This window comes from Megalops cyprinoides, chromosome 1, assembly GCF_013368585.1.
Source record: "Megalops cyprinoides isolate fMegCyp1 chromosome 1, fMegCyp1.pri, whole genome shotgun sequence".
Classification (NCBI taxonomy): Eukaryota; Metazoa; Chordata; class Actinopteri; order Elopiformes; family Megalopidae; genus Megalops; species Megalops cyprinoides.
In genome coordinates this window covers 58,191,732-58,263,328 of record NC_050583.1, presented here as the reverse complement: position 1 = coordinate 58,263,328, position 71,597 = coordinate 58,191,732, and the positions used below count along the sequence as shown (strand labels likewise).

At 39.6% G+C, this 71,597-nt stretch overlaps 4 protein-coding genes across 5 annotated transcripts; 2 read left to right on the top strand and 2 right to left on the bottom strand.

Annotated features, from left to right (window-relative positions):
• Positions 1 to 13,305: 13,305 nt before the first annotated feature.
• On the bottom strand, positions 13,306 to 17,097 carry LOC118782262 (40S ribosomal protein S24). 2 transcript variants are annotated; one of them, XM_036535581.1, is made up of 5 exons: positions 17,044 to 17,097; positions 16,307 to 16,372; positions 15,877 to 16,086; positions 15,341 to 15,454; positions 13,306 to 13,387 (listed from the first exon to the last, which is right to left on the bottom strand). In XM_036535581.1, the coding sequence occupies exons 1-5, from the start codon at positions 17,044 to 17,046 to the stop codon at positions 13,385 to 13,387; spliced, it is 396 nt and encodes a 131-aa protein (XP_036391474.1). In that variant the 5' UTR covers positions 17,047 to 17,097; the 3' UTR covers positions 13,306 to 13,384. The 2 variants fall into 2 exon arrangements, with proteins under 2 accessions (XP_036391474.1, XP_036391466.1); XM_036535573.1 differs by lacking the exon at positions 13,306 to 13,387 and adding an exon at positions 14,623 to 14,642.
• A 979-nt stretch (positions 17,098 to 18,076) lies between these two features.
• Positions 18,077 to 44,422, top strand: polr3a (polymerase (RNA) III (DNA directed) polypeptide A). The gene is made up of 31 exons (XM_036547738.1): positions 18,077 to 18,221; positions 19,163 to 19,298; positions 19,465 to 19,602; positions 20,012 to 20,183; positions 20,803 to 20,957; positions 21,402 to 21,641; positions 22,034 to 22,196; positions 22,731 to 22,867; positions 22,957 to 23,060; positions 23,540 to 23,681; positions 24,491 to 24,631; positions 24,837 to 24,906; positions 25,471 to 25,598; positions 28,423 to 28,561; positions 28,701 to 28,865; positions 29,099 to 29,271; positions 30,096 to 30,207; positions 30,563 to 30,681; positions 31,412 to 31,549; positions 32,544 to 32,714; positions 33,654 to 33,767; positions 36,884 to 36,970; positions 37,056 to 37,138; positions 37,609 to 37,779; positions 38,558 to 38,651; positions 39,059 to 39,151; positions 40,477 to 40,641; positions 42,555 to 42,719; positions 42,923 to 43,054; positions 43,224 to 43,356; positions 43,819 to 44,422. The coding sequence occupies exons 1-31, from the start codon at positions 18,178 to 18,180 to the stop codon at positions 43,965 to 43,967; spliced, it is 4,173 nt and encodes a 1,390-aa protein (XP_036403631.1). The 5' UTR covers positions 18,077 to 18,177; the 3' UTR covers positions 43,968 to 44,422.
• A 2,843-nt stretch (positions 44,423 to 47,265) lies between these two features.
• Positions 47,266 to 58,428, bottom strand: LOC118793075 (pyroglutamylated RF-amide peptide receptor). Its single transcript, XM_036551052.1, has 6 exons — positions 57,957 to 58,428; positions 51,324 to 51,482; positions 50,704 to 50,765; positions 48,900 to 49,135; positions 48,025 to 48,122; positions 47,266 to 47,663 (listed from the first exon to the last, which is right to left on the bottom strand). The coding sequence occupies exons 1-6, from the start codon at positions 58,306 to 58,308 to the stop codon at positions 47,266 to 47,268; spliced, it is 1,305 nt and encodes a 434-aa protein (XP_036406945.1). The 5' UTR covers positions 58,309 to 58,428.
• A 3,376-nt stretch (positions 58,429 to 61,804) lies between these two features.
• Positions 61,805 to 67,604, top strand: tbata (thymus, brain and testes associated). Its single transcript, XM_036550206.1, has 6 exons — positions 61,805 to 62,045; positions 63,546 to 63,716; positions 64,025 to 64,110; positions 65,697 to 65,867; positions 66,509 to 66,590; positions 67,435 to 67,604. Exons 1-6 carry the CDS (start codon positions 61,805 to 61,807, stop codon positions 67,602 to 67,604), a joined length of 921 nt encoding a protein of 306 aa, XP_036406099.1.
• Positions 67,605 to 71,597: the final 3,993 nt, after the last annotated feature.

The following is a 71,597-nucleotide window of genomic DNA, read 5'->3' as shown; positions in this document are numbered from 1 at the left end:
GACAGAGCAAAAAAAAAAATATCGTTCATTTTCCTGCAAGATCTTCTCATAAAATTGTAAGCATTAGGCATTTTTTTTTATGATAACTAGGTAGTGCACATCTCTAGGGCCATTATTACTTTGAGAAATATGTACTCCCTGCATGCTATAACGCTCCACCACCTACAGGAAAAAAAAGAATATTAACAGGTTCACATTCTACAAATTCTGCTCAAACATGCAGTTCACCTCATCCCTAGACTACATCATATGCAAATAAAAATACATTTCTGTACATTTTTGCATTTTTGCTTCTTTTTGCCATCACCATAAGTTTCATTTCTGCAAGGTAGTTCTTAGTGCTCCAAACATTTTACCACCCCCTCTAGCTGTTGAACAGCATGCTTCTTTTAATAAATAAATAATCCTAGACTCCATATTATATGTTTCCTGTATGATCATACATTGTTCATCATGGAATCTCCAATACTTGAACAGTCTCTACATTAACTATGCTCTCAGCTACCAGACTATTAAAAAACACAACCGCAACCATTTTAACATTGATACAATTTAAAATCTATTGATTAAAAGAGTTGGTTTAAATGTGTCAAGTTACATAAACACAGCTGGATAGCTGTAAAGAGAAGACATGTAACTAATTTAGCTCCATAACTTTGGCTATATAGATAGCTTGCTAACTTATGATCCAAAGTAAGAGGTGAAAGGGATGTCTTGTCCGTATTATCAGGTGGATTTTGACTTTGTCTCCTGTCCGCCTTGTGAGCATTAGCATCCACTCACACTCAAAGGAACAGCTTCATCAGTTGCATCTCCTCAGACAGCTTTTGTGAACCTCCCCCTGCAGCTGTCTGTTAACACCCTGCTGCACTCTCTGCCCTTTATCAACTGCATCCAACTGACATGTCTTATTCTCTGGACCTCTGGGATAAAGCCTCATATTAGTGTACGCATGTGAATACGCTTTTAAAAAATGCATGTAAAAATGGGCTGCTCCTCCTAAAGTAAAATCAAGTCTTTCAAAGACCCACTAAATGCTTTCAGATGGAGCTATCAATCAAATAATCTGTTCCCCTATGCTTGTGGAAAAGGCAAAGAGACACCTGCTATGCAACGGGGAATGTGTGCCATTTTACAGCTGCTGCACTGATCACTGGGGGAAAAACCTGAAAATCTGTGTAGCCTCTTTGTTACTAACATTTCAGATGCACCTCCCCAATGTATGCAATGTGATAACTGAATTAGTGATGGTGCCATTCGAAATGCACTAATTCAATGTATGCAGTGTGATGATGGCCCTAGTTATTACTGTTGTTTGATAGATTGACACGTTCAGAAGTTGTCTTTTGTTTTCTGTATGTAAAATTGTTCCCGTGACCTTATTAGAGGCAGTTTTACGTCATTGTTTTGGATAAAAGCATCTGCCAAGAGAGCAGATGCAACTAAAAACAGATTTGAACGGCAGACTATATTATGAACTGCTAAATATAAACACTAAGTCCTTAAGATTACAATTATTGAAACTTCATGACCTATTTAACTATTTAACTGGATGAGGGTGATGGGTGGCATTATGTGATTATTGCCTCCAGTGAAAGGACTTCAGCTCATAGGAAAAATGTGACAGCATTTTATGAACACTGCTCAAGACCCAAAATTTTCGTTCATTGCTCTAGGCAACTTTTCTATTTCTGCAGCTAAAATCAATCACTGACTTCTCCAAGCTGAGTAGATTGTTTTGCCTTCACTTGGGTCTGTATTTTCAGTGAGCGCCTTATCTTAAATAAAATCACATTGGGCATATGTGCCTACCTGCTGGGGTAATGGAAATGCTCTATTTAGAAAGTTGACATGTGTAAATGGCTTTGCCTCAAAGCTCTTGTTGGTCCTGAGCATGTCTTAGTAGAGCAGAAACTAAGGACACTTCAGCTTGCATGACCTACATCAGAGTTCTTCAAATATGGAAGAGTACAGTTTCAAGGTACAAAACCTGAGCTTACTATGGAATGTAACCACAAATGAAGTTTGTTATATTCCAGTGGCTAAATTCAGATGTTGCATTCAAAGTAGAAAACATTGGAAAGAATACCATGAATCCTAGGTTAATTGGAGCATATTGGAAAATTGAATAATGCCTTGTATTAAGTATTACACTGCACCTGATAAGTTCTCAAAAATATGTCCGCTGTTCCATCCTGTTATTCTTCACAATGTGAAAGAGTATTGTCCCACGATTTCTGAATAATCTATTTCCATCCATATAGACATTTGCTCAGATATCATAGACCATGTATTGTTGTAAGGTCAGTAAAAGAGCACGATATAGACATTAAGTACTTGCATTTATACATGCTTTCATCTACACATCTCAAAGTGCATCATCACCAGTTCCTGATCCACCTGGATGATGCACCATGGTGTCCATTTTGAGCTGAAATGAATGCTATGCAGCTGGTTGAGGGGAGGCATGGTTGTTTTTTGGAGGATGAGTACGACATGGAGGCAACACCTGTTAAAAAGTCCTCTAACAACAGGTGTGGCCGCTACTCTTGGTGACATTTTTGTTGTTTGTGGCTGAGGGCTCGTAACCTTCATCCAAAGAAGCGCATCCTGGACCTAGAAAACGAAACACTTAGTGCTGTGCTAGCAGAGTGAGGAAACAGAGGCGCTGAGAGGAAACCAGGGGTGTACTGTGCACCAGACCTGAGGCTGCAGTTCTCTGGAGGGGGGAGGAGGAAGAGGGGGCCGTGGATCTTTAAGAAAGCGGGAGGGGAGAGGTTCACGGACAGGGTCGCTCTGTGCCATTCCAATGAGCAGACAACATTTCATAAAGGCAACAGAACACTGAGCAACCTGAGGGGAGACAAATCCATGCATTTTAATTGCTCCATTTTCACTGCGTTTCGGGGCATTTCTATGTAAATCTGTCAGTACACTCAGAGGAGGAATCTAGTTTGCACTGAGCATATTTTTTTTTTTCAGAGAGGAGATACAAAGGTCTTTGCACAGAGCTGCTGGTATCATAATACTTCAGACTGAAACGATTTCCTTAGTACGTAGCACAGAGCGCAGTAAATTTTCAAGACAACAAGGAAACAAAATACGAACCTTGCAATTAATTACAACTTCATCAAATTGCGGTCTTATTTAGACCATGATGTGACACAATTGTTCCATTGCTTCTCTTTCCCTTGCTGCTTTTTCAACATGTTTAAATAATAATGGCATACAAATGCGAAATGAAGAGAATGTCTGCAGAGAGTGATGCATAATTACTTTTATGATAAAGACTATTTTGATAGATATGAGTGCCAAACAAATGCAAGTAATATGATAGAAGATGATCCCTAACCTGTGAAATTTCTTAAATATTTGCCACAGTGGGTAAGTTGGATACACCACAGCATGAAGGCAGAACATTTCAGGTACTTCAGTACGAAATGTTTTGAGGTGCTCCACTTTACAAGGAAATAATCAACCCACCCACTAAACAAAAAGGCTTAGCATCCACCCAGGTGATGTACATCAGCCATTTAGGGCGAGCAAGCCCACATTACCTATCCCAGTGAGGTCATATTTGATCACAAAAAATCACTGTTATCAACAGGGATGTGTACACATACATGTAGATTTATTGTTAACCGTTTTTAGTTATTGATCAATTTCCATTCATTTCTTACAGTGAAAGGCAGTCACAGATATGGCTGTAATTACAGGAGTCCAAGGCAAATGACTGGAATTATAATACATGAATAAAGAAATTGATAAATAAATTATTTATTGCAATAGACTGTCTAGACACGCTGACCTTTTATGATCATCAAGAGAATAAATATGCCATTCAGCGTGGGTGAAAAAGTTTAGACATTATTCTAACCTTGTTGTCATCAAAACACTACAACAGTACCCCACCTATGCTTGTAAGACCCATCCACCTTGCCGCCGATCAAAGTGCGCTGCAAACCAACAGATGTGTCAGCTCCTCTATTTCAGAATGAATCCTGTCATGTTGGGAGACCACATTCTCTCACACTCACACAAGCACACGCACAAACAGCTCTCATTTCAAGCCCGGTCGTCAGATATTAACCACAATCCATGATCAAGACTGTCTCTCCAGGGAAGGCGTCCTAATTATATTTTTTTCTTGCAATCCCTTCTGACTTATTTCAAGTAATAAAGTACACTAAATCCAAATTCAAGGAGACAAGGAGCCCTGGTGTTTTGACAAGTTAAATGACTGTGGGCAATGATGGGCTTCCAGTCTGCAGGCAGCACACGTCGCCTCTCTGTGCTGCTCTTTATTCCCGCTGTAGCTTCCAACCCACCGCAGTCCCTTTTGAGGTTAAATTGAAACGAATTGTGTTGTTCAATATTTTATTGACAGCAGCCTCACAGAACGTTGCTACAATGACACCACGGATAATTATTTCACCGTGGATCCCCCCCCCCCCCCCCTTTTTTTTTCTCCAGCCCTTCTATTCCTGTAGAGAATTAGTTCTGCATAAATTACCCGGTGGAATATTGAATCAGTCTCTCCACGGGGACGCTGTGTGGCTGATTACCAAGAACAGAGCAGACATGGAGAACAGGAGCCTCCAAGCGAGGGATGGTACAACTGCAGGACTGAGTGAGAAATGTTTACTGCATCTGTGCGGCTGGGGCTTTTGCAGCCTCGCTCAAAACATTTCGGCTCGCCATCTTTTTTTCGTGTCAGCGATCAGAATATGTTTGTCTGCAATGACAAGCGCCAATGGGCTATCACGTGACACACTGCCTGACAACCACTGACCCCACGCTGGACACAGTTGCATTTTCAAAGCCATACATTCCTCATCGCACTGTCCAGTCAAAATCAAATTAGAAGCTTTGATAGAAATTGATAGAAATGCTGGTTTCCTAGCAAAGCGAACCCCAAAATTAAATATTGTCACCAAATGTAAAATCTCATTTATTTCTGAAACCCTATTTCATGACCCATAATCCTTTGCAATATACACCTGTCAGTCAACAGGTTCATACACAGAAATACATTCCAGCTATTTCCTCACTTTGTATTTTTCTGTATGGATATGAATCTTCTGCATCTAAAAACAAATTAGTTGTGTTTTGAAATATTTTTTTTATTTGACAGTCATGTCACATTGTCACCAAAAAAAGTATTTCTGTGACTTGAATTACAGTTGCTGGCATTACACATATCCTGGGTTGATAACGTACAACAGTGTTGTGAATTTCACTTGTTAATGGAATATTGAGGACACATGGATCATTTACAATTGGTGTTTGATTCACGGGTAGTACAATCATAGTATTATTCCATTCTTGCATTCTGTATCCTGTGTAATACCAGTAGGTGTGAATCCATCGGTTTATAGTCAAAAGTGAACCAATGAATCGGTAGATTAATCAACTAAACACGTAATCGGCTGACAGACCTTATAAAAGAGAATCAAGAGGGGTTTGAAGGTTGCAGAACGGCTCAGGCATTGAAAGTGAATAATCACAGTATCCGTGTCTGAATGTCAGCGTTCCCTCTTCATTGTAATGCAGGGAGGGATTTTCTCAGGACAAAAAGTACCTACTGAGTCCATGATTAACAGCTGAACCCGAGGAGAGAGCGGCGTAATGTAATACTGAAGCCCTGAAGCTTTCACCCACCTTCCTTCCTACTTTTCATTTGCACCCCTGAGGTCCAGACCGAGAGGTATGCACACGCTAACGTCTTTGTTCATCCGCAGTGACACAAAGGAGCATGAATGTGTTAGGCTAGATATTCTTTACCCTTGGGATTCTGTGAGTCGTACTGCTCTTTGTTATAATTATGGGCATAATGGATTGTCTGTGTCCATACTAATCAAATGTCCTCTGTTGCCTAAATAGATCAATCATGTCTCTCAAGGCTCTCTCATGCTCTGTGGTAAATACGTTCAGTCAGGTTCCATATTACTGTCTGGCCAGTGCTGTGTTACTTGATCAATTTACAACGGCATCATGGGAAATGGTGGGATACTGATACTGCCCGGCTTATAATTACTGTGCTGTAAATACAGTAACACAAGGTTTCATTTGAATGTTTCAATCACAATTGTTGGTGCTATTGATTAGAAATGCATGCTAATTCATTCTAAGCACAAATACTCTGAGTAACATACAGTCTAACTTTACATGTTTCACTTTAAATCCTAAATCAGGTAAAAACATAAAACAAATAGGTTGATTATTGACAGAATGGACTGGCCCAAAATAAAGTCAGTTTATTTTTCTGTTTAGAAACAGATCCTTTCACTTACAAGACAGGAAACCATCTTAAGTGCAGAAAAAGAGCCACAATAACATTTGAACATAAACATACAGAAAAGTCCCTGTCAGACCCGCCTCCAGCCAACTCCCTATTCAGCCACGCCCACGCTCTGAGTCGCCTGAGTTTTGACCACCACCTGCAGCAAATTCAGTCAATCACCACGGGGATTTAAGGACTGCAGTTCAGGCACCTCTTTGTGCGGTATTGCACTTGTATGCTGAACCAGTGTCTTGGTGGTTGTGCTTTGCTCTTTTCCTGTTTTGACCTGTTTGCCTGTGTTTTGACCCTGCTTATTGTCTGGCGGTTTGGATTGGATTGGTGTTACTGTTTGCCCTCCACGTTCTTTGACCCTGGCTTGTGTTTGGACCATTCTTGAAGATTTCTGTTTTGGATTTGTGGACACTATTAAAAGTACTGGAGCTCTGCACTTGGGTCTTCTGACTCTTCCGTTACAGTCCCACCCATTATTATATAGTCCAACCCACTAACTACAACCAAAGCCTAAAGTATTGAACAACGGCAGGCAGAAATAGCTTTAATACAATAAACACACAGTGTGGTAATTACACCAGTGACTGTTCGCACCATTAATGGCAAACAAAACAGTATTACAGCATTATGACAAGCACCAAATCAATAATACTTGAGAACTGTCAAGATAAGAGACAAATAATACATTTAGTTATGGCCAGTAATTGAAAATGTAGAAAATTACAGAAAACTATGGTTTAAGGTCATTATAATTTACAAACATTTAGCCACTCTGTCCTACTAATTTGTCACAGTTTTTCCCAGTGGCATGACTGCAGGTCTGGGTAACAGAATATGACCCCTGACATCACTGATTGAATCTCATCATATGAAAGCCTGTCATGACAGAACTCTGTACCATGGCCGAGATGATCAAGAACATGAATGAGCAGCCTGCGTTACCTCACACACCATGGGAGGTGGAATTACACAACAGCAGGTACTCTCAGTTTACAACATTGCACAGCTGTGGCTGCATTCTAGTCTATAGGAAGCGCAAAGAACCTGAGAACCAGAGACATGGGCAGGACTGAGCCTGAGATCGCATTGCGCTGATAATGTTTACAAAGCCATGTCTCCTTCTTACATTAAGATTGACATTAAGAGCAACATTAGAGCGAGATGCGCTGATGCCCGCCAGCCGAGGTAGGGTCCTTTTTGTTGCTGTCTGAGGTGCTCTCACTACCGTTGAACAGCTTTCAATCTCCAGCAAGCACTCCTGCACATGTGCCTTCAACTGTAGTGCCTGCTTCCCTGTAGTGCCTTTTTCAGCAGCGAGATGAGGAGAATGAGGGCTGTTTAAGTTTACTGGCACTCCACTGAAAACAGGGAGTATCCCTGGTATCTACATTCCTGTGCAGGTAAATATATGCAGGTAATATATAGATTTTGCCACTCTGTTCAGTTTCAAACTTGGGACCATCAATCATTATCAAATTTAGCTTCCTACGATACTTGAATTTGTCAGCAAGTGTGATGAGTGTTTCATACCAGCGTTGACTGTGCATTGTTTCAGATTCAGTTAATTTTTTCTCAAGATAAGATATTGCTAGTTGGACAGTTATTTTACTTACATGAGTAATGTATGGGTATCTTTTGGGCAATAACACAGAGGGGGCATATATTATTTATTAATTTGGCAGCACTCCTATCCAGAGGGACTACCTAGATGACACAGCAAGATACAGAAGGTGCCAAGTTAAGCATAAAAGTAAACTATTATAACCATATATGTAATGCTTAATTAATAGTCATTAGGAAAACCGTTTCTTATTTCATAGCACAGAAAGTGACATGCCATTGAGAACCCACAAATAATTATTCATGACCAACTATTCATAAGTGATACAAGTCACCAACCCACTGTTAACCTGATCAGCTATTCACATTGTCAAATAACTCTTTTATAACCTTAAATTGCAAAAAAAAAAAAAAAAAATTAAAACTTATTCATGGTATGTTATAATCATTGCAACAATACAATGACCGAATGCAATGTGTTCACAAATAATGAATTTTAATAAAGGAAACATGAAGGTCATAATCATTCACAACTTTGATTTTATAAAAAATCCCTTTTAGCTGTCTTACTTGTGGAGTTCAATGACCATGCACATGCAGTCTGCAGAGAAATCTCTGACCTTTACCATGATAATTCTCACTAATGATGAAACTGTTCTGTGTGTTACCTCATTTTATACCATAGGGAAACAGGAATCCTTTGGAAAGTTCTATATAGTTACAGAGGTTTCCATGGAACTTCCAACATGCAGAATATTTGTGCAGACTTGTTTTGTGGTATTTTGTTACTTAAAGGTATGTGTAAATATGATCCTTGAGTTTTGTGCAATAAATTCAAACTAAATTTGCTGTGTAATTCTATTAAGATGAAAGTATAACAATTAAAAAAGGAGAAGAAATGATCCAATATGCACATTTTTTTCTTTTGTAGGTTTTGCTCCTATTTAGACAGACGTATAGTAAGTGTGGATATTATATATCCATATTTATATATTGTCTATGCCATAAATGTAATAAACAATAATATATGCATAATGCCTAAAGGTTAATCTTGCATACAACATTGTACAAGTCAGTACAATCAGGAAGTAGAAAATCTGATGTTCTACACATGGGAATGAGCCTGTATGTTTTAGAATAAGTGATTTAATTCTGGTGACTTGCAAGGATAAACATTGACTGGATCAAAAGACCAGTACAATATTCTGCTCAAGGCTGGAGATGAGAAGACCTGCCTTTGGCTACACCTGCAGGTCTATTTCAGACCATATTCTGAATGCTGGTCTTTTGAACCCTCAAGGGGAAGATACATTCTCTTTGACACACAGCTTTGCAGTCTGTCGTTAACCTGCTGCTGACTTCATGTAAACAAACATAAGATCGCCCCCTTAATTGGGGTCTCAACATTTTTGCATAAATATAAGTATTCACCCTACACTGTGAATATGAATACTCTCATATCACACGTGTGTGTGTGTGTGTGTATGAATGTGTGTGTATATATATACATATATACACACACAAATACCCTTTGAGGAAGAGCTTGGTGGGGTCTCTGGCAGCGCAAGTTCCCACCTTTCTGTAGACAGGTCATTGGTATTGTGGGCAGTTTTTATGAAGACATTGCTCAGACACATACATCCACACCCTGAGATAGAGATGTTCTTCTCCCTCCCAACTTTAAGCATAATTAGTGACTAAACATAAGAGCACTGCCATGGAGACGGTTTCTCTTTCTTGGCTGGGGACTCGAGGGGTCTCTGGAGGTTCAGATAGAGCCCCTGTTTGTTTTACTGATGGTCTGCTGGGAATCAAGCAATGAAACGCAGATGAGAGAAAGTTATGCTAACACAGAACACAAACAAGCAGTTGACATCTCGGCTCTTCTCAGAAAACCACTGGGAACTCGCAGCCAATCCACTGTAAATATAGAGCCACCTCTCTTCTAGCTGTGTTTTTATCCACTCTGTGGCTTCCTCTCTAGCCACAACTTTATACCTGTGTATCTGAATACATTTTTTGACTGGAGCTTTGGCCACTGGTTCATTTGGAAGGACATTTTCTGAACTGTTATGAACTGCTGAGATGAACTGACGCCTTATTTATTATGCCAATGTTACCTTTTCTTTTATCTTTTGTTATTATTTTCCAGGAGTCTCTGGACTGCTTTTTCCTGGGGTCAGGGAATAGTTTTCCAGTTTTTCTAAGTTGGCTTGGGTTTTCTGGTTTCCCTCTGGAAAATGCACGATGCCATAGGCACAGAGCTGTGTGACAATCTTGGTTGTAAAAATGCATTATAACAAATAATATTAGATTGATTATCAATTTCATATAACAGTTAGTTCCAATGCGCAAGGTCATTTTCCTACTGTAATGGCCACCAAATGAGTAGACCGTAATCTGCTGTTACAAGGCTTGGATAGTCCTGGAGAGATTTCAAAGAAATCATATCACAGTCTGGGCCCTAAAAGGTTTCCGGTGTCAATCCCTTCATACTGAAATTTTCAATAAAACGTCCCTTCTGCAAAAAATCCCAGTGGGTGATCTGAGATGCTTGTGTGTCCCGTGGCTGCTGTGAATTGCCCTTAGTGGTAGTTCATTACACACTGATTTGAGGTGACAGGGACTGACGTGATGAGACGGCTTGTCTGGCATGATGTGGCGCGGGGCTGTAATCCACTGCCAGGAAGACAACAGGCCGGAGAAGAGCAGCAATCCGTATCTTCCGTCGACAATTAGCCGATGCTAAGGAGGGCCAAGCCTGGTTAATCTTTGAATGAGAGACTTTAAAAAAAAGACAATATTGCTGCAGGAAGTCGTATTAACGGGCGAGTATGGCAAAGTGTTCCCTATAGAGGCCAATGCCCCTGTGCAGTGCAAGCGACACTGCTGGAGGTGGAGCATGAGTCAGATTTAAATAAACAAAGTATTTCCCATATTCAGTCTACATAAATGAATTCTTACTCTCCACATTTAATGTGTAGGAGCACCAAATACTGGCGCAAGTCTGGCAAGAAACAGCAGATATGAAACAAACATCTATTACCACTTCTCATGCGAAACAACATCTCTACATAAAAAAAAAAAAAAAAATGGCACGATCGCTAAAATGCACCTCCTTGGTTCCCAAGTTAATTTCATACTTACACTGTACATGGATGTCAAACAGAAAACAAAACTACAGCTGATGCAGTCTTCTCCTGAGGCCTGAGAGGAGGTGCTCAGCTAATAGAAGAGGAAGGTTTGCTCTTTGCATCTCTTCCTCAGTAGGCTTTGACCTCAAATCTACGTGTTAAATAGGTATGCTACAGAGTACCTAAAAATTGTTAAACAGAAATTAGCATACCTGGACTTTGCTAGAAAAGATGGCCCAGGATCCCATACACCAGAGTCATTGACGGCCCGTGGCCAACAGAAACAATGAGCCTACCCCAGCCTGAAGCTAATAGCAATTAATTTACACAAATCACATTCTAAAGCCAGAATCATGTTCATTAGAAAATCTGGAAATGGACATTTTCATGGGGGCAGAGCCATGCATATCAGGTGGACCTCAGAGTCTGGCACGTAATTATTTGCCAGCTTCTCATCTTGGAGTCTAATAGGCAATACCACATGAAAAGACAGTTTCAGCTCTAGAAAATGTCAGCCATCGTATACCATTGTTTAAAGGTAACAGGTCATTCAACCATTTGCCTACTTGAGCACATCAGCGCTTCACCATGATTACGATTCACGCCTTGACTCCATGTGCCCTCCATCAGCATTAGACAAAATTGGAGCAAACTGCAAAGTGAGGCTGCGCGCGGAACATGAACGTGATGTAACGGCTTGCTTCTTACATCCCGCACTCCATTTTCCACTCGTACAAATAGGGTTTTACGCGTGGTCCCCACACACGGCACGGCGAGTTACATTCAGTCGATGTTGGCAAGCTGACAGTCTGTCAGGTTGCATGATGGATTTTTTTTCCCCCCCCTTGCACAAGGCTCGGCTCACAAAGCAATCGTTAGGACCCCTGAGTGAATGTAAAGACTGGAGGGGAAACCTGGCTCCGGTCCCACTTCTGTTCCTCCTCCAGTTAACCTCCGGACATGTTGGGAGGATAAATTGCAAGAGCACAACAATAACGAAGGAAAGCTGCTGATACGACGGTCTGGATGAGGTCCTGAGGTTTGCGCACTTACCAGGCGGTGGCTGCAGCTCCTGTCCTACAGCCCAATGGGACTAATTAGCCTTTACAAGGAAAGGGGAAAAAAAAGATGCCAAGAAATCCATTCCCTCCCTTTACAAGAGACTAGGCTCAGAATGCTCCATTACAGACACAGCACATACACTATACACACAACCCGGATTGGCAAATTTTATGGGATTGAATATGATTGCCAATCTGCTCTTTTTTCTGTTTTTCTCATGTGGTTTTGTTCTCATGTGTAGCTACGTTATCAGACATCCATATCCATGACTACTAATGTGTTACATATTTATGTTTCTTTTCACATTCCATTGTCCGCTAACAAAGCTTGTTTACTGAAGGGACTGAGTATGGTAAAGCATGTTGCTTAAGGGTACAACTGCAATGCCTATCTTTATGCGCCTGCTGCTCCAAGCACACAACTGCACGCTGCCATCAAAGGCTAAAACCACCACCCCAGTCAAACAGTAAAATATTTACAGCTATGTGAATTTGGATAACACTATAGCTACAAACAAAAAATGCATCATAAATTGGGTTGGGTACACAATTATAATTAGGATGGCTCAAAACAATCTCCTGCACCTAATTGTTTTAAATATTTGCAATTTGCTGACTAAAATATAGCATTTCTCAAAGAATTTAAGATCAGTTGTAGACTTACTCACTCTACGCCATCAACGAAAAAAACCCCACCCCGTCAACTGCACGTTATCAGTGTTAAATATCAACTTAGTGAAAACTGTGACCAATAAGTCATCTTGATTTGAGTGGTCATTTGGTGCCATCTAGTGGACACAAATGAGAATGAGAGGCTGCAAAACATTATCTACAATATTGTGATTCTGTGATGACACCAACATTGGCCTAGTAAGCAGAATTCTATTTGTTCTGCAATATCTGAACTCTAATGTTTTAAATTATGTTTGAATAAAATGCGCTATATTCAATCTCAAATGTAATGATAATCTTCTAAAGTATTTTCTCAAGACAAACTATGTGACCACAAATTAATCTCAACTGACCATACAATCTTAAACTTAAAATAAGATGAAATTGCATCAGATAAAATCAACTAATAATTTAGGTAAATTTAACAAAAAGGGCCTATTATCATTTGTTAGCACAACTCAAACCACAAAACATTTTAAGCTATGCATACTGTACCAATGCCTGACAATTTAAATTTGGTCACATAACAGTGTATTCTAGATTTCATCCTTCACTTTTAAACACAAGACATGAAGAGACACCATTTCAATTTTTTTTTGTAATTTATTTGATGATGGTATCCAAAAGCGTGATCTTGAATGAGGTTCTTTGACTATGTTGGCTCACTGTAAAAAAAGAAGAAAAAGCAGAATTAGAAAAACCTTTTGGAAACCTCCATTTGTTTGGGTCACGCTTGTGTGTAACATGGCAAGTTAAAAGCTTAGCAGAGTTCAAAGGGGTGTGCTCTGGTTTCAGTGGTAAGTGAAGTCTGTAAGATGCTGTAGTGGACTACTCCCACACTAGTACTGCACTTCACTTCCCATTAGCCACCACGTGAAACACTGCATACTATTTCACCTATCAAACTCAACTCAAGAGACAGGTTTGTGGAAAGACTTGCTTCTTGTTAAATGCTCAGCACAGCAGGTTCTTGTTCAGGTTTTCAAAGGCCTTTAACTATGCTCTGTAATGGCACTTGTATAAGCCTTTAAACTGGTAACCCAATAAGTTGGAGCTAGGTCTTATGACCTATTCCTAATAGTTATATTTTTCTAATTACATATCACATAGAAATACTACCATGTTTCCTATTAATGCAAATATTTTGAATTTTATAACTCTTGCCATTTTGTTGTAGAGTTTGCATGAGATCATGCATGGAGGTCCTTGAATATAGGAATATGGTTTTGTTTTGTAAAGAACAAAATCCTCACACATTTCTCCTTCCTCACACACTTGTAGAGCTTAATTTGCAAGGTCAGTATAATTTCAAGACTTGCAAACGTTGGGCTGCTCAAGATGTGAGCTGTAAGATGCAGTGCTCTCTGTCGTGCAGCTGTCAGTCTTTTAAACTGGGTGAGCACTGCTAGCAAATAATAGAAGGAAGAATTATTTCCCTACCTTTGCTACAAAAATCTCTAAACGCATGTAAGTAAGGGCAGTCAGACTGGTAAATATATTCAACTCACATGCGCTCAGGCAAAAGCGATTATCAAAAAGCATCTCAATATTACTCTGAAAAGCCTTTGAAATTCTTAGTTGGTACGGATGGAAAATATTGTAATGAGCAGCCAAACTCATCCGTGTGGTGACCCCTATTGATACATCAAAAGCACGTCAGTGATTTGTGATGGTGATCAGATCAATATTAGATTAAATTCTAAGAATGTGTGTTGCAACAGTAAAGGTCAGTCTAACACAAGGATTCTACTGCAATGACATGATATGCAGCCTGTGTTTTTACTACAATTACTAAAAAGCAAAGCCTCTGCTGCTATGCAAAAGGACAGCTGACATTCAGTCAAGCACAGTCACACAGAATGTGTGACTCAGTTACCACTCCAAGCTTATTCTTTAATACCTGTGACAGACCCTTCATTTCTGAGAGCACCAGAGGGAAATGGAACAAACAGAAAATGAGAAGATATGGCAATATGGACTACTTTACAGAATACACTCTCCAAGCCAGGGCTACACAGCACTTGGCCCTGGAGGGCTGCAAGTTTTCCACCGCTTTTGTAAACACTAACTTTCTGAGCAGTGGCTGGAAGCTAAGTGTGTTCAATCTGAACAAGGCTGCCGAGTCATTAGTTAGAACAAAGACCAACAGCCCTCCAGGACCAGGAGCTGAGTAGCCTTGCTTTACAAGATTTTAACCTCTCAATATTTGAATACAAGTGTGTCAATCAGTAAAATATGAGCAAGGTCATCCATGCTCAAATCCGGCATAATTTAATATGAGTGCACACTATTAAATACTTAACATATAGTAAAACTGTACCTATGATACTTCTATCTATTAGTTTAAGAGCTTAACTATTCAAAATGTAAATGCACAAAGCCCAGATGAGTTGGTTGAGTTGAAGGACTAGGTCAATATCACAGCCCATCAGATGTTATGCACAAAAGGAATTGCTGAAGCTAGACTGCCACTGAGCACACCGTTTACCTTCTATTATCCGGGGAAAATATTCAGAGAAGAAAAGAGGAAGGCAAATTAAAGAAACAGAACACAAATGAATAAACCAAGTGAAAGCATGAGGTGCTTCAATTGATCTGGGAATAAAAATGTCCTCTACCTTTTTGCCAGCTGCACCCACGCTAGCCTTGGCAACACCTCGCACTTTCTTCATTCTGTTCTTTCTCTCCTTGCGCTGTTTCCTGGAGGACTTCTTCTTCTCAAACAGACCATGCTGGTGATACAGATGAAAGCATTCGCTCACCTTTAGATATTCCACTCAAACTACACAGCTGTCAATAGTACTTGTGGACAATTCACTGTGGATTCTGAACCCTCCACTATGAAGAATGCACATGAATGCGGTTTTCAAGTTCATCTCAAGTTAAAGAACAAGTGAAGGAGACCATTACCAGACCTAACAGAAAGCAATTTTCAGAGTAAATGACTGACCGCCCCCACCCCCATCCCCCTTCAAGGCCAATGGGGAAAGAAAAAAAAAAAAAACTACTTCTGCTTGTCTGTAAAGATTCAGACCTAAGTAGGCTGCTACCCACCCACACCAAGACAAGTCCAGTTAACCACAGGTGTAGGACACACATGCAGGAGCTCATTTAGGCCCTAAAACCCGTGGAGATAACAAACAGGTCAGCTCACCCTGGCCAGTCTGTGTTTGGGCTCATTCTTCTTGGCGTAATCCAGGGAGTCATAAACCATGGCAAACCCTGTTGTTTTGCCGCCGCCGAACTGAGTCCGGAAGCCAAAAGCGAACACCACATCTGGTGTGGTCTTGTACATTTTGGCAAGCTTCTCCCTGATTTCGGTCTTCGGGACTGTCGCCTTGCCGGGGTGGAGGACATCAACAACCTTAGGAGTCAAACGCAAATCTTGGTTTCAAAGTACCCAACTGATTGAGTTCAAAGCTCATCAAGATACATCAAAAATTCTCTGCCCATCTCTGTCAACGATATCAATAAATCAATCCAGATGTGTACAAACTGTGACTTGCTGATATGAGCAGAAGCCAGCCAAACTGTAAATACAAATAACTTGTTAGTGATGATAAACGTCTGTTGACCATACTTACCATTTGCTTCCTCTGAAGCAACCTGTTCGTCATGAATTTCCTGGTCCTAACTGTGACTGTGTCGTTCTGAAAAATTATTGCAAACATGTTGGATACATTCTTTGCACAGTCTTGAATCTTATTTGCATCATAGACACTACATGGAGTTCATTGCAAGGATATGGTAACTATTCTAGCAAGAACTTCGCCAGTTAACTCATCATATTGCATGCAGGAAAGTTTGCTAGGGATACCATCTAATTATACAGGATAGCTATAGCATTACCGGAGGTTAGTTACGTGCTTCACAACTGTATAGTGACATTAAATTTAAACGCGGGGAGTTCAAATCAGCTGTGTGACAAGCGTGCTAGTTGCTATGACAGGCAGCGTTTGCTTAAAAATGAACATTTCGAGAACATACTTGGGACAGATTTAACTTGGTTATTAGTAATTAAACTGTTGCTTAACTCATGTTTGGCTTCTATTGTCTCATTATTGTCTACTGTCATTGTTCATCCTGTGTAATAAAGTAGCCAACCTAGCATTCATAAGCTTGCTGTCTATGCAAGTGGCTCCATCAGAGGGAACCTGCAAACCAGAAAATGAATGACTTTGTTCATAACCCCACCAATATTGTGTAACATGTCCGTAGCTACTTTACATACGGACTCCTAAAGGTATTTGGGCCACAAAATTCACAAGATGGTGAAGATTTTATCGGGATTTACTTCAGAACACTGCAGCACTACACTCACCATGCTGGCAGCTGCCTCGCTTAAGAAACTGAAAAAGACCGAAGGACCTTTGGCTGGCCAATGAGTGCCTGCAAAGAGCGTTCAATTTGGGGCCCAGTGAGCGCCTAGTTACAGATGCAGACGCAGGCGCAATACGCGTCTCTTCGACGATAACCTCGTATTCCGTGTTCAATATTCAAACGCCATGCACTCGTACAAATTAAAATGCTTTTTTGTGAATTTTGGGAATACCAAAGCTACATGTTTAAAAAGTAAACATGTGACCGAATTAATGTACGCAAAATATTACAATTAATGAACATGAAGCCATTGGTTTAAAATTTGTATAATATTTTTCACGGAAACGTTTAGTAAGATGATACAATTTATTAATTTGTAGTCCTCGCATCTGAAAATATGCATGTGTACGGCCATTATGAAATCCAAAATTCAATTAAAAAAAGTTTCATAAATTACTAATACATATGAAAACATATTTTGTTACTTGTAGTGAAAACTACTACTACTTCTGGCACTGTTGATCTCCTTTTACTTACTCGACTGAGGTAAAGCCAACTTAAATAAGCTCAAGCTTTCTGGGCCAGGGGGTTGTATGTATGTTGACTGACATAGCTTCCTCCGTATGAGTTTTAAGAGTAGGCCTATTAATTTATGTTTCAGTTTTTGGTGTTATAATAAAGTATAGCACATTATGAATCTAAAAAAAAAAAGAAATTAAAAGACTTTAATCACAGCTTAACTTCGAAGTGGCTTTAGTCACGGCTATAAACTGCATGATGATCCATGTATATGTTGTCAGCATTCTGATCGTCAAAAAGAACATTCCATTTTCGCTTGAAAATCTGGGACCCTGCTCCCCGCTAGATGGCAGTGACAACGGAATGAAGCCGTTTGTAGCGTGTGACTATCGGTGGTGCAGTCTTGCTGTGAATGTGCTACGCACGTTGTCATCTAGGTTAAGGGTCATGAGCCAACACATTGCAGCATCCATACATCAAGAGGCTGCTCAGCGACAGTGCGATGGTTGCATGTGTGTCGCGGTATAGTTACCTTGTCAAAGATTAGGCATAGCAGTGCATATATATTGCGTGTCGTAATTTACTTTTTCACTAATTTCCAGAAAGGGCTCCAATCATGGTGAAGGAGCAGTTTAGAGAAACAGATGTGGCTAAAAAGATGTAAGTCCAACCAACAGTCATTTGCTGCCTGATTTCATGTTGTCTACTTACTTCAGAAGGAGCTAGCTCACGTGAATAGTTAACTAGATAGCCAGCGTATGTATTATTGAGAAAAGTCCATATATTTTAGTAGCTTGCCTTTTACGTTTAAGCTATACGGCTAGTTACCAGGTAGACGCCTAACTCAAATTTGCACATGTTGCAGATGTTTGGTCTTTATAATGTAAACATTGGAGTGGCATTCTTTTATTTTGGCAAATTGAATATCACAGCTAACTGGCTACCTAGATACCAAGTGCGGCTGGCTAGATAACAAGTCAGTTGCTTGTGCATTCGATAGTTCGCTAACTAGTAACAAGTAGCTTACATAGTGAATTGTCAAATGCTTAATTATCTAACCAGTAACTTAGCTAACTGACGATAAGAAAAAAATAAAAGTCAAGACCTTGTATAGCTGAGGGTGTCCCCATGTAAAATAAAAGCTGTTTGTTACCTCGGTATCTTGGTAGTTATTTCTGTGAAAGTGTTTTTGTTGTTGATATGATGCTAGTTGCCTAGTAGGTAAGTTCCATCCATAAAACAATTCTTGCAATTGGTCTTGTACAGTAAGCTGTCACTGCAAGTTGTTTTCATCAGCTAATCACTTGCTTTTAAGTGTCTTAGAAAAGGATCGAAATACTCCTCTTCGTTATTATGGTTTACACATTGAAATTCAACCCTAGATAGTTGTGCTAGTGTTGAGAGTGCGACATTATAGCGACACATCTTGCATGTAATGATCAATATGCATATTTGAGAATACAAATTCAAGATGAGCAGATCATAAGAAATGTCTTTCTAGGCTCATATTGCTGCTGTAGCAGCCTTGTGAAGTACAGGTTTTGAATTTTTACAGTGTGTTTGCAGTATGATCTCACACAGTGTTTTTGTATGTCTGTTAGAAGCCACATCTGTTTCGGTATGAAATCTGCTGAACAGATGCGTCAGCAAGCTCACATCCAGGTGGTCAGTAAGAACCTGTACAGCCAGGACACCAGCCACACCCCACTACCCTATGGAGTGCTGGACCACCGCATGGTGAGCTGGAAGGGGTTTCATAACATCTTCAGCTGTGACAACAATGTTGCTGTCCATTTTATATGATCGTGCAGGAATATGAGGATAAAAATATATTTTGGGGAGGGGGTTTCTGATATTGAATCAGTTTACAGCAGTGTGTTGCCAATGTTTGGTTTTCCTTCAGGGCACCAGTGAGAAGGATCGGCCATGTGAAACCTGTGGGAAGAATCTGGCAGACTGCCTGGGACACTATGGATATCTGGATCTCGAGCTGCCCTGTTTCCACGTCGGGTACTTTAAGGCCATCATTGGGATCCTGCAGGCAAGTTCAGTTTGCATAGGTCTTTGGTTACTTGTCTCTAAGGGAATGCAAATAAAACATGCTGTGTCACAGACATCATCTTTAACCACACATCATAAAGGCATGATTAATATTCCTTATTATATTCTGAAAGATTTTTTTTCTATCCAGAGAGTTGCATGGAAGAGCTTACTAGTGTGTAGCAGTAGCAAATAGAGACTCTTAGCATTTTTAAGACCAGTCTTGTCACAGAACTAGATACACTGTAGACTATAGGTCGAGCCCATTCGAACCGAATGGCACATACTTGTCATGAAACTTCTTATGTTGTTTACAAAGCAGCTTCATAGGAGTACCTGTTTCATAAAGTTAGGTGTTATTAGGCTGTGCTCTGAATTCACTTGTATTATATTGGATTGATTGTTCACAGATGATTTGCAAGACATGTTCCCATATCATGCTCACCAAAGAAGAAAAACAGCAGTTTTTGGACTACTTGAAACGGCCTAATCTAGCCTATCTACAGAAACGTTCCCTGAAAAAGAAGATTTCTGACAAATGCCGCAAAAAGACTACATGTTTGAACTGCTCTGCGTTCAATGGTAATTCAGAATAACATTGCACTTTTTTGCTTGTATAATATTGTGTAATAGAAACCATATTGTATGTTCCAGTTAGAATAAAACCTTGCACTATTTGTCTCCAGAGAGGTTCTCTGTAACTGTAGGTTTGTTGGCCTTAGCATTGACCATTAAATCACTGAAAAAAAAAAGTATCTTCGGTTTTTTGCCAGTATTCATGCTTGCTGACAGCATTGTCACATATTCAGTGTAGCTAGCTAATGTATACATTTAATATGTTGATGACTGTTTTACGTAATGAAAATTGGTAATGGTAGATAAGTGTTTTATGGTGGTGATTGTCATCACTTAGTGTAGAGGGACAAAAATAATGTAAGGCTGTAACATTGTGAACTGTAAATTTTCTTTTATATTTGACCTTAGAATTGCTTTTGCATAAATACTCATTTGGAGAGATTAGTATATTCGTGTATTGCAAATTCAGAAACAAATTTGCAGTTGACACCTTGTACTTAATTAGCCTAAACCAATGCTACAAAGGACGGTGAAAGGAAAGAGATTTGGTGGTTCTCTTGGATGGTTATTTTGAAGCCTCTTGGTAATATAGCTGATTTTTGATAAAATAATTCTGTTTTGTTAGGTCCCGTGAAAAAATGTGGCTTGCTGAAGATCATCCATGAAAAATACAAGACGAACAAGAAAGTGGTGGATTCCATTGTGTCAGAGTTCCTCCAGTCTTTTGATATTGCAGTAGAGCACAATAAAGAAGTGGAATCCTTATTGACAAGGGCCCAGGTAAGTCACAAAAGAGAATTTCTGATTTTAACTTCATTAAGAATTTAAGCCTTTTATAGTGATTAGTGATTAATATTAATTAAATATTATTAATTAATATTGCAATTAATATTAATTGCAAAGCGGTCTACCTCAATTAATTTAAGGTATTCATACTACATTTTACATTAATCTCTGTTGTTCATAAGATGGACAAACTGCACAGCAAGAGGATTGAGTAGTCACAATGTCTGTATAGCAGACCTATTGAGTACTCTCTGAGTCATAGTCAATATTTCTTGATAATCATTTGTATGGCAAGTGAGTGTTTCCCAGAGTGTTATGTCAGCTCTGGTGTTAATTTCATTGCCCTTTCATGCTCCCATCTGTTGTTTGAGATGGTTGTTACTCAGGCTCACGTGAAGCACATCTGTCCTAATCCCTCTGTATGTTTTGGGACTCCAGGAGAACCTGAACCCACTGGTGGTGCTGAACCTGTTCAGGAGGATCCCCTCGGAGGACGTGCCCCTGCTGCTGATGAATCCGGAGGCTGGCAAACCCGCGGACCTGATCCTGACCCGGCTGCTGGTGCCCCCTCTCTGCATCCGGCCCTCCGTCGTCAGCGACCTCAAGTCCGGCACCAATGAGGACGACCTCACCATGAAGCTGACCGAGATCATTTTCCTCAATGACGTCATTAAAAAGGTGTGAGGCCCCAGGGCCCTGGTGTCCTCCAGGCCAATGTTTACAGTGCTTATTTCATTTAAACACGCCCTCTTGCAGGTGTCCTGTAATTTAATTTGTCATTTTGCAAACTGCTGTGTCCCTTTCCATGTATAACATTTATTTTTTGGAAAATGTCTTTGTGTTACTGGATTAACACATGTTGAAAAGGTGTTCAGATTGTAGGTTTTCTAGCACACCTGGTCACGCCTCAAGGCGCATTGCTCTGCTAAAGTGTCCATTTTTTTGTGTCCCACACTTAAAGCTTTTATGGGGTCTTTAATTGCCCATTTCTATATACTGTGGGCTATTCTGGTTTGTATTTCTGTGCTAAGACCTTGGGTGTGGCCTAAATTTGCTCCTCCCCTGAAAAGCACCGCATGTCTGGAGCGAAGACTCAGATGATCATGGAGGACTGGGACTTCCTGCAGCTGCAGTGTGCCCTCTACATCAACAGTGAACTCTCAGGCATCCCGCTCAACATGGCTCCCAAGAAGTGGACCAGAGGGTTCGTGCAGAGGCTCAAAGGAAAACAAGGTCTGACAATGTGACAGGCTTTGCCGTGTCATGTCTCTACATTCCCCTCAGATAGAGAGGTCTCATGGCACGGAAAGTTGCACAAACAAGACACCACTAACCACACGTGAACAAACATTAATGCCAAACGTAGTGCTGGGGTCACAAATGCGTGCTTAGATTGACATACAAGTGTGAGGCAATATGGACAAATTAAGGACTATACCATTCCAAATATAATTCTAACGCATACCACAAGCAACCCTACACACTAGCCATAGATTCCCCCACAAACATGTATATAGATTCCTGACAGATTTTGACAGACACAGTGTTTAATTAACATTTAAGTATTCAGTGGAATTTTAAGGAGGGGTTTTGCTTCTGGATTTTCTATGGTAGAAGAGTTGAAGGAAATTGAGACTATATGTTGAATACATGAAAATTCAGAAATAAAAGGGAAAACGGATGTATTCAGTGTGAATGTATACATTATCTTCCGCTGCTGTTCAAATGGGCAGGTGGTGCAGCTTGGCTAAGTGTTGTGGTTTGCAGGGCGTTTCCGAGGAAACCTCTCTGGAAAGAGAGTGGATTTCTCCGGCAGGACGGTCATCTCCCCTGACCCGAACCTGCGGATCGATGAGGTCGCCGTGCCAGTCCACGTGGCCAAAATCCTGACTTACCCGGAAAAGGTGAGCCTGCTGCCCACAGAAGTCCGCCCTTCGACTGCCGTGGGTGCCGGAAACCCTCTCTGATTCGAAACGTTTGCTGATGTTGCCAGGTGAACAAAGCCAACATGGACCTGATGAGGAAACTGGTGCGCAACGGGCCTGACATTCACCCAGGAGCCAACTTCATCCAGCAGCGGCATATGCAGATGAAAAGGTGCCACGCGGGGCTCATTGCCTCCCCCTTGTGACCAGTTGTAGGGTTGTGTATACGTAATAATATCTATTGCCGTTGTTTTTGAAAATTGTTAACACTTCTCAGCCCACTGAGCATTGGCTCTGTAGGTTTATTTGGTAGTATGACAGATACCTTATTTGCCTTTTCTTTTGACATTTGGTTTGCTATTCAGCATCAAGAATGATGTCATCCATGTCACCCGTCAGAAAAGCTGTCTTTAAGATAATTGATATGTAAGAATACGAATCTCTCATGGTTTTCAGAAGTAGCGCTCCCAGTATGGGAAGCTTTTATAGGCCTCCAGGGCCTGTACTCTAGGGAACCCAGGTAACCTCAATTCAGGGTGAATCTTTTTTTTGTTTTTTGTTTTTTTTCTCGCTGTCTTGTATATAGATGTTGTGTTGTATTGACACTGGTGGTGTTTGATCTCGCCCCTTACTGTTTTTTTTTTTGGTCAGGTTTCTAAAGTATGGTAACCGGGAGAAGATGGCTCAGGAGCTGAAGTATGGAGACATTGTGGAAAGACATATGATTGACGGAGACATCGTTCTCTTCAACCGGCAGCCCTCCCTGCACAAGCTCAGCATTATGGCCCACATTGTGAGTGCTTTACACCCGAGGCTAAAGCAGAACCAGTGGAACAGATTGGCATGTTTGTCCTACAGAGATGGAATGTGGGGCAGCTTTGAATTGAATTGAATTGAGTCGAATTTATTTATATCCCTTGCAGGAAATTGTTCTGCATCAGAAGAGGTGCAGGTGGACATTTACATTTAGTGTGAGGTAGTACATAAAAAGGACAGCAGGACAGTGCATAAACACAGAGTTATGAAGTATAAGTACATAAACCTTATTTACATAAAGTGCAGAATCCCATGGGAGCATGGAGGCATAGTAACTGCAGTCTTTAGTGGACTGTTTTGTTTAGGGCGGTGATGCTGTATGGTTTTAGGGGGGATAATCAGTCTCCTTGCCATCTGTTCCCACATTCTATCCTCCGTTTATTATATTTACACTTGCTTTTGGTCAAAGTGTTGTCCCAAAACAGATTTTTTTTAAAATCTTGAGTGTTGAAAAGAGTTTGAAAAGAGTGTTCGCCCTAGGATATTTTGGCTGGGAAGTGCTTTAAGAACACAAGTAAATTGTTATGTTGAATAAAAATGTATTTTAATTTATGATTAAGAGCAAATTATGATTAAGAGCAAATTAAAATGTCACACACTCTTGGCATGGTTCCTTTTTTTTGCAAGGAAGGCCAGTCTCGACTGTATAGTGTAGATGAACGCTGCAAACCACTGCAAAACTTGAAAACGGATCTGGCTGCTAGTAAGGCATTTTCTGCCAATCTGCTCAGCACATCGCCATCTGATTTTTCACTTCTTTCTCCCGTTCCTTCTCTCGCACCTCAGGCCAGAGTGAAGCCGCACAGGACGTTCCGCTTCAACGAGTGCGTGTGCACGCCCTACAACGCCGACTTCGACGGGGACGAGATGAACCTCCACCTCCCTCAGACCGAGGAGGCCAAGGCTGAAGCCCTGGTCCTCATGGGGGTCCGTGTCTCCGAGAGCTGCTGCGTTTGTCTTTTTGGTTCATTTCCTGGGAGGTCGGCGGGATTGTGGGGGGGGGGGGGGGGGGGGGGGGTTTGGGGGGGTCGAATGCAGGCGAAGTGCGCACACAGTTCCCTTTTCGTTTCTTTTTTTTATGACCGTCTTAAGTGAGTGTGTTCAGCCCTAACGCTGCCTTTCTTCTCTCCAGACAAAAGCGAATTTAGTCACCCCGAGAAATGGAGAGCCTCTGATTGCCGCTATTCAAGACTTTCTGACAGGTGAGCATTGTGTTCCAGTGGTCTGCACCGGGCAATCAAACGGATCTCATCATGTGATTGGAGCCATTGATGTCGTGATTGGAAGTAATGAAATCGTTCTTTGTCCGCTGCGCTTTTAGATTAGCCATCCTAATGACCTTTTGAGTGTTTTGACATTTTTCAAATGGGAGCACCCTTTGCTCTCCTCCGTCTCGTGCCCACGGCTTGTTGTGCTGATTTTAAGCCATTTCAGGGGATTGCCTACACTAATGTCTCTGGAGAAAATATTCATTGCATTTGTCTGGCTGGTAGAGAGGCAGTATTTGCTGTTAATCTGTTAGTTTATTGTTTTAGTCATTTTCAGGTCTGCTTTTTAAAATGAATCTCCTCAAAGGTCTTTTCACGAGTGTCACAATATATGAGTTAATTTTTGACATGTTCTTCTGATAGTATAGTTCAAGAACATTATTCAAAATTTATTGATCAGAAACAAGTTTAAATTGTATTTGTTGTACCAGTAGGGGGAGCATGTTAGCTTTATTTTGATTGTTTTGCTGATCTACTTTTGTGCTGTTTTTACCACAGGGGCCTACCTGTTGACCCTCAAAGACACCTTCTTTGATAGAGCAAAGGCCTGTCAGATTGTTGCCTCCATTCTTGTTGGAAAAGATGAAAAAATCAAAATTGCTCTTCCACCCCCTGCAATCTTGAAGGTATTTCAGTTTCAGTGTTTACTTAAGAACTAGCATTCACACAATTAGTCTTCAGGAAAATGCATACTTTATATAAAATCAGCAAAAACAAGTCTACAACATCATTTTGCATTTTGAGAGTTAAAATAAAAGGAGGCGTCATAATGAAAAAGTTCATACTAATTAATATTAATAAATGATTAATTAACATACGGAACATAATGCCATGCGTTTTTGAAGTTAAAGTCAGAGAGCTCTCCAACAAATGAAAGTGGTCGTTTAATTCCACAAACAATGAGATGGCTATAAAAGAATCCACAGAAAGCTGCACTCAACAGCTTCCATAATAGTGTCCATTATGTCTATATTGTACATTAAGAAATGTAAGGCAACTGACACAATGGCAGCCCTGCCATTAGACACACAGATATCTTGCATAACATTTCCTTGTGTAGGCTGTGAGACCACTGCCTTGGGAGGCAACTATAAATATAAAGGCAACGGTTTGAGGTCTGCAAAGAAACTGGTGTCACATATTCAGTCTCAAAAAGTTCCATTCAGAGTCACGTGCGTGATTGTGGCATTCATCACCAGGTTGGGGAGGACGAAGCCTCTTTTGAATGCTAGTCAGAAAAGAGGTACATTGAATCTGGCAGACTGCATCCAAAGGACTTCTGGGAATGTCTTTTCATTAAATGAAACCTAAACTGAACTTTTGGGACTTGCTCATCATGGTTCTGTTTGATGTAAAGAAGGTGAAGGTTATGTTTAGAAAAAAAACCCATGCTCACAGTGAAAGATGGCAGAGGGTCTGGTTGTGTTTTAAGGTTGTTTTACGTGTGTGTGTCCTGAAGCCATTAAGATAGAGGTATCTTTATGTCCAACATTTTACAGGACATTTGGGCCAGAAACGTGGCTCCCACTGTCAAGATCAAACTTCAAAGCATTCACAAAAATCTGTAGAGATGGTTAACTAACCACAAAATTATAACAAGCCATCTCAACTTCCATACAAACTAACATTTCTATTTCAAACTCAAAAAAGCTGTTTTCTGACAAAAACAAAGATCTGAAGAACCTAGAGCAATTATGTCATGGTCACAAATCCCTCCCTCTGAAGTGCCAGAACTCCATAAAACTCAACAGGAAGCTTTTCGTCAGTGGAACTCTGCCAGAGAAAGATTTATAAGTAATTTACAGATCCAGCAGGGGTGTCAATGATTGTGACTGTCATCTTCTCTGGAATAAGATGTATTATTTGAGAACAATATAACACATAATAATATAATTTGTTTTGTGCAATCATACTAAGCAGGAAGAATTTGGGGGTATTAATAAATATGGAGGGCACTGTCACTTTCCTGGCTGGGGTGTGTCAAGGTGGTAAATGGTTTGATTCTTCTTACTAGGCATACTCTAAGGTACCTAGAGTGATTCTGAGAGAACATAAATCGAAGAGAAAATACTATTTAATAATGTTTAGCACTTAGTTTTTATTGCCTTTAAATCACATCTTTTTGCATAGCACCTTATGGTATTATTACTGCAGTTTCACACTAACAATTTGACATTTAGTCTGTGTCCATTATGGCTGCAGTTATTGTATTAACACGTGCAGATATGGTCTGACATTTTTCTATATGTGCTGTTATACACATAGCACATATTATACACACTTATATCCATACCCGGGCGGCAGTGTAGCACAACGGTTATGGAGCAGGACTTAATAACCGAAAGGTTGCCGGTTCGATCCCCTCTGGGACACTGCTGCTGTACCCTTGGTCAAGGTACTTAACCCACAATTGCCTCAGCTGTATGAATGGATAACATTGTAAAGAACTGTAACCTATGTAAGTCGCTTTGGCTAAAAGCATCTGCCAAATGAATAAATGTAAATGTATGTTGTAAGATGTGCCTGTATAAGAGGATCTGCCAAATGTCTAAACTGAAATGGAAATGGAAAATGTTCAGGTCAGTTTGCTGATGATTTGAATATCAGCAATGTAAGTCCTGCTGTCCTTCTTTGCTTTGTGAGTATTTTCCTCTTTAAAATGGTCTCCTAGTGTATGTCATTGAAAAACTGCAATGCATTGCCAAACCACTAATCACGTTTTTTTTTAAAGTAGTTCCTGACCTTACGCTATGTGCCCAGAGGAAATACATAGGCCCATCTCCAGGGCAGAAAACTTTCCCTTTTTTTTCTGTGTTTTTACCTACCCTTACATCAGAAAGTTACTTTTTCCACTCCCCAGAGAATTAGAAGCAAATCTGCACAGGATTTCAGATTCCCTGCAACAACTCAGTGTTTTTACAGTCTCTGTGTGAGCTCTCTAAGCATCTTCAGGTGGATGTCCTGGAACACTTAAGCCATGTATATTTTTATGGGGATGTTGTTATTCTACGCACTTCCAGCTGAAACTGACCATGTTCCCTTTACCCTGCCCAACTGCCTCCTGTCCGCAACAGGCATAACAATGCGGTCTTTTCTGCTCTTGGGTGGGAAATCCATTCATGGGTTTACTTACTGATTAGCTTACTTGCTGATTAGCTCAGTTTATTGCTTAATTACATAAAAGTCCCTTTGGGGATGCCTGCTTCAGGTAGCTGCGGAGACACAAAATCTTTTGAATTAGTTTTTAATTTTGTTGTTTGATTAAAAAGGGACTCTTCTGTGGTGATGCCCACAATGTGTTTATTTATTTTATTTTACCTTTATTTAACCAGGCGGGTCAGTTAAGACCAACAGGTTGTAAGGAACAACATAGACAGCAACGGCTTGCATGAAACTGCAGCTGAATCATGCTTTAAAGGACAGCTCCTAACGATGTCCGTCTGCTTTTAGCCCATTACTCTGTGGACGGGGAAGCAGATCTTCAGCCTCATTCTGAAGCCCAGCAAGGAGTGCCCTGTGAGGGCCAACCTGCGCACCAAGGGGAAGCAGTACAGCGGGCGCGGGGAGGACCTGTGCCACAACGACTCCTGTGAGTGCCGCTCCCGTCCGGCCCCCTCCGCCTCCGGAGGGAAGAGTCCCAGCACGCTGCCTGTCGGCCGCTGCCTGACAAAGCCCACTGTGGGAGAGTTTAATTGCCTTAATCGCGCCTGTCTGTCATGTGTCCAAAGTCGTGGTGATTCAGAACAGCGAGCTGATGTGTGGCAGCATGGACAAAGGCACGCTGGGCTCCGGCTCCAAGAATAACATCTTCTACATCCTCCTGCGGGACTGGGGGCAGATGGAGGCCGCCAACGCCATGTCGCGCCTGGCCAGGCTGGCTCCCGTCTACTTGTGTACGTACACACACACACACACACACACACACACACACACACCCAACTCAAATATGGCAAATACGCAACACGACGAACATGTTAGCAGGCATTAACGGGTAGGAAAGTGTTTTGATTCCCTTGATTCCTTGATTCATAAGATTTTCAGTCTTAATGTTCTGATTTCTTTCCTCTTGTGTGCCTGTGCCGATGTGCGTGTTGGAGGGATAATGTTCAGAGTGGTTCTTTTGCAGCCAACCGGGGGTTTTCAATCGGAATTGGGGATGTGACCCCTGGCCAAGGCCTGCTGAAGGCCAAGCAGGATCTGCTGGACGCGGGATACAAGAAATGCGACGAGTACATCGAGGCCCTGAACACGGGCAAGCTGCAACAGCAGCCAGGATGCACGGCTGAGGAGACCCTGGAGGTGAAAGCATGCTAGTCTTTCCGTGTCATTAATGGCAGCCTCTCCTGCCCCAATCAGTGACTCTCTTCATCTCCAGCCTCTGTTCTCAGTCTTGCACCTCATCTCATCTCTGTACTTAATGCTGCTCTCCCTGTCATTTAGAGTCTTAGGCAGTGTAGACTGTGGAATGCCCCATTTCTCAGCTAAATGTCTGAGGTTGACCTTAAGATTATAGTCAAACTTTTCATTTGTTGAAAGTCTCTTTCTTTTTCCTTGTCCTGGCAACATTTGGGCACGTATTTGAACCACATACTGCATTTTTATGTGCTAGGTGCTTTGGTAATTGGCACGACATATTATTTCAGTAAAGTGAATATCTCAGTGGAATTTTTTTCACTAATTATGTTCTATTGGAATCAAGGAGAGTCTTTTTTCTTGTGAATGCTATCGAAATGATTCTTATAATAACAGATAATAATAGAAGAGAAGAACAGCTTGGTATTCTTTTGTATGGAGTGTTTAATCAGTGCACTTTGAGCATTTAGACTTTGCAGTTCCTTGAGTATTTTATTATGTGTTTTGAGTACGATCAAAACAATTATAAGAATATGGCTTGATTAATAATAGAATAGAAGGCCTGTTCTTATAATTGTTTTGATTCTTATCAGCGTGGCATTTAAACCGTATAAATAGAAGTGATTCTGTCCCAGTGTTTTTGATCACTGTATGAAATTGATTTTTATATCAGTATGTATCATAAATGGGGTACAGTGTGTTAATTTTTGCATGTTATTTGTGTGAGAGCGTGCTTCTAACATCCAGGTGGGGGGCTGATGTGTTGCCAGGCCCTGATTCTGAAGGAGCTTTCTGTGATCAGAGATCATGCCGGCAGCGCCTGCCTGACTGAGCTGGACAAAAGCAACAGCCCACTGATTATGGCACTGTGTGGCTCCAAAGGTAAAGTGTCACCAGCTCAGCTTCATCTAAAATAATGGCAGCCCTTCATGAGATTGCCACATCCGAGTAGGTACCGAAAGCATTTGATTCGTTTGAATAAGAGCTGTTCACCAACACAGATTGAAGTTTTTTCAGGGAGTTCAGGATTTAACTGATGGCAAAGCTTGGTTGTTTCCATAGCAACAGCATTTTCTGGCTTAACAATTATTTGAGTAGCGAAAAGGAACTGGGAACTGTGGCCAGGGGGAGGGGGGGTAAATCAGTTTGCACGTGGTGTTTGACAGTGAAGCAGAATTCTGTGAATATAGGGCAAGTTGTAAAATGTTAATGAAATGCATTTTTCCCTTCCTGAAAGGTTCCTTTATTAACATCTCCCAGATGATTGCCTGCGTCGGCCAGCAGGCCATCAGCGGGTCTCGAGTGCCTGATGGCTTTGAGAACCGCTCACTGCCCCACTTTGAAAAGCACTCAAAAGTAAGTCCCTCCCGGTTCACCTTCAGTCAGTGGGTTTCTCAGGTGGCTCACGACATACTTGATATGTTTGTTCATAACTTCAGCACTTGCACCATCCTTCATTTTCACTGTATATTTCAATATAGATTATAGGAATTTGAGCTCAGAAGATCTAACGTCTGACCATTTTTTCCATAGGTTTAGGGTTATTGATATGTTCAGTCTAGCTACACTGAGGTTTGTTCAGACTTTAAACTGCCAGTTTTTTTCAGTTTAGACATATTTTTCTTTTACCTCAGTAAAAAGAAAATCTCCAGACTGAATGTTGTGCAAGCAATGGAAAGGTCTTGGTTCATTTAGATATTGAATGTTAAGGACTAAACACACTGCTGTTTAATAGAATCAATGCTAAATGTTCTTTCCAGCACTACCCATCTCTCCCTTGAGTGTAGTTTTTGAATATGTTGAAAGGCAATTTCAACTGCAAATCAAAATTGGGTTCCACTAAATATTATTCCAAAGCAGATGTTTTACTGATAAGTCTTATTTCCTTTCTCTTATTCATTTTTTCCATACCCCGCTCCCCTTCCAGATTTTCCGTAAAGGCAGACTAAAGTGTTGGGGTGACAGGTGTAGAGACGGGCCTCCCAACAGCACATGAGATTTCAGGCACTCTCGGAGATTTGAAAGTGTTATTTAATGTTTTTGTGGAGAGCAATAACGAGGCGGTCACATGTTTTGCTTTCCACAGCTCCCAGCCGCAAAGGGTTTTGTTGCAGACAGCTTCTATTCAGGACTGACACCCACAGAGTTTTTCTTCCACACCATGGCTGGTCGAGAGGGCCTGGTGGACACTGCTGTGAAGACCGCTGAAACCGGGTACATGCAGGTAATGAACGCACGCACACACACACACACACACACACACACAACCTCAAGAGGCTTTCCGCTGCTCTCATCAACCTCTAGAGCTGTGGAGAAATCACTGCCTATGTGTCTTAACCCATGGAATTCTGGGAAATTAATTTGGCTGGACTCTGTGATGTTATTAGATGCACTTCTGTGCCCGTGTGCTGTAAGCTGGCACTGTAGGTCTGCCAAGTGGCAAAATGCCAAATATCATTGCGTTGTTTCTACAGTCACCCGACCTGTGTAGAACGTTTTGGCTGAATTCGCCGTTAACCTAAAATATTTATCTCAAATATATGATGGGGGTTATAAGTGCCTCAATGGCCTGTGTCTGGAAACAGAAAAATACTGAGTAGATTTATCTCACAGTTATCATTTGTGCTGCTGTATCTAAATTGAGTTTGTGACATATGAAGTTATCTGGAAAAAGACGTAAGTGTTCCAAAATAGACTTCCAGGAAAGGTATATAGTTGGGCACACCAAGTCACCATGACTCATCCTTCATCTTCTCTCTGCTCCTTCAAGTATACTAGCAAAATTCGCAAAAACCCAGCTGCTCTCACTGATAGCCACTTGATTCCTCCTCCCCCCTTCATCCTCACTTTCCTGCACCAGAGCTCATACGTCTTAAATCCAGCTTTTTCATGCTGACTTCCTCTTTCTCTCCCTGTTCCTCTCTGGATTCTCCTTTTTGTTCAACACACCATCTTTGAATACATCTCCGCCTACCATTGTGACCATCTCTCTGTCACCCACAGTAGGAACCATGTTTAACTCAGTTGTATGTCAGTTAACTCTGTATGTCATGTATTGACATTATTTCCTGAGTAAGTTAAAATGTTCTCAGTTTGATTTATAAGTGCTTAATGTGTCTAACCAAAGGATTTCTGTGGGTTTTTTGACTCATAGAAAATCTCGCTTTGAAGTCTGTCTTTGGGGTGCTGTGTGTCGATGAACTCCTTTGCATTGGCAGAGGCGTCTGGTGAAGTCCTTGGAGGACCTGTGCTCACAGTATGACCTCACAGTACGGAGCTCCACCGGTGACATCATCCAGTTCATCTACGGAGGAGACGGCCTTGACCCAGCTGCCATGGAGGGCAAAGACGAGCCGCTGGAGTTTAAGAGAGTCCTGGATAATATCCGAGTATGCAGAGTGTTCTTGCGCCTATCTCCATTTTAACCAAGGCCATGTGCATAGAGGAATACAAATGCTGATGCACGCACACCAGCTCATATGGAGCCATGATTGAGGCCATGCATTGTTTCCTACATGTCAATTTGAATTGTCTGGTGTCCTAATAGCCAGTATGATTAGAGAAAGTAAAAGGATCAAAGGTTCAGCCAGATATTTTCTAACTATTGTTTATTATGCAAGAGCCTTTGGAATGTGTTTAAACAAAAGTAACGTATAAAAGGTAGGACTAGCAAATCAATTTTGAAGTTACAAATTCTCCTAATTATGTCTTGCACTAAACTTAGGCTTAACTCCAAATGCAAGATAAATTAACTTGTGCTTAAGCATTTCTTAATTAACCAAAGTGGATATGGCTAATTCTAAAATGTCAGAACACATTTGCGGTTTGGAATGTATGAAATTGGAACCATTCCGGCAACTTCATTTCACATTCTAGCAGTTTTGCAGATTTGTTCAAAATCAAATAGGTACAGGTGAGCTCTGATCCCTGCTGTGAAGCAGCATTTTTATATTCTAGAAGACTAGTATTTTCCTGAGGGACAGGACAAGCTGCCGTCGGAAAAAAAAATAACCATTTGTGGGGGAAAATGTCATCTACTCTGTCATAAGGACTACCAAAATAAATTTCTGCAGTCATTCTGTGGACAGCCAAATATTTATAATGTAGCTTATGGCTTTCAAATATGTACCCACATAAGTGTAATACTGGTTATTTTTCACGTACTGTAAATATCTGAATGCTTTAGAATTGGGACCTCACATCACAAAGAAAGTGTCTGTATCACGACCACATCTCGGTGTGGAAACCAGTTTGCAGTCCCTTTTTACATTTTGTTTTACAGTCACTCTCACTGATAAATGATGGCCTCCATTGATTTCCCATTTCAGGCTGTTTATACGTGTCCCGACCAGCCAGCCCTGAGCAGGAATGAGCTGGTCTTAACTGCCGAGTCCATCATGAAGAGGAGTGATTTCATGTGCTGCAGAGACAGCTTCTTGGAGGTGAGCTTCCGCTGCACCGATGATAGCCGAAGACAATTACATTTTACATTTACATTTCACATTTAGCTGTTCAGCAGATGCTCCTATCCAGAGCAACTTACTTAGGTTATAATTTCATCCATGTCGTTCATTTATACAGCTGAACATTGACTGTGGGAAATTGTAGCAAGTACCTTGCCCAAGGGTACAGCCACGGTGCTCCAGCGGGGACTGAAAGCAGCAAACTTTCGATAATAAGCCCTGCTCTTTGCCACTGCGCCATGCTGCTTCCCAAGACACATCAATAAAAGATTATCAGCAGTGTGTCAGTGGAAAGGAGCAGGGCTCATAACCAAAAGGCTCCATTCCCAGGTGGGCCACTGCTGTTATACCCTTTGCAATAATGGAAGATATGTAAGTCCCTCCGGAGAAGAGCATCTGCTGAATTAATGTAATGATTGCCTTGTTTTTTTTTGTTGTTTTTTAATATTCCACGATCCAGTTACTGCTTTCTTGGTTCCAGACATTTCAGATTTCTACTTTCATTGTTTCCATCTTAAGATGAGGGGAAACTTCCCTTAAAGCTTAAAGCTTAAAGTCTGAACAAACCTCAGTGCAGCTAGATTGAACATAAATATATCAATAACCCTAAACCTATGGAGAAAATGGTCAGACATTAGATCTTCTGAGCCCAAATTCCTATAATCTATATTGAAATATATGGTAAAAATGAAGGATGGTGCAAGTGCTGAAGTTATAAGCAAACATATCAAGTATGTCGTGAGCCACCTGAGAAACATACCCACTGACTGAAGGTGAACCGGGACGGACTTACTTTTGAGTTACTGCTTTCTTGGTTCCAGACATTTCAGATTTCTTCTTGCATTGTTTCCGTCTTAAGATGAGGGGAAACTTCCCTTTGAACATTTAAATTATCATCTGCTTTCAACCCAAATGCACTGCACTGATGTGGTGCAGCAGCAGCAGCAGTGACTACTGGCTGACATTTCCCAGTCAGGGGCCGGGTTAATGTGCGTTATAGAACTCATGTTCTGTTTCTTCTCCGACTGCATAAGAGGGGCAATGAGATTGTTGTTTCACACCTCTTGCCAGTTGCAGACATGAATAAAGCCGATGTGATCAGAGCTGGTGCCTCTTTGAGAATTCTAATGTGTCAGATCACTTTCCTCAGACTGCCAACTCAAAAAATATGTAATGTGCAGTGAAATATGTACACAGAGGTAAGTAAAACAGTGACAGCTAGGCTTTTGATGCCGTTTAGCCTTTCACAGGTCAAGATTGTGTCATTCGCTGCACAATTACATAATTATGATAATCATGAAAATTGGAGTGATTATGATGGTGATGGGTGATAATGTCCCTTAGCAGGTGCGGTTATCTCAGGGTTCAAGCAATGAGTTGTGCTCATGATTTATGATTGGCACCTTGAGACCCAGTTGGCTAGCTTTTGTACCTCACACAGTCCGAAGAAGATGCGGGATTTATAAAGATGCCGCAGCTTTGCCGAAGCAAAAGCTGTCGGGAGTCCTCAGAAGATATCAATGGGTTCCTCGTTATCTCCTGTGAGTTGTCTTTTGCGGTGAATTTGAGAAACCTGTTTACTCATCCATTTGCATTAGTGTCTGCAGCTGTTCACCTGACTCACTTGCTCTCCTATTTTATCATGTCAGTTAAAGCATTTTCACTCTGCTTTGTCAAAAGCAGTTTTACTTTTTTTCTTGGGTGAATGGTTTGCGGAAATTGTATATGCACAGCATTGTTGGAAATTGATGCAGAAAGTAACAGTCGGTAATAAGGCTATTCCAGTTTTCATAGGCAAAACATGATTAGAAACAGGATTTATCTGAGGTTGTGTGATTACATGCACATTGTTCATTTTTCTAATTTTGGTAAATAATGAATATTTTGTCCGGTGCAAATGCATTTTGCCCAATCATTCCTAATTTATTATAGGACATTCTTACTACAAACTTATCAGGGAGGCATTGTGTGAGATGATTAATTACCTTATTCATATACATTCTTGTTTTGTAAAATGCAGCAATTACAGAATGGTGACTCATATAGTGGGCTGTTTGAATCATCTGACCAGACTGTTGACGTCAGTATGTACAAAGCAATTAAAATTTGAAGGATAATAACTTTGTTCATTAAGATTAGCCTACTTAGCCACAACAGTTCCAGCCCATACCAGTAATTAAATTTGATTCAGGTTTTTCCAGTTATTTTTGTAGAAATGCAAACCCACACTTAGCTGGGTAATGAGAACCATCCACAGCCATATCAGCAACCTTTTCTGGTTAACTAAAGCATTCAAGCAGCCATGTCTGGCTATACACTAGCACACTGTTTGTAGGAGATTCAGGTTATAGGATTTGCACAGTGAAGTGGTGATCTCTAGGAAGACATAAATGAGCTTGTCATGTGATGGCATGTTTTTCTTTTTTATTTAAAGACATTAACTGAAACAGGCTCTGAAAAGTATTTTGAGGTACTGTTGTCCCAGCATGCAGTGACAATGTGCTGAAACGCTGGTGGTTTTGGCACCATGTAAACCGCTGCTCTACGCATACATTTGATTTACTTTGCCTGTTTGAATTTCATATTGCTTACATTGCACAAGTGTGTTACCAGACTAATCTTCTGCACACTGCATTGTGGTAAGATGAAGTTTATCATTCACGGGATGTACGCTTTTAAGATGCATAATGGCTCTAAGAATTTGGCAGTATGATTCTAAGCTTATCACATTAATACATGATTTATGTTATTGAACAGCATGTTGTTGTTTTAGAAAGGATTTGGTTGTGTTGCAGCAAGTGTGAAGATAACAAATTCATGACTGTGGCCTGCACAGTGTGTGTGTAGATGTGGAGTACTGTGAAGCTCAGCCCTGATGAATTGTGTACAACAGATATTTCAGAGTGGTGTTGTGTGAAGATACTGAAATGTAAACTTTATTTTTTGTTGTGCTCTTATAGTATATGGAGATGTACCTTATACCTGTTCTCTCTCCTCTGTAGTATTTTTGATATTACTGCTCTGTAACCATTTGTTTAAATCAGTACAGTTGCCTTCATACTAAAGTGGCTTTTGACATTTCTCCTAAATTGAAGGAAATCAAGAAATTCATCAAGTCTGTTGCAGAAAAGATCAAGAAGACCAGGGACAAGTACGGCATCAACGATAACGGCACCACTGAGGTATGGCCCATGAGAAGTGTAAACCACACATGTGCAGTGTGTCCAACAGCGCTCTTCCTCTAAATCAGTGTCTCATTTGTTCTAGCCAAAAGTGCTCTACCAGCTTGACAGGATCACACCAACACAACTGGAGAGGTTCCTGGAGACATGCAGGGATAAATACATGAGGTAGACTCTTCAGAAAAACGAGTCTGCAGTGTTTCTGCAGCATGTGTGTTACACGTCCCTGTTAAACAATTTACCATTTGCATATTATGACAAACAAGTGATGATTTCCCCTGAGATCAAGTGAAGTGCAAACACATTTGCAATTAGAATTGATATTAGAATACAGTGGAAGGCTGTTTGTAGGCTTTATTACTCATGACAGAATTGTGTCATATTGCTGTCATTTAATCTCAGTGGCTGTCACTTCAGAAGATTCAGTGGAGGAAATTCTCGCTTTGTACAGCTCCCTTTGTTAACCATTTTTGGCACGTTAAATGTTACACTGTAAATTAACAGTGCATGAAGTGTAGAAGTCAGCTTTTTGGTACACGTGTGTTGGCTCCAATGTGCCTTTGCCTCTGCCTCTGTGTGTGTGTGTGTGCATGTGTGTGCGTGTGTGTGTGTGTGTGTGTGCGTGCGTGCGTGCGCAGGGCACAGATGGAGCCCGGCTCGGCTGTGGGCGCTCTATGTGCCCAGAGCATTGGCGAACCCGGCACACAGATGACCCTCAAAACCTTCCACTTTGCTGGCGTTGCCTCCATGAACATCACACTGGGTGTCCCCCGAATCAAGGAGATCATCAACGCCTCCAAGAACATCAGGTGAGCCTCACAGGATGTGAGGGATTTAACTAACTACAACCAGCCTTTCACAGTAGCTTTCAGTTATGAATTGATGTGCTGCTGTTGGCGAGTGTAATTAAAATGTGACAAAAGAAGCGAATATAAAGCCTTGCTTTGATATGATATTCAAGTGTAAGTTGTGAACAAAGCACACTGTGTTGAGATGAAATCTGGCCTATAGTCCACAATGTCCAACAATGGCTAGCTGCAATTGTTATGCTCAGTGGCTGAATCAGGGGGTGTTACAGTATTTGTTCAGAGAGCTCTGTGTTCTCCCTGTTTGGGCTCCACAAGAAAAAAAGGCAAACACAAATTCCTGCAGCTTTTCACAGGGGTTAAATATTTATAACATCAGTTATTCAGAAAATTCATAAAGTTTTCATGGAATTCTTTTAGTAAGATGCTTCCTGTCTCGATCCATACGATCTTGTCAAGCATTTAAGTGGTCAATAACCTCTATGCGTAAACACTATCCCTCCGAGTCTGATTTAGCACAGCGCGATTGACTGCCAGTTCCAGATGGCTGGTGATAAGACGGATGGATAGTACTCTGCCACACACATACATTAGTAATGGGCAACAGTTTTGATCTTCCAATAACCGCACCTGTCCTCTTGACACCTGGAAGCCAAGAATGGAGTGCGTTCTTTAATCGTCAGCAGTGACTTCAGAGTTTGTGCTGCCATGCACTTGCAGCTGTGAGTACTTGCGCTTTGTGGGTTTTTTTTTATTTTTAAAGATATCTTCTTTTCCGCAGCACCCCCATAATCAGCGCTCACTTGGACATTGAGGATGATGCAGACTTTGCCCGCCTTGTGAAGGGGAGGATTGAGAAAACACTTCTCGGAGAGGTATTTATTTCGTCTGCATGTCATTCTGAGGGCATTTAATGCTTGTCTGAGGTCTCCTGTGTGCATTGAGAGCTCTTTTTCTATGGACTTTTAGAGACTTCTAAATGTTAAACCCCATTAGGGAAAATCTCTAACTTAAAGCTTCCTAAAACTTTCATTATAACTTCTGTAAAAAAATCACTAAGAATGAATTCAGTATTCCCTGGGCATAAATTCTTTTTGAATAATGTTGGTGACCTTGCTATTGAACAGTTTAAGAGTAATATAAAATGAAAAACTCCTAACCCTCCTTTCCTTAGTGTCGCTGAATTTTTAGGTGTTTTTCCTGAACTTTTCTGAACTTTCAATCAAACACCGTGATTCATTCGAGTAACAAAGGAGTCTAAATTCTCTCATGTCTGCTTCAGATTTCAGAGTACATTGAGGAGGTATTCCTTCCAGATGACTGCTTCATTCTTGTCAAGCTGTCACTAGAAAGAATCCGCCTCCTTCGATTGGAGGTAAGCAGGCTTTTGGAAGCATACAAGGTTTTTTTTTTAATATTTAAATACAACAGATGTAATGTGCTTCATGTGACTGACAGCTGTTTGAAGTATATACAGATGATGGAGATGTTTTGAACCAATTCTTTTGATCTACTTATCATCCAGGTGGTGATGAGAAGGGTTACCCTTGTCTTTGATTGAATAAAGAATTGAATATTCTGAAGAATTTTAAAGTTAGGTCTCAGGCTTTGTGTTTCATAACTCTCATTATAATATCCCACGGTAATTGTGAGCAGCACTATAGACTGGTAATTAAGTTACTCGTTTTAAGAGCATTTGCTTTGTTCACTGTTTAATTGGAACAGAAAAATATGCCCAATTTGTCTCTTACAGGAAAAAAACTCTATTTTGAGGTTTCTAATGTTATGCATTTTTAACTTGCATCTTTTAATGGCCTGGTCCTGTTCTTTGCTTTCGACAACAGTTCATTATCATTTAAACTGTACTTTAATCATAAATCTAATTTTGTTCCTTTCCCAGTAGTTTAATAGCTATGTGTATGGAAAAACAATGATACAGTTTTACAGGAGCATTTCCCTGTCTCTCCAAAAGAATGTCAAATAAATGGACCATGATAAGTGAACTCCCTGGAAAAAAGTTTTTTTTTTTCCCCTATCTGATCTCTTTCAGTGCAAGTAAAGGTGGCTTTTCTGAAGAATCTATGCCACTCTCTTTTTTTGTGAAATGCTTTTTTTAAACCTCATTCTATGTCCCACTGTTTCCTGCTCCCGCAGTGCCCTCTTAACACATGACACATTACAGGAGTACAAAAATGGATATAGATGTAATTCAAAATCCATTCAGTAAGACACCAACTGGCTCAGTGTACACAGAGTACTGTCGCTGCACCTTTGCATTTAGAGTCTGTTTTTGTGAATTAACTGCTAAAGAAAATGGTGTGTGGTGTGATTTGCAAATGTATTTTTTCCAGGGAGTAGAGCTAGAACATTGCATTCTGGCCTTTGTGTGAGGGTTAGATGCATTAGTGTAAACTTGGTAAAGATTCCATGAAAGGATTTAAAATTAGCTCATGTTCTTTGTTATAATGAAGGATAATGAAGAGATAATGGAAATAATGAAGAGATTTTATCATGGATGCCATCAACGGTAATGGTAATCGACACTATTAAATAATGCGAAGTCACTATTTATTGCACTGAAAGATGGAACTGATAACCTACAAAATAATTTGTTCAATAAAGGGTTTATTAGTGTGAGTAGACTGTGTAGGTCTGCGGTGTAAGTAGTAGTGGCTGAGACATTTAGCTCTTTCTGTGCAGGTCAATGCAGAGACAGTGCGATACTCCATCTGCATGTCCAAACTGAGAGTCAAACCTGGGGACATCGCTGTGCATGGGGAAGCCGTGGTCTGTGTGTCACCCCGGGAAAACAGCAAGAGCTCCATGTACTACGTCCTGCAGTCTCTGAAAGAAGACCTTCCCAAGGTAAAGGAGCAGCTCACAACAAATCTGTCTTTAAATATGTACATTCCCTTTCCATTCCTTTTTAAAGGCCTCACTGTTCATCCGCAAGTGGCATGCAAGCAATGTGTCAGCTTCACCGTAGCAGACCAAGCTGTCTGGTGCTGCTGCTCAGAACCTGAGAAGGTCTAAATGTGGCTTCCTGGGGCTTGTCTCGTTCAGTTTCACTGTGCCTACAGTTCTGCATGACTCATGGAAAAGCTCAGTTTCCCCTGTCTTCTTTTTTAACCAGTTGTTACCTCTTCCACCACCAAGAGGTGGATACAGTCTTTCCTTAAGCCTCCTGTTGAGCAATCGTCACATTGTGATACCTTAATCATTCAATTATCAGAAATGAAGCAACTAAGCATGTGGATTGACTTTGAAGTGTATGTCTCTTAACATCATATCACACTTCTGTTCTACTTGGCAGTAGGGAAAGACAATGTGGCCAAATAAAAGTTTCACCCACAGGAAAATGGCTAATATTTATAAGCTGCATTAATGTGTAAAAATTGTGTAACGCAATATAATGAGTAGTATGAGCATGCGCTTTTCTTTTTTAACCCACCGAGGTTAAAAGATAGGTACGTGGGTGGTATAGAGTTAATTTTTTGGGAGTTTCACTGAATGTTTTCACACATTGCCTGTTTATTTGTCCTGTCTGTGCTGTGCACCTGCTGTGACACTGTTCAGTATTCATTTGTCAGCTCCTCAATTTTCAAGGTTTCCTGAAATCTGACTTTTCAACAACCAGTCAGACTCTTGCTATGCAGAGCAGCCAGAGACGGCTGTCTCTCCAGTATTCTGTGAAATATCCGTCCCCATCCACAAAGCTTGTGTAAAAAGCAGTGTATTTACAATGTGTTACAGCTTGAATACCAAGTGCCCCATCAAGTTTGACAAGATGTTTGTATACTGAAGTTTCCTTTTTGGACAGTGTTTGAAAACCTTTTTATGGAGCAAGCTTGGCAGCTTTTGGATAATTGTTTTTCCATATATTGCTCCCAGGGGGCCACAATGTGGGCATGACAAGCCTGATGAATGAGTCAGCATTGAATCTCTTGTTTATGTAGCTTGCATCATCTAGTCACGTTTTTAAAATCCACCTCAAATGAATTAAAAAAATTCACTATGCCTGCTGCCACTGTAGAGTAATTCACTTTTTGTAATCATATATCTCTGCCTGTATCTGTAGCTGCCTGAATAACTGTTACACCCGTACTGAGTCCTTTCAAAACGGACAAAATGTCCAGAACACACTGATCTAGGCATTTCGTTCTTTACTGTTGTTTTCACGCATATAAACTATGTGCAGTAAATGCTACTTCCAAATTGGTTTATTACATGTCTGTTCAGAAATGTGCATATTTTTGAGTTGTGAGTTTGAGTATTCCAAGGGAATATTTGCCCTTGTAACCACCTCTGTCACACTGTAAAGCTGTCATTTCCCATTTGTTTGACAGTAGACCCCTGTGAAACTCAAGCTTTTGCTGGTGTAATGATAGGTTGCAGGTTTTTGCAAAACACGTTATGTCCGTCAATGTACAGTTTGCCAGGCAGATATCATTGTACTCTTTTGAGATAGTGACTAGCTTGCAACATAGAGACTTACCTAAGTCTTTTAATGTGCAATAAATAGCTTGTATGACAGCTAATTTACGCAAATCAGTAACCTACATTATAAAAATTTAATTTTAATGTTTATGAATTGTATGGAGAAGGGATGGTGAGTCCATAAACCCTGATAAGTGGTTTACGTGTTCAAAAGATGTAACTTATAATGAATCTTGGATACAAGCTTCAGTAAGATGAAGGCCAACACAGGACTGTCAGAACTGCCTCGGTTAATGTTTGTCATTGGTTTTGTTTTCCTCTCAATGCCATCTGTTCCTTAGATTGTGGTACAAGGTATTCCTGAGGTGTCCAGAGCTGTCATTCACATTGATGAACAGAGCGGGAAGGAAAAGTACAAGCTTTTAGTAGAAGGTGACAACCTCCGAAGTGTTATGGCAACCCACGGGGTAAATGGCAGTCGAACCTCCTCCAACAATACCTATGAGGTAAGAGCACTCGCAACGGTTACGAGCAATAAGATTACGGCATTCACAATAAGCCACTCTTTTCTATGGCTAAAAATTGGTTGCTGCTATCTGCTCAAAAGACTCTGGTAGTTCAGCTTTTTTTGTGTTGGCTTTATTTCAGCGCACCCCTCTGCCCCTCTCCCCCTGTCCCCTAAGAAACTGGTTCTGTTCCGTTCTTAAAGGTTGAGAAGACCCTGGGCATCGAAGCTGCAAGGTCGACTATAATCAATGAGATTCAGTACACGATGGTGAACCATGGGATGAGCATAGATCGAAGACATGTTATGCTCCTGGCAGATCTCATGTCTTACAAGGTGTGAGGCTTTTTTGTTTTCCCTTCCTTCCACTTTCATTAATTGATGTTTTTGCTCAGTTGTACTCATTGCATGGTTGAATTGTTGAATTTTATTTCAATTTAATGTGGCTTTTGTAGATGTGCTGTCAAAGCAATGTGCTACAGCTCACAACCTGTTGCTTTCACAGGGTGAGATTTTGGGAATCACTAGGTTTGGTCTTGCCAAAATGAAGGAAAGTGTCTTGATGCTGGCATCCTTCGAAAAGACCGCTGATCATCTTTTTGATGCTGCATACTTCGGACAGAAGGACTCTGTGTGTGGTAAGTATCAATGTTCTCCTCTCAAATAAATTCAGTTCTCTTTCTCCAACAAATGTTTTGCTACTGAGACAATGTATATATTTTCTCTGGAGTGAATATTATATATTATTATATTATTATAAATTACATTGCATTACATCATATTCACTTTTCAGCAGATGCTCTTACCCAGAGAGACTTCCAGCACAAAATTAAACCTGTTCAAATACTTTGTTTTGAATGTTTTTTTTTTTTTGACATTCATTCTCGAGCATTTCCCCAACTTTCACGTATGATGCAAAAAGACATGCTGTTTTGCATTTAAACTGAGCAGAAGTTATTGTGACCACCAAACTAGTTTTCTTCAGATCAAGAACACTGTTACAGCCTTTATTATTCATTCTGTTAAACCTGTTCTTCAGTTCACTCCTGGTTCAGTTCAGTTCAGTTCAAGAAGCTCAACCCCACTGATTTTCATCACAGGTGTGTCAGAATGTATCATCATGGGGATTCCGATGAACATTGGAACTGGACTTTTCAAACTGTTACACAAGGCCGACAAAGACCCAACACCACCCAGGAGACCCCTGCTCTTTGATAACAGCGAATTCCACATTTCGGTTGTCACGTAGCACTACTGTCTACGCCTGGTCCACTGCCTCTCTTACTAGTCAGAGAAGCTTGATGCACAGTTATTTATTTAAGACTGTGAACATAATTGCCAGAGGAAATGCTTTAAAGGCAGGGAGTGCTTTGCGGTTGTTCATTTGGGGGAGTTCAAAGAAGCAGCTTTGCAACCCTGCTGAATAAGATTGTTTTCCTCTGCTGTGTGCAAAACAAGGCTTACCGTAAGTATTGGTGTGTTTGTTTCAAATGTAGAAAGGACTACAAGGACCTGTCTCAAAAAAATGTTGTTTACCATAAAGATTAGAATGGGGGAAAACTGGTGAAGAAGGGGGCCTTAATTGCGAATATTACTGAGTAATTCAGTTAGGAAATTAATCTTAAACACTTTTTCCAGTCGTAACTGGTATTACATTTTTAGGGAGGGAAGAGTCTAGGTCCACTGAATGTGCTGGTTCTAGCTGGACTTTGTTAGGTTTTTTTTTTTTTTTTTTTGCACAATATGCAACTTTTTGATATTCTAATCTCGTCATAGCTAATTTTAGTTTTGCTTACTCCCGTTTCTTTTCTTAGCTACTGTGTTGGCAAAATGGAGAAGGTACTTGCAAAGGGTACCAAATGTGGTCCTGCTGCTGTTAGTTTAAACATTCACTAGTAAGTGTTTTACATGTGAATGGGGCTGTGAGAAATGGATTTAAGACAAATCTTAATTTCTATGTGATGAGTGTAACTGAAGAATAACTTCTATTGGTTTTCTTGAAACATGCATGGCTTTAGCAGTCTCTGTCCCTCCCCTCTTTACATTATTTATCGATAGCAAGGAAAAAGGCTCACTTCTCACCTGGTTGACTTAAGTACTGTAATGACTCAATATTTATATACTGCTTCTTTGTTGATTTATTATTTGTAGTCTGCATCTGCAAATAATATGTGATCAGGTTTTGTTTCATAATAGGTTGTCTTTCAATCTTTGCACAGTCACATGGACACATTCTCACAAGACGCTGTGTAAGCCTGTAGCATAATTATAAAAAAGAGGCAGTCATTATGTTGAAGGTGGTTCTGTTTCTTCAGTTCATTGAAGTTAAAAGTTCACATTGTCGTCAAAAGCTTATGAGTGTATATTTTCAAATGTATTTGTTGTGAATAATATGTATATTAAATAAAATGCTAAAATATTTCATCTTACTGTTGTTTTATTGCCATGTATGTGAGCATCTCTTTACACTAAAGTGATGGATAATTTTCACTTTCAGCAAACTGTCTTTAACACAAAGATTCAGGGCAGAGTGGTGTCTGAGTGGAGGAAAGTTGTGGGGTAAACCAGGTGAATGTGAATTTGACATTGATAATTTTTCAAAATTTCGGGTTTCCAGATGATTCTTGCCTGCCCCACAACTCTGCTCCTCCATTGACTGGCATGATTTGGATGAATGGCAGAACCTTGTACATAACTAACTTCTGTGTGAGTGGGTTTGTTTTTTTCCTTACAAACTTGCATATGCACTATTTCTACACTAAGTCAAATTTAACATCAAGCTGATCACATCAGTTATATAAGGAGTTGGACAATGTTAGTGAAAACAAGGGTTAAGCAATGTTAGTATCACAGTCCAGTCACGGAACATGAGCATTGGGTTAGCGTGCACAATACACTTGATGGCACAAGTAGACAACTCAGGATGTTGGATACCTCATCATGTAACTTTACTGGCTAATACCATGCTAAGGAGGAGTGACTTGGCTGATGACATCATAGCTGTCATGGAATCAATTTCCATCTCTGATCTGTTGATATTATGACAATGTCAAAAAGGCAGGCCTCAGGTCAGCTCTCATTTATTGGTTTATTTTGCAAAGCAAGTGATACAAATAAATGACTGCAGTATTCCAGAAATATAAAAACACTGCAATATTGACTTGAATGAACCTTATATTGTTAACCATCATTTCAGAACTCACTCCCTTGTACAGACTGTGCTTCAGGTCATAAAAGCATAAATTGCATTTTGTCAGTGAAAACAAGATTTTTTTCATGGGAAAAGATCTGATGAAATATGAAACATTTGTCTTCATCTATAGAACACCACTTTTGACAACCACATTTTTTAAAAACATTTTATATGATTGTCACAAGAGTTACAGTAGATTCTCTAAGCAAAGCCTTACATAAAATATTCACTGGCTATTTCCAAATCTAACCATTATAAGCGATGTTTCTTGTTCTCACTGTTGTACACAATTTCCACAAAACTTAATTTACAGGAGTTTCCAGAAGACATCACAAATACTCCTTTATCCAGATAAAGCCCAAGTGACATTTTCATTTTGGCCACATTTGATTTTTAACAACCCGTGCCAAGAAATCCAGCAGAGAAACTTTTCGGGCAGTAATGTAACATTCAGCAAGCTGTCATTATCTGTTACATAAGCCATTGGAAGCCTAATGCTGAATTCTCAAATGTGGTATTTCAGTGGGTTCTTGTTGACATGCTGCATCAAATGAGTTACAACTTTCACCTTTAATATTAAGCTTCTGTTTATTATAAATGTAAATAATTTTAGATACAGAATTTTAGATACACAATTTGCCTATACAGAAGAGAAATAGTACATACAAATTTAAAGTCACAGGTGATTTACAATATTTGGTGCAAATTCAAATGTTTCTCTACGATTCATAACATTTCTGTGCATAAAGATGGCAGATTGTGACAACATCAAAGTATTGGTCATATTCTTCTGATGCCACACAACAATACACATTACAGCATCATATTAGCAATATCATAACCTGCAAGATCATATAAATGGACAACAAAATATAGGGTAGAAAAATATTTGTGCCTTTCCCCCACACTGGCAGAGACCCAGGAGGCATGAGCCCCTCAGTATAATGAAGAACCAGTCTTTAGAAAGTAAAGTGGGTTACATTTAAAAAGAGAACTTTTTACAATAATGGAACTTCATGCACGGTCAACATGCTTTGAAGGTATTTGGCACAGAACCAACTGCTTCACTTAAAGCCCTGTTCTCATAAATGTTTGATATTCACAAAATACTGACACGTTTTTATTCTGACGACACTCCCTTGAATTGACATACAGTACTGCAGGAGTTTCAATGAAATTTTACAAAAAAAAAAAAAAACTTGCAGAGACCACAATTATTCACAGTTTTAACAGTGTCTAATTTTACAGATATATATAACCTGAATCATCACAGTGACTTCTCTGAAGTTGCCCAGTGGAACCAGACTGCTTGGCTGACCACACAGAGTAAATGCATTTAAATGCAGATGCACGTTCACTGTGAACAGGAGTAGCTGCTGGCTGGTAGCTCAGAATTGACAGTGGACATTTTCTCCTCAACAAAAGCTGTGGATGTCTGTACACGTGGTGTCCCTAGCAGAGCGTTCCCAGAAATGTGGAGCTTGGTGCCCAATTTGTCCTTGTCCCCAAGGAAGGCTTCCTGGTTGATTGGTTTAGTGAAATGCACGGTCAGTTTAGGCCTCTCCATGGCAACACCGTGCTGGTTGGGTTTTCTGATGCAGCGCGAGAGGGTGGACATGCAGTTCTTCTTGAAGTTCTCGTTCATGAAGGCGTACACAATGGGGTTATTGAAGGAGTTGAAGAATCCAATGGCCTGCACGATGGCAATAATCATGTTGACGGTGACCTCATCGTACTTCTTCTCCAGGTTATCTGGACAGAGAGGTGACATGTTTTAGTTCCTTCAGTATCTATGTGGCAGGTGTGGCTGATGGGCGGAGTTCTTAAGGTTTTAATATTGCTCAGTTTGGAACTGATATACACCTGAAGCACCTGGTGAGGTGACTTCCTATTCAGCTTCACTTAAACCTTGTCATTTGCCAATCTCTACCACAGAACATAAGAAAACATGAATGAAACATGTTTAAATTCATTTTACATTTTTAACCACCAATTCACTTGGTGGTTAAAAATGTAAAATATAGGTAAAAAATGCACAATGTTTCATACAGTAGTGATTGATGAGTACACCTTGAGCCTTGAAAATTCAGACGGACTGAGAGAGTATACTTACTGTACTCACACAACATGTGAACCGTATGGAAGGGAGCCCAGCAAATGGTGAAGAGCAGCACAATGGTGATCATCATTTTAACAGCACGCTTCTTCTTTCTGCCCCAGTCAGAAACATGATTAAGTGATGAGCAAGCAATGAGTAAGCAACCTCCCTCATTATGGTGGACGCAGGACGTCAGTCTGTGTCCCATCGATCTCTCCAAAGCTGATGGACACAAGGGATTTTCAAGGGCAGCCATGTGTCCTGACTGTGGCTGCAGCTCCTCTAATTGCAAGCTGAGTGTATAGATGTGATTATCGTTCTTACTATTATTATTGGCATTATTTTACAAGTAGTGTTAGCAGTAGTATTGTCCTTAGGGTGGACACTGTAGATTGAGTGAGGATACAGGTGGAATACAAAATGTGTCATGAAAAAGCAAAAGGATTAATGAGCTTGATATATTGACTTGGTTTTCTCAAAAAAAAAAACAGCAGCATAAGAACAGTGTCCTTTCCTTGACCTTTTCCACTTTTTCACTTTTCACTTTGGAGCTGTCAGTTGTGTATTATCTTGCCTTACCATCACATCCTCTGCATCAGCACAGGACCACAGAATCACAACGAATGCAATCCTCCGATATAGTCACATGCAGACAACAGATACTTTTCACCATACAAGTTCCATGGTGCACTACGGGAAAGCTGACAACCCATCTAAGCCACAGTAGAGCAGAGCCAATTACATTCCACTGCAGTGGACCACCAGGCGTTGTCAGCTGATGACACACCCCAGACTCAAACTTCAGATGTGGCACCCTGAGCTTTAAATGACCAGCTTTACCACCTGTGCCACTCAGGAGCAAGAACAGCTGCTCCCTAGCGGTTCTGTACCTTGAGATCTTGTTAACTTCACTGTGGTTCATGGTGCTTAAGACAGAGGAGTCCCCAACCCGCTTGCGAATCCACAGCTCGATCCCTATCCTGCTGTAGAGGATAAGCATGGCTGTCAGGGGCAGGAGGAAGAGAGCCACCAGAATGAAGGTGGCGTAGACCTGCCGGTGTGTGACAGAACGCCAGCGCTCCTGGCAGCAGACGTGGTGGTGGTCATACAGGAAGTCATACTTCACCTGGGAGGAAAAATAGCGGAGGAGTAAAAATGAATGTATCGAGTCAGAGGTTTCTAATGTACTGGAGAAAAACCATCTCTGATGGGGATCCTGGTGGAATTAATTTAAAAATAGATTCATAAATTCTGCATGATAGCGAATTCTATTTTATATTAAGTGTATGAAGTCAATGCAGTCCTTTTTTTACATTCTTAGCAACTAGTCCTGATTGAACTCAATGGATAATACTGTCCATTTCCTACAATATAAAACCTGATCATAAAACCCACAAAATCTATGTAAATTAATCAATGACAATGGACATATTCATTTTAACTACAAGGTCTATGAGACTAATTTTCATGTGGCCATCCTCTTCAAAAAAATTCAAACAAAATCATGTCCCATAGGAACTGTTTAGTATATTCTAACATTCTGACTTCAATGTCTGCCTAGAATCTGAATGATGAATAATGGCAGGGAAATATCATTTAGCATACATATTAACATATATTTACCGTGGTTTTATACCTTTTGATACCACTACATAGCCGGGTTTCTAGACTGTTTGCATTAAATCCGTACAGTCTCTTACATTAATTAACATTTCAAGATGAATGGGGTGGAATTAATACTTTACGCCCATAAGTACACAGTTACAATAGTGACACTGGCTCATTTTATTCTTTGGATCAACACATTCAACTAGACTTAGCATACATTTTGAACTATGATTCTAAATCTCATTTTCTTTGAGACAGAGATGGTCCTTGAGTGACACTTTGATGATATTGTGTTCTAACCTTCATAGCACTATCTATTGAAACACCAAAAAAAATATACAGTCTAGTCATGAATGCAATCAAGTAATGACTTATTTCTACGGTATATTGTTCCAAAGTCATGAATTCTTTTACATTTAGAAGTTGCTGTGGATAAAGTCAACCATTCACTTGACACTGCTGAGTTAGAGTTCTTACTGTTCTGAAAGCATAATGAATAGGACTGGTTCATGGTCAGGAGTATATATAGTAAAGATCTGTTCTTGTCATCTCTGTAAGAATTTCAGTTGCTTTGTGGTGGTATTATATTGCAGCCACCGAGACACTCCACAAGGACTGCTACTCTTTAGGATTCCATGCTCCATCTGTGCACTGTAGCAAACATGCTTTCAGACAGACAATACTGACACAGAGCTATACTACTTCAATTAACCAAAATACCATTAATCATATTTCATTTAGTTCTCAACCTTTAATCTGAACCATTGGTTGTAAGTATTTCAAAACAGGATTCATTGAAAAATATATTGTTGGTTGAATGCCATGCCTGTGTCTCAGGTATTCACAATGTAACTAAATTACATTGCTGGAGAATCAGTGAGTTCAGGGCGGCAGTGTGGCACAATGGTTAAGGGGCAGGACTCATAACCGAAAGGTTGCCGGCAAGGTACTTAACCCACAATTGCCTCAGCTGTATCAATAGAAAACATTGTAAAGAACTGTAACCTATGTAAGTTGCTTTGGATAAAAGCATCTGCCGAATGAATAAATGTTAATGTAAGTATGGTATGTATATTTAACACTAACCTCCAACTGCTGTACGAACAGCATGGGAGATCCAACGATCACAGCGGCAATCCACACAACTCCTGTACAAACAAATATAAGATACCATTATGACCTTAAGAGCAACAGAATTTTTTTTTTTTTTCAAATAATCCAATATATAGCATTAGAATTCAACAAACATGAAAAATTTAATAATAACTTTAATTTTCAATGTAGTAAGATTTTGACATAAAATGTTTAGTGTTATACATTATTTTACGTTACATGAGTTTATGTGGCATTTTGGTAATTATAAAGGCATTTAATTATATATACATTGGATACTAAATACGTCAATTTGCAAGCTAAGAGCACTAAGAGCACTGCCTTTTCAACGTTTCTGTGATTTCTCATCCACAGCAGTTTATGCAAATTTACACAAACTACTCTTTGCAGCACCCATTTAGCCATTCAAATGCCCACATAACAATACTTAAAGAGCTGACAGCACCAGTACACAAATATTAAGTGCGACTTGTGAATAAATGTGTGAGGGCTCTCATAATAGCCAGTCCACACTCTCATACGTGACCAACACTGAATATTTCATTAAATGCAGAGTTTGTTCCAGTGAGTGCATCGTATCTCTATGGGAGCACCTAGCATTTTATAGGCTCTCTGTGGCGTGTACTGCCTCTTCATTTTTAGAGGGTAGACAATGCCCTGGTATCTCTCCACAGCAATGCAAGTCATTGTGAGGATTCCCGTCACTATGGCTGTTGTCTGCACAAAGGGGACAGTCTTGCACACCAGGACACCTAAAATGGAAACAAAACAATGCAGGTTGAAGCGTATGTCATTTTCAGCTTTTCTTCAACAATATGCAGTAGCGGTGAGAGGTCACGTGCTGGAGCACTGAACACAGATTATTAAAATCCCAGCGGGTGGGGGAGGGCACTGAATTGCCTCTCTGCCATTATGTTACCATGAGCACCATAGGCAAATTTTTTTCAGAAGATTCCAAGTATAAATGGGTTCCCCACTGATGATGTGCATACATGATTGCCTCAATCATTGCACTTTGAAAGGTCCTTCACTAAGCATGCATTGAAATGAAAGGTCTGGCTATCACTGATGATAATATATGAAAAACAGAAGAGTAAGTGAATATTTAATGTTCCTTTATGTTTCCTTCATGTTTCAAGTACTTAGTGAGGTGAAATTGCACAATTAGGTACCTACAGTAACACTGACATTTTTGTAGTAAGCTTGCTTGCTATAAAACTAGATCAAGCTATAAAGCTAGAACAGACTTAACCTTTTTCGTTTACCTACTTTGTAACAAAAAACCACCCGAGAGATACATTTTCTAGCTACAATGAATATTCAATTTTGGATTCCAGAACGAAAGTTGAGATGCCTATCTCACTTGTTTTTGAAAATCTTTCAAATGTAATGATTGCATCTTGCCACCTTGCTAACTTGTTCACAGACATATCCCTTGTTCTTGCCCTGCAATCTGATCCAAACTCAATGGAACCCAACAAAACATGCCAGGCTCAGGTTATTTTGGGTCAGCGTTTCAAGATTTCAAGTTTTTAATGTGCTGCTGTTTAAAATCTGGGTTAAACTCTTATTTTAAATGAATGACATAAACGCAAAGGGAATTAACCCTTTTTTAAGCCAAATAATGTATTTAGTTTTTTAAGACAGGAAGACGTTATTTTGGGCTAAGAGCCCTCCATATACCTAAAAAGGAGTTTGTTTTGTTGAATCGTTGAGTGTGATTTCCCAATTTTTTATTTATTAAGTTTGGCCAACAAGAACAGACTGCATTGTTTGTTTGTAAATATTTCATCTGAATGGTGGTTTTCATGCTGAATGGTGGTTCTGACAATGAATAAGCTTAAAGGAAAAATCTGAAACTGAGCTAAAGCAAGGATAACTAACATGTACAACAAACCTAAGACTAAAAGAAAATATTTAAATCAAATAAGTTGGATTTACGTGATTTATATTTGTGCTACTTTGAATGTTTGTTGATAACGACTTTTGCAATTGTTGTAAAACTGCAGCATTAAATAATGAGAATGTTAAAAAAACATCCTTTATTGTGAGAACAGAACTTCTACATTCAAGTCCAATGCCTATAAAAACACCGGATTATATCGAAAAAAGCAATCTTGACTAACTTGAACTGTCTCTTTAATTAGCAAGCATTCATCCACCTACTTCATTTTTGCTCATCTTGCATCAATCTTCCATTAAGGACTATAATGTTTGACTAGTGGATAAAATATTCTTTTCTTACTTCCATTTCAAGTAATTAGTTGCACAAATGTCTGAAAACTCCCAGGTAATTAGAAAACTTAGTAAAAACTTTTTAATATTATTATTGATAAATACACTGACAAAGGTAATTTTAATGGGTGTTTTATTTGTGTACTCTACCGATACATCTTGTCAGCATTCCCTATTAGAAACATATTTTCCTCCATCCTTAAAGTAAATGGCGTAATAATGAGTCACAAATTTGCCAACCTATTGGCCTTATCACCACATACAATTATGTGGAAAGTTTTAATTGGAGATGGATGGTTGGTTGGATGTTTTTCATTTTCTCACCTTAAGTTGCTATGGTGATCTTCCTGATCTGATTATGTAGATTAAAAGAGGAGTTTAAAGATAAGAGGATAAGATGCAAGTAGACAAAAGCTCTAATTAAAAGCATGGATGAAATGCTTAACCCACATTAAATTACAATAAAAACAGCCTAATAATGATTTTGGTGTCTTATTTATGGTTACCAGCAAATGTCAGACCGATCATCTCACTTCATGCAACCCTACTTTTGGAATGGTCACCTGTATACTAGGCTCGCCTCACCAGGACAACCTCGGCGCTCACACAGGAGCACCAAGGCGAGATGAATATAATCTTCCAATGCACTTTCCTGCAGCTAACAGCTGCGCTACAACAGAGTGGGCACTCATTGGAGGACAGGCACTACTCCAAAGGCCTCATCAGCAAATCGCAGGTGCCTGATGAATCTCAGCGTGCCCAAGAGCTGTGAGAACAAAGCCAATTTGTCCCCCCACTGTGGGCTGTTAGTCATTGTTAGCTGATGGCATGGCTAGAATCGAACCCAGGCCATACAGCCTTGCCTGCGCTCAAGGTGAGCACCTTAACCACTGAGCTACTAAGAGGCTAAACTAAAACTATCTTTAAATGGTATTTTTTTATTAGTCTAAGATTGGTTTAGAGAAACAATACTTGTGAATATTGTTGGTGCTTTAAATGTTTGTCAGGGTTGACACTGCTCTTAGTGAGAGAAAATGCACTGAAAACTGAGGTTCAGAAAAATGTTTCAATACAACGAAAGAGGGGAGTGCGATTTCAATGAGATTATATACTGACCATTCATCACTAGTCAGTCAACAGTATGCATCGGTTGCTTTATTTACAGAACACAGATTCAAAGCCAAAATACCCCTGTCAATGATTCTTTGAAACAATTATGATATGAAATTGTTATTTTTTGTATTGTCGGAGTCAGGAGTGGTATCAAATATCTATATAGGAGCTGTATTATTCAATCACCATCAAATCCTCATACCACATAACTGAGAGGTGAAGTTACATATGAACAACCAGATAGAGGGAATACACCATTTGTCCTATATTGGATGAGCACTATAACTCTTATGTTATTTGTTTATTAAATCATCCAAAAATGTACATAAATACTTAAAAAGCTAGATATTGCGTATATTTGGTAACACACTGCATTTGTCTATCAGTATTGAGAGAGCTCACTAGTATTCAACTGATTTTATTATCTTATTTTTCACCAGACTTTAAAATAAACTTGAGGGTAGCTCACTAGCTAGCTAATTTATATTGTTCTTAGCTAGTAAGACTGTGACTTTTGAAGAGCAATAGTTGTTGTACACATGTTAGTGGGTTTTGCCAGATTATATTTGATTTCTGATGTTCAAAGGTTTGCATGCCGGACAGTGGAATATAATCATTATCTTCTGTCTTTATCAAGTCGATCAGCTAATTCCATTTAGGGAAAAGATCAGATGAAATTATCCTATGGCCAGGCTGTTTGAACAATTTATGCCAATTTCTTTCACTGCTTTAAATTACTACTTTTACCATTTTTGTGTTATATGAAGAAGAACCCCCATGAAAATAACCATTATTGTCAGTACAGGAACATCTGGGCTCCCATAAAAGAAGACTATATCATTCATGTTAATGTTATTTTTGTCTCTTCCCTCTATTGCTCATTATTTGTATACAACATAAATTTGTCACTTTCTGATAGCAGCAGTTATAAGCAACTTACAAACATAGACATATCCCTCAGGAAGTGTGCTCTTTCAACCACAGTGCTATATTGCATTGCTTTCAGTGAAATACCTCAAATACAGAGTATAGAAATGGATATACATATGTACATATATCCAGGTATTACTGCAAATTACTATGACTTTTAGTAATTTACTGATTACTATGACTGTGACTTACTGTCTGCATCCCGTCTCCAACCAAGCATAGCCATATCCTTACTAGAGCCTGGTTTTGCAACTGTGGTATATTACATTCATATCAAAGATATGTTGTCTGATACTTTTTGGCACTTGATAGTATGCCACATAGTATTTTACCACATCATGTATGAAAGACCACATTCTTCTCAAATGATAAGAAGGAAAACAGAGCTAACATACTATAAATAATTCAGGAAAACATTGACTAGCATTGCTTTTTTCCATCTTACCATCTGAAAATGAAACAGTCTTTCAAATTTGGCATCACATCCAAGCGTATTATGCAAGAATGGTTCAGGGAAAGGTACCTGTCATCTTTTCTGCCAATGTAGTATATTCCAACTGATATTCCATTGAATTTGCCCTTAAAAATAGAATTACATACACATGTATGAGACCTTGGAGTCAATTTTGTTATTTCTAAATGCAAAAGCCCAAAAAGCTTAATCCTCGGTTCTGTAAAAAGTATGGCTGCATGTGACCAGTATCTAACTTGGATAGCTTGCAACAAAGATATGTCAATACTTTTTTCCAATGAATGCAACTTCAACTTTCAAAATTCATAGATATTATAAAATCCAACCTAAAAAAAACCTTAACCTAGAATAACTTCTTCAAATTTGTAGGGGATCAGAAAACATTAAACACAAGAATGAGCAGTGTTATAAAAGCTGATTGATGAAGAGCTGTTGATAAGAAGACATTTTATATGCATTATATCAGTTTATAGCTTGTTTATAGCTTTATAACTTGATTGGAACAGACAAAAAACTGGAGGCAATTAAACAAAAACACTAATTTTCTCTTACAGAACATCTTGATCAATGACACAAAACTTTTTTTTCTCAAAACCACTTACCATGGGTTTGCCACTTTGCCACTGTTGATTTCAATGTTTAATTTACTTTTTTTAATATCACCAGGAAACCTGCCTATTGTCACCTTCAGATTAGCTAAGCATACTGTTTTACTTATTAGTCATGCATTAAAAAATATGTAGACAATGGCCATACTGTAGTAACATTGTGAAAAGCCAGTCGCAGTTGGTGGGAAAGTGTTGTGAAGTGACACCAATGCTTCCGAAAAACTCTCTAAATTCACCCAAGTTAAAACTACTTTTTCAGAATAAGTTCCGATTTAAGAAAATGTACACTTTTGATTTTGAACCTTGTCGAGACTTTCAGGTAGGAACAACTATCCTAGCTACAGTAATATCTTGGTGCAGAGTGCCAAGTGGGGCTGTTTTTACCTAACTGAATCCTGTTGTTCAGGGTGTTTCAGTGGTCTTCGAGTCAAGCTTTGAGAGTTTATGTGTAAAGACATTTCTATTACTGTATTCTCCTACTGGAGAGAGATGTTTAATGCACATTTGCATACCAAGACATTTGTTTCAGTTGTCTGTAAAACATTTAAACGTTTAACCAGTTACAAAAATGTATTGTCAACATTCTTGCTGTCTTTGTTTTATGTGTCTTGTACCTTTTTAAAATGATCTATAGCATTGCTTTAAAAAACTGCCTCAGTGATTCAAGTCAGTTTCATACCAGCTGGCTACCTTTGCAATGAACAAATACTAGTGTTGTATGCGCTGTTGGAGTATTTGATCCAGAAAAGAATTGTGTTATATGCCAATGATCAATAATGACACAGTGGTTGTGCATACTACAGTATGTGATTACTGACACACTGGATTAAGAAATCATTTCTCATTTACCACTGTGACAAGTTGCTTTATTTCAGAATTACTTTATCTTTTATGAAGAAACATTCACCTGTGAGTTTGGTGAATTAGTTGACTAATTTTCTTGCTATTAAATAGAAGAGTTTGCTGGCTGTTACTAACAGTACCTCTAACCTAGATCATGCTGCCACTATAATATATAACATAAGATTGTAACATAAATAAATCAATAAAAAAAACTATGTGGATCATTTCCTTGCCACATATACCTGCATGCAAACTGTACTGCATCTTAAACCTTGTTATGTGGAGAGATCTGTCAGACTAATTGAATACAGAATCCATGACTACCACCCACCTACCTGCTTCTGTTGCCTTTACCTGACCATTCCCACACCTTTGCAATTACTACCACAAGAATCGGGCATATGGAGGAATGTTCTCACATTTATATAATGTAGGAATAACTTAACTAAATTAAAACTTGTAGAATGCATGTGTTTATTTAATATATTTAATATTTATCTTGCAAAAACATTTACTAAATGTTGGGAAAATTCTGTACACAAGACCATTAGCTGAAGAGCATTTTGCAAGTCTGTCTCCCTCTGAGGGAGAAGGACTTGCAAAGTGTTTTAAATGTATGATGAAATTGCTGAGGGAAAAGGTAAGGGAAATGGATGTAGAACTGTAACATTTATGCCACATTTGGCACTCCACATACAACCACCTTTATTTTTCCTCCTTAATTCCATTCCTAAATATCTCTCGGCTTATTTTACTTAGAATCTGGTGTTTAGATTTCACAACCGTCCAAATTTTACTCAACTTTAACCATTATTAACTGCTTACTTAAAATATACTTAATCATTCCCACGTTTTCCATACATTCAGATTTTTTTTCTTTTATATTGATCACAATAAAATAGCACCCACTAGTTATATAAGTAATATAACTGGTAATACAATTACTGGTTGTAGTAACCATAGTGAAAATGACTAAAAAACACAATAACCCTACCTTGAGTCGTATGCGTGCTACTCAAACTTACCTCCTAGCCACTCGGAGGAAATGTTCTGAAGCAAGGTGAACGGTATGCAAAAGAAAGTGATGAGCAGATCGCTCACCGCTAGAGAACATATGAAGATATTGGTAGCAGTCTGCATCGCTCGTTTTCTCACAACAATATAAACCACCAAACTGTTTCCAACGAGCGCTAGGACAAAAATAATCGCATACATGATAACGAATGTTGTTTTCGCGCTGAACGGCAGCTCGGGTATGTAGACGAGAGGCTGTATGTTGTAAGTATCAATGAAGTCCTGTCGTGAGAGATTATAAAACTGAAGAAGCTGTTTCAACACTTCTGGAGTTATTGTCCCCATCTCCGTGGCTGTGGTCATAGTGGAGTTCCTGGCTAGTCTTCGAAATATCCTGTTGCGGGAAAAAATGTCACGAAAGAAAATCCGGACCCTGTGTATTAAAAACCCTCAAGAAACTGATGTAATAAACGTCTCGCAGTGCCGCTGCTCTCGTAGACTTTCATGCTGTTCGCCTGGTACCATCCTTATAAGGAAGATTGTTCCTGATGGGTATTGTGACAGTCGATGAGCTTAGAAACGGAGGGGGAGGAAGTATTTGCAGTTCAGCCAGCCAGTATTCTAAGGGCTTTACGAATCTTCGACATTCAGTGGAACCGTAGACTATTTTTTCCTGTAAAATTTGCTGTCTGGGGAATGAACTATTATGGTGCTTATTTTTGGTATGGAGATGTTCTGTAGCTTCTTATGTTTTCCTCTATGTAATCACAACCAAGGTTAAATTTACAGTTATAGCATACATGCTCCTGAGGAGAAATACAAAAATATTGTAATATGTGAAAGAGGACAACGATAATTATGATAATGATGATATAATAATGAACTCATCTTATGTTTACATTAAAAACAGGATTGAAGTTATATTTACACTAAAACATATAATCAGAAAGCCCAGCAGCAAGCAAAAACCTGCAACCGAAATAGATTACAGGGTATTTAGCTTTGCCAAAGGTTACTAGAGACGAATTAGCTGTTAGCCTCATTTGCACGTTTAATTGGTGCTGCCACTCGTGAAGCGTTTCCAGAGAGCAGATTATTTGCAATTAATAATGTTTGTCACATAATGTGTGTATATATGTTTATCAATGAGCAGAATGATTGAAAAGGTTATTTCTAAATTTGGATTAAACCTGATGAAATCATTTTCTTAGGGACAAAGAAGACATCTGTAGATTTTTAGATCTGATACAGCTGGTAAGGGTAGAGGAGGTATGCCCTCATGTACTGACTTATATTGACTCACTTTTATATTAATGTTGAAGACTACATCTGAGATGGCCAAGAAAAAATACCACAGAGAGAGTACGTCTTTAAAGTTCACAGTTAGTTTATAATGTAGACTTTGAAAATTGCATCTGATGTTGCTCTGATGTTAAGTCTACAGAAATTCATTTCATAAGAACATAGCCAGAGGAATGCATTTCATATTGGTCTGCAATCTGTTGAACTCTGTTTGCAACATGCAGCAAGAAAATGGTGAACCTCACGATTTCGTTTCTACTCCCCCTAGTCTTCCTGAAATTGACTCTCAGATTAATCTCTTTGGATGGGGACTGTTGGATTGCGCAGTGAGATAATTAAACTAAATGAAAGACTGTTCTTTTCTAGAGGGCTTGACCTTCTAACATGTGTTTTCCAGTTTATAAAATATTAAAACAGGACGTTATCTCTATGTGTTATTTGGTACAGGAAAGTGTGCACTTTTAATGAATCCCAAGGTATCTGCTGTCCCCTCTGTCATGTTGTTACACATTTTATCAATTGATAAAAGTTGAATGCAGTTAAACCATATCATACATTATGATCTTGCTATTGGGTCTAACTCATAGACTGCTGCTTATCTGCCAGATAAAATATCACATTCTGATATTAGGCTCATTTGCATGTTTAATTGGTGCTGCCATTCTTTGCTTCCTTACGTAGATGGTAGGGCAACTACAGAAATTATTTGCAATTAAAGGAATCAAATGTCATTTTATAATTTACTATATTATATTTTTTTTCTGTACTGTACTGTTTAAGTTAATTGCCATTCACATTACTTATCACTTTGGCAGGAGTACTTTGATTCACTTTTCTGACTCCCAATGTTGTTGTTATGTTGCTTTTTCTATTCAAGTCTTCCTTGGAATCATATATGGTGATGGTTTATGGTACTTTGTCCACATAAAGACCAAGGCAGAGTTTCATAATCTTTGTCTGAGATCAAATATGGGAAAATCCAATTTGTTGAGACCCTTTTCTGCATGTTCACAAGCACAGCCTAAATGTTTCTGTTTATGGAGCTGAATTGGGGTTTAATTTGATATTGTAAACAATGTATAATGGAATATTTTACACGCTGGGTGTTAATTGTACCGGTCAAACAACTAGCTTTGCCATGCTGTAGGTGGAGTATGAAATGGATGGAAATCTGGATGAAATCTGATGAAACGGTGATGACTTTGAGACTAAGAAGACATTACATTTTAGAGCTGCAACTGTTAAGGCTAGAGGATGTGTGCACTCTAGTATTGACTTATTTGACTCACTTTCATATTGATTTTGAAGACTACATCTGAGGTGGGCAAAAAAAATACCACAGACTGCATCTTTAAAGTTCACAGTGTATAAAATTTTGATTACTTTAAATTAATATTTTAAACTGAATTTCTTCCATTGTAACGTATTTTGCATTTCTCCCACTCTAGTTTTGTATGCCTTAGTTGGTCCAAATTAAAAACGTGACACTTCACCATTCTTATTTAAAACAGTTGAGTCTTGCATGGACAACAAAGCCCTTCATTTGGAATGTAAATTATATTTTTGTTGGAGAGTTTGTATTCAGTCTATTTTAATTTAATGTTAAAAAAATCTAACAACGTGATTGAATTTAATGTAGGTGTTGGTGCATCAAGTACGAGCCATTGAAGTAGGATGCTTTTCATTGTGTGTTGAAAGTTGGTTTCCTAGCAACTCTGAAAACATTGGGCTTTAGACTGGGACTAACTGGGGATTTCAGAGCTTCTGAAAAAGGTAAGATTTTAAACACTTTGTTTTGAAGTTGCTTTTGAGACTTACCCAAATCTTTGTCTTGATTTTGGATCTAATCAGAGAAAACACAATGGGAATGAAATTTTAGTACTACATTCTTTAAAGAACATTCAGGCAAAACTGAGTAGTGCTGCTACATTAATCTGAAATACAAAAGAAGACAGACTGTCAAAATACATTGTTAAACAGTATCTGTCTTTGGTAACTGAGAATGTACTATGTGAAACGTGTGTGGTTGAAACCATGTGAAAATGAAAGCTGGGGTCTGACAAAAACGCTTTCATTCTCTACTGGGAAACAAGGTAGATACTTAGTTTCTGGCAGAGGCTTTATTTAACTGGCTGTTCCTGTCTCACTGGCTATGTGTGTGTTTTCAGATGTCTCCGTTATGTGGAACAGTTGTACATCTCTTGACTGTTGAAACTTTCAGTTTTATCATTTCTAAATGTCTTTTTTTGGCTTGCTGAGGCTATGCTATACAGTAGCAGTTCAAACAAAGACACATATACATGGTTGGTGTTACAGGAATGACAACCAGTATTTAGTAATATGAGATGATGGGTGGGTTGCTGTAGCAACCACTCTAAGACCTTTTGTCAAAAATTGTAAATCATTATGTCAGCAATGGAGAGGTCATCACACAGCAGCATACAACTGAGACTGATGCATTGACACTGTGACACCAAGTGTGTGGGGAAGACTATACCTCCCTGGTTTAGTCCAGAAACACAGACTGTAGAATTTACCAGTTGTCTTTCCCAGGGCCATGGACACATCAGACGGAAAACCAGCAGAGACATTAGCACGTCCTGCGTGTTCTGCTCTCAGCCATCGAGATGCCCTCTGTAACGTTAAAAAGGCAGAAGATGTGTCTTTCGACAATCCTCTGGCTTTAGCTGATGTGACCAAAATGGCCACCAGAGGCAGTCCTCGTTTTGGCGCCTTGAGTCACCACTCCTTCTTCTCCCGTCACAACCCTCATCCCAACAGGGTGACACACATTCAAGGTGAGTCACTACAGGACGCTGATTACTCACGGGTCACGCTCAAAGATACAGTATGGGTGCTGTAGCAGATAGGGGAAATGCATTCCTGAATGGGGTCTTGGGGTCTAATTGAAAACATGTCCTTTTTCATACCCCACAGTGCTTTTTAATATGCCTGCTCCAGAGTGCTGGGTATCCCAGGATAAACGTCATATTAAAAGTTATTCAAAAGTTATTTTCTATCCTCACCCCTTCAGATAAAATGTTCTTGGCTTAAAAGGAAACCTAATTACTTAAGTATATTTGCTGCTCATTTGGCATGTGAATCACGTCTTGTGCCTATAAAAACTCAGGCTCTAGCCTAATAAATTCTTGGGAAGGTGTCTTTAGAAGGGCTTGTCCAGACTTGTTACTGCAGTGTGGTTCTTAAGACAAGGATCTGTTCTAGTGCACCACAAAATTCAGGTTTCACACGTGTTCACATATGTGGGTTTCATATGTGTAGGTGATCATATTTTCATTTCATTATGTATCTCTGATGATCACTGCAACCAAAATGTCATTCATTTACTTAATGATTTTTTTATCCAGATATTATTTGCATTTTTTGGAAATACTTTTAGAAAATACTTTTTAGAAAATCATTTTTTGTCAACTTTATGGTTACTGTGTACTTTACTGAGTTGAGCATGTCATTGAGTCTGATTTAATTCAAAGCTAAAAATTGCTTGTGAAATACTTTTATTATGTAAGTAGCTGACGAGTGTTCCGGATGTGATCATTTCTGCCCTGTGTGTGCCAGCTTTCAGACAACATTATTACATGCACTTTGTGCTTGTTAGTTGTAATTCACTGTTAAAAGTGTCAGCCAAATGGCAAAATATAAAATGGGAATGTAAATATGTTACCACCGGCGGTTTTCTGTGGTGGCTAAGACGCACAACAGAGTCACAGCTTTCTTCAGCAGATATCCCAAGTCATATTCATATCAAAGAGAAATATATGGCTTCTGGTTTTAATCCTGCAATCATGTTCTCTTTTTAATGACCTCATGGTGTGGAGCGCCATAATATCCTCTTTCCGGTTCTCGTATGGATTTTGGTGTTGTTTCCCAGCTTTCAGGGCTGAGTAATGTTTCATTCCTGGGGTCCAGTGATGTATGTCATCTTTAGATCCCAGTAGGACTTCTCATGAATATTCCACAGCATTCGCAACAGGGACGGAAGAAGCCTTTTGATCAGTTCTCATGTGTTAAATAGGATTTTTGAGTATGGGCATAAAGGCATTCACGGGGTAAAGCTGAGGATGAGCTTCAGCCAAAAGGAATCAAAACAGTGTTACCTGCCTGATTTTGTTCATTAAAGTTACAGAAAAAGTACCTTGCAGGTAGATTGATTCTGTACCTTAAAGAATTAACAAATGATTTACATGCCTCTACAATGACAAACACTTGTTTCTCATGGCAAATGTGGATGTGTTATTATTGTATGCATATTATGTGATGAGTCATTTGTTTTGTAGGTCTGAATGGGAATCCAGTGTGTATGGTTAATGATGACTGGTATGTTACCACCCCGTTATTACCTCACCCATTCATTAAGAGCCAGCTACCCAGAACTATGCCTGGAGCACCTGCGATTCAGGATCTTTATAGGCAAAGCAGTGGAATTAACAGCGCAAACCACAGTAGAGGTATGATGCATTTATGAATATATGTTTTACTGATTTTTGAATATATTTTTATGTTGTCAGTTTTTGGATTGTAGTGGAAAAAATGCATACAACACAGCAGTAAATCAATCAGTGGTCTCTTCAGGTAGTTTATAATTAGCAATGAACTCTATGTGTGATGTGTAAGGCATTGTTTGACTGGCCACTTATTAAAGTGCAATTCAAAGTGTAAGGTTTCCTTGAATGTGGAGAACTACAACTACAACATGCTACATGGCTTTCATATTGCTCAAGAAGAACAGAAGAGTTGAAAGACCTGTTTTATATAGCTCTCTTGTCAGAAACCTGGAGGGAAGAGCTTAAAGATCTGGCTGCAAAAGTCAGCATTTCGGCAGTCAGAAACGACAAAAAAGCTGTGAGTATGCAATTGTTTTCTAGATTGAGTTTCTGACCAGCTCTGACAAGAATGATCACATTCATTTGTACAGTGTGAGGAATAAGCCGTTCCATACTGTAAAAAAAACACACTTCCTTTTTTATTATGTATCGCCATATAGTGAAAAGTGTAAGCTATTTCATATTGTAAGCATGAATATTGTCCATAAATGAAAACCATGTCTTAATTTAAATATATACCATTCAGTGCAATAGTGTTCATTGTCTCCACTCTGTCTCCACTTTTCCTCAGTACTGACAGTGCCATAGCTTTTTCCCTTTTTTTATGGTAACACTGCAATATTCACTGAGCTTGGTATCATATCAGGCACCCTAACAAAAACAATGAACACTGGCAGAGTGTTTTTTCGCACATTTTATAATTCATGTCTGACATTTTGTGACATTATAACTCCAGCATCTGTCATTTCTGCTCACAAGAGTAAACTTGTACCTGTCACACAAGGATTGTATGATTTTCTGGATGTTAAAATGCCAAAGAGACTGTTAACAGAATATGCAGTAGGTCTGCTTATTCAAATTCCAGATTTCTGTCCTCAGGCTTTTACACACTTTGACCATGCCATGGTTTACCACCCACTCACAGAGTTCAGATCATACCACAAAGCCTAAAAAGTTCTAGAATATAAACAGTCCAACATTTTGTATTTCATTTTGATGTCATTTGAACTGTTGGAAACATGATTCAAAACAGGTTTAATTAAAGCACTGTGATTGTACCACAGGTTTAAACAAGACAAGTGAAGGCATGACATCTGATCAATTAACTTCCAGATTCCTTCCCACCAGCAAATCAGTGCTCTGATTTCAAGTTTTAGGTTTTATATTTGAAGTATGTAATCTGCTCTCAAGTATGAATGTGAGGGATAATTTTGAGTTGATCAATGATGATCAATTAAAAAAACGAACAAGAAATGTGAATCACAAATGTATTTTTCATTTCCTGAAAGTGTGCAGATGTTTTCTAAAAGGCTTACCAACCTGCAAACATTCTCTGCCAAACATTTGAAGCTAAGTGGAGCTGTGCTTATTAATTTTGGTGGATGAGTATGGGGAAGTCTTCCCTCTGGATCAGGCAGAAAACTCATTCCCCACTGCTGTGATGGGGATACTGTGCTACTGGAGACAGTGCTTTTCAGATGAGACATTACTCCGTGTTCCTGTCTCACAATGGTCACTAATGAGCCTCTAACCCCTGTTGCAAAGGTCAGGGTATTCCCCAGTGTCCTGACCTAATTTTCCTACTGACCAGCTAATCCACCTCCAGTTTAAGTGGTTACATAACTCACCTCTTCACCAGCTAATGTCATGCATCACCCAGGTGGATGCAAAGCCCTCTGGGACCACTGAAAAAGTAGTGCACAAATGAATCTGACCCTTCTTGTGATAGATTGACAACAATGGTTTATTTTTGGCTTTAGGTTCCATCAGAGGGAAGCACATTTAAATCACAGCTTACAGTAATCAACCATGTGTAGGCTGTATGAAGGAAGGGGGAGTCTGGTGGAAGGTGGGATGTAATGTGCACTGTGCTCCACCCCGCAGGGGCCAGAAGACAGGGCGGCCTGCAGAAAGACCCAGTACTCGGCTCAAACTGGCCGGATCATTCCTCCCTGCTCGCAGGCTGCAGATAGACGATCTTCCCACTCCTCGCGGAGAGCCCCAGGACCCAGGGGACAACCCCCACCACCAGTCCTTTATCACCAGGAGCTCATGGTAAGACAGTGGAGCCCTTTTCTATCTGTGTGTAGGGATGTCCCTTTATTCTGATGAAATCGGACTGACCAAGCAACTGGCATTTAGAACCTGAACTCAAGGGAACTTAAATGTGAGTGATTCTTTGCTTGAGCATTCATGTACTGTTCTCCCTGTTATGGTCTCTGAATAGCTACTGCCTTACTTCATATGCAATGAAGACATTCTCTTTGAATATAAATACAAATATATGAGGATGGCTGAATCACAGATATGGAAAAAGTTAACTAGTAGTACATTTCCTTGTATAAGTGAAGTGGACCATTTTCACAACAGAAAGCACCACAGGGCTAAAACATCTAGCAACTCAGAAATAGATCAAAATCACACACAATCTGCACCCAGATAGATAATAATCAGAATGCCCTACCTTTTCTCAGAAAGACAATTTTGCCCGACTGTACACGCTAGAATGATTTCATTTGGTTTTCCAGAAGACATTGCCTTTTGAGAATTGTCCTCAGGCAGAATGTATTGAATTGAATTGAACTGAACTGCACCATCCTGTTGCCTTTATGGATTTCCTCCCTGAGGCTTTGTTGACTGGCAGACCATCAGACCCCGTGGATAGCAGGCCCCTCTAAGTTTGACCCTCTTCACAGGTGCTGGAACTTCTGTGCCAAATCCTCCAGACTGATTCCTTATCTCAGGTCCAGCAGTGGCTGCTCCTTGCAGGACAGAGAGGTGAGCGCTTCAATTCTAATAACCACTGCAGTCCTGCATCAGGCACCCAGGGCTGAAGGAATGGTCAACTCGTTTTACATGTGTATTAATATGTACATCTCTTCAAATTAAAATTGCATAAATTAACACATCAAATTAACATCAACATAAATTAACATAAAATAACATTAATAAAGCTAAAATAACATTTCTGTGGAAACAAATCAGTAAGCATTTGAAAATTAATAAAATGTTTTCAGAACGAACTGTAAATTCTTTATTTATATAACCAATCACTTTCTCTGTTTTTTCCAATCTTAGTGGCACAGTGCCTTTTAATATAGAGTATGTATGTCACCAGTGTGCAGTAGTGAGCTAGGAACTAGACTGAACTCAAATGGACCATTGTGCCACATGTTCTACGGCCAGCTGGGACAATGTAGTTGTACCCCTGGATCCTAAAGTCCTCCAGTATATTTATAGCCCCATAATGTGAAATGTAAGCTAAGTAAGAATACTTTCCACTTTTACATTTATGGATAATTAAACCTGCTGTAGTGTAACAGTCTTGCAAAATATTCCAACGGTTGCCAGACACACAGAAGCAGGAACAGTGCATGGTGCTAAAGGAAGAAAAATAAAATAATTGAAAGTCCCACTAAAGTGATCCAATTAAGGAAAGAATAAAACACATGTCACGTTGAAAATCCTATTTTTGCCATTCCTGAAACTACAAGTGGTCTGATTTGCTGGCTCAGGAGGAGCAAGGTCTAAAACAGAACATCCATAGCCTGAAAGTAGTTAACACATGAACACATTTTCTGGCCATATTAGAAAATGTGTTAACCTCCTTGTGTTTTAAAAGAGAAAGACATGGTGATGGACTTGATCCAGAAAGCGGTGGATAGCAGTATGCTGAACACCCAGGACCAGGGCCTACAAGATCAGGGAGTAACACCTCGCTCATGCCAATCTCTTCTTGCAAGAGCACCCCTCACAGGCCAGCACTGGAGAAAACATGGACTCTCCAGGTAATTGAGCGTGTCGTTCAATTGTGAATTCCATTCACCTCTCATATTAGTGCAAGTCGATATCCCAGTTGCTGATGTATTACCTGTCATGGACAATAATGGTTTGAGTGTGAAGCTAAGAAAAACCTGCACACTGTACATTGTGAAGCTCTCTCTGCATTGCATTTCCAAGAAAAATATTGAATTGAAAATGGTGCACAATCGATGAATATCAGTCACATGTCATTTACCATAACTCTTTTAACAATAGCATTGTCACAGAATGCAGTGCATAGAAATAATGAGAGAGAATAACAATTAATCATTGACAGAGAAAAATAGACAAAGCAGCCAGAGCGATAGTATACAGTGAATGAGATCAAATGATGCCAGATTGTGCACAAAATGATATCCTAATTTTAAAACCATATGACAGTTAAGAATGGTGTAAGGTTTGCTCTTGAGAGGATAGCCATATAGGTTCATAAGCTATGGAGGAAATCTGGGAACCTTTTCGCTTGGTCCCCTAATGGAAACAAAAGATATACTATGACAGCAGATTGCATTTTCTTTTAGACAGATCAAAGAAATGGGTTTAACTTTAATAGAAAATAAACTGCAACAGAATTAAACACCTGCTCTTTCCCCTAAAACAGTATTATCAAAAAACTGAATTTAGGTCCAGAACCACCAACAGAAATATAGTCTTGGTCAGAGGACATGAGTGCTACATTGTTCACAACTTTAATAAACTTCTTCAATGAAGAACTGAATTATGTCTTTGTTATGACATCACTTTCTATAGAATATGTGAAAGAAATGGTTGATAGAAGTAGGTCCATAATTCTTAAGTGGAGCATCTGAAACTGTGTCTGGAGGCACGTTTGACTTTGGACGTATCACTTGTATATGAAACAAGGTATGTGATTTCACACTGAGTAAATGTTATCCATCTCAGTGTCCTGGAGATGTATAATGTAGGTTCTGTACAGAACTACTGTAGTGTTCCCAATAACTCAAATGTGCAAAATTCATATGAGTGGTCAGCTGACTGAAGTCAAATAACTTATTTTGTTGAAAAATGGAACTTTCAAAACCCCAAATTATAGGAAGCCAAAATAAAGCTATTGTGTGCTTAAAATAAGTCAGTGCATGTATGCATGTAAATTGTACATCCACCACTGGATTGATCTATGTATGTATTGAGCAGTAGTGCCATTGATTAGAAGTTCAGGCAATTGATTGGTTGTTTGAAAGCTGTGCTAGGATTTGTGATGATGCCCTGCAGAGATACCAAGTAATGGAAAATATTGTTGATCCGAATGCCTTACTGCCACAGCACGTGCAATAAGCTCCTCGCACTACTTTATCAGTTGTAGTGCTTCTTGTTCCTTAAGCAATTTAAATCAAACTACTGTTGGGGCACAACAAAAACTTTGTGCATGTTCTTCTCAGTTAGCAATACTGGTAGGTTACATTGCATCTTCTTTGTAATTGTGTTAAGAACACTATCAGTTTTGGGGAACTTAATGTACCATTTCCTGCCGAGAATGCATTTGCTATCAAGTTCATTTGTAGATCCAGCTCCTTGTGAAAACACTAGGGATTGAATTCCTCCAGTTCTCAAGGATTTTACAGTAGCCTCGCATTCTGGGCGTGCATGTAGAGAAGCTGGCCGATACATCTCACATAAACAAGTGTAAAACAAACAGTAATTTATTTTAAAAAAAACCAAAAAGCAAAACAAAGGAAACCAGCCCATGCACAGCACCAGCAGGGACAAAGTGAGCCTCCCCTGCCCTGCAGCCACACCTGTATTTATTCCACCTTCGATTAGTCAGGTGTGGCTCATTACCCAATCGGATGGTTCTCTTACAAATTGCCAACAGGTGAACACAGCTGACAATGAGTGACTCAATTAACATTTAGTCCTTAGGGAGAGGTGGTGAAGGCTCTCCTTCGCAGTGCATTTGAATGTTGTGTGTATATTTGAAGGTGATGGCTTTATAACAGTTATTTTGAATCAGCGACACACCCCTTGGAAACAGAAGGATTGATTCAAAATAGGGTTGTGCACAGCAGGTAGCAATTATTGTGCAAGCTCTCTGGGAATAGCATTCAATGTGTAGCAGGTTTTGAATCCATAATTAGTTTGATTAGACCAAGATATGAAAAAGAGAAAACCTTTGATAAAAAAGATGTATGACTCTGTAAATTGAGTGGCTGTAGTGTCTAGTGCATGTTTTTACAAGCACCAGGTACAAACATTTATTCTCGAATGCCATTATTTATTTAGCACCAACTGGAATCCATGGTTTATTTTTACGCTGGCTATGTTTAGAGGTTGATGCTATGGTGCAGCAATCAAGCACAAGGTGCAAGTGCAATATCTGTATTTTGGGACAGGGCAGATGCTTAAAAACGACAGCTGAACCAAAGTTATTTTCCACTCTGTTTGTTGTAGTGCTCTTGTTGAGTAAATGTGACCATTTGCTTTGGAGTGCTTTGGTGCAAATGCAAATCCACAAACCCTTTACAAATCCACAAATCCTTCAAACCCACTTCACCTCCCTTAGCAAGAGTCACCTTTTTTGTTCTTCATCACCAGCTCATTCCAACATACCTTGGGGCCACTTAGGAATGTGTCCCAAGCTACTGTCAGTCTGACTTGTGCCATGCCAAGTCAGGAAACTTCTATCCACATTAAATTGACTTTAACAACCACCAGGCGAGAGCAAACTAAGTAGAAGTTTCTGGACAGAACTCCCATGAGTCCTCAGTTGCCATTGACATTGCATGAGTGCTATGCTACAAAGAGGTGCTGTTTATGTGAACCATAAAGGCATCCATTCCATCTATGTCCAGGGTAGTTTGCAATGCAATATTCAGCTTAATGCATGTGTCTGCCAAGCATTATTGGCCAAGTCTGATCTCTGTGTTGCTTTTTGACGCAGATAGGAATAGGGACAGCTACCTGAACAGGTGGCTGCCAAGGGAAACTGGCTACCAATTAAAGATATGGCTGATACAGTGCACCCACAACTTCAAAAGAACAAGGTCATGTTGTGTTACAGAGCAAAAGTGTGAAATGCTCAAAATGTGTTTCAGGTAAGGTGGACTGAAGGTAAGGACTGAATAGGGATTATGACTCCAGTGCATTATTCAGTATTTTTATGCTGTTCAACACTTTTTTGAGTGTTCTTATCCTTTATAACATGTGTGAGTCTCTCATGAGACAAGCATACCCAGTGTTGAACAGTAGATCAGGGTCACCATAACGAGGTGATTTTGAATTGCTGATGAAAGATTTTATAAACCCAAAACAAACATGAAAATAAATGAAATATTTATTCACAATGAATTCACATTTAATGTGAAAGCTTACAATAGTAAGAATAGTGACAATGAACTCACTGTACTAATTGTCATCTAATTGTCATTTTCATGCGTTATGTTCCTGGCCGTGGACTCATGCTGCATGTTCTGAATCATAGTTTATATATTTTTCGCCTTTGTAACCCTGTTTGGAATAGTCAATCTTACAGTAAGCTTGTCACATCGTGACAACATCAGCATTTGTTCAGGAGCATCAAAGCGAGATGATTGCAATCTTCTGATACACTCACACCAAGTCCTGTGCATGTTTTGCACTGCAAGTCACAAAGTGTACCACAGTGAAACAAGGCGCCAGTTGGAGGATAGGTACTACTCCACTGATGTCATGTGAGCAACTCACAGGCACCCTAATGACTCGCAGGGTGCATGAGAGTGGTGAGATGAGGAGAGCCTGGCAGATCTGGTCATTCTCAGCAAATGACATGGCCTTGATCCTGGGCCTGACAACTTAGCCTGCACTCAAGACAAGTGCTTTGCCAATTATTAAACCTACCGCCATTTATTGCCCCCATGCTATTTAATGCTTTAATGTGTTAAATAACGGACCAATGATGAGCAGAGGGTGAGTCAATGCAAGACCTGTGTGCTCCATTTGATTTTTTTACTTGATTTTGGGCTTTTT

Excerpts from the sequence above, each read along its gene's own strand:
- tbata (XM_036550206.1), top strand. The coding sequence starts at position 61,805 with ATGGACACATCAGACGGAAAACCAGCAGAGACATTAGCACGTCCTGCG. Across the intron at positions 62,046-63,545 it reads CAGGGTGACACACATTCAAG|GTCTGAATGGGAATCCAGTG; the intron begins GTGAGTCACTAC and ends TTTGTTTTGTAG. Across the intron at positions 63,717-64,024 it reads CAGCGCAAACCACAGTAGAG|CTCTCTTGTCAGAAACCTGG; the intron begins GTATGATGCATT and ends TGTTTTATATAG.
- LOC118793075 (XM_036551052.1), bottom strand. The coding sequence starts at position 58,308 with ATGACCACAGCCACGGAGATGGGGACAATAACTCCAGAAGTGTTGAAA. Across the intron at positions 49,136-50,703 it reads TGTTCGTACAGCAGTTGGAG|GTGAAGTATGACTTCCTGTA; the intron begins GTTAGTGTTAAA and ends TTTTCCTCCCAG. Across the intron at positions 47,664-48,024 it reads TCACATGTTGTGTGAGTACA|ATAACCTGGAGAAGAAGTAC; the intron begins GTAAGTATACTC and ends CTCTCTGTCCAG.
- polr3a (XM_036547738.1), top strand. The coding sequence starts at position 18,178 with ATGGTGAAGGAGCAGTTTAGAGAAACAGATGTGGCTAAAAAGAT. Across the intron at positions 30,682-31,411 it reads ACTTTGAAAAGCACTCAAAA|CTCCCAGCCGCAAAGGGTTT; the intron begins GTAAGTCCCTCC and ends TGCTTTCCACAG. Across the intron at positions 42,720-42,922 it reads CCTCCAACAATACCTATGAG|GTTGAGAAGACCCTGGGCAT; the intron begins GTAAGAGCACTC and ends CCGTTCTTAAAG.
- LOC118782262 (XM_036535573.1), bottom strand. Across the intron at positions 16,087-16,306 it reads TGCTTCAGAGGAAGCAAATG|GTTGTTGATGTCCTCCACCC; the intron begins GTAAGTATGGTC and ends TTGACTCCTAAG. Across the intron at positions 15,455-15,876 it reads CCAAACACAGACTGGCCAGG|CATGGTCTGTTTGAGAAGAA; the intron begins GTGAGCTGACCT and ends CTGTATCACCAG.